Consider the following 72,089-nt stretch of genomic DNA (forward strand, 5'->3'; position numbering starts at 1 on the left):
TGTGTATGTCACCATATCCCAGTTAAAGTCCTCTTTATGTCAAGACCTGTAGCAGTGTATTAGACCCATCATATCGTATTGCTGCATGAGAGTTAGCCTGGCCCCACAAGGAATAGGTTCCTGCTAGGCTCTGTGTTTTTTGCTCTGTATCTCAGCTGGGAGCTGGGTTTCTTTGCCAGAGTGGAGAACAGGAGACTCCTTTCTCAGGAAAAAGGCGTTCTGAGGGGGTCAGTCCAGCCTAATAACACCACATCCTTATCCTTAATTACACGTGCTCATTGACAGAATATGCAGATAAGCTTTGTGATATATCCCAAGAGCAGCTCTCCTTTATCATTGCTCTCTCCTTTGACTAGTGCATACTAAGAAGGAAGTCCTTGTGCAGTAAGTAGGACTTGCAATACATTATCCAGTGTGTTTATGACCCCTGAATCACAACCTACACAGCATGCATATGCTGCTAATCAGTGGCAGAGCTTAAAACAGCTCATAAGTCACAACTTCCAGTTCTCTATTTATTGATTTATGTCTGTGATCAATATCATGCCTTGCTGAGTTACTTCCTATCCCCTGAGCTGCTGTGGCAGATTTTGCAAATCCACAGACCTCCCCGTTTGTGAGGTAAATCCCTTTTTCAATTAGCCTAACACATTCTACCTCACAGCTGGATAGAAAGAGTACACGTATTAGTCTACAAAGAATTATGGCAGATTAGCTGTCAGGAACTGACTAACTATAAATCAAGCTGCAACTCCTGAAGACAAAGTCTCCAGCAATTTAGGGTATTCCCACTCACCCTTTCCTCGGGTGCTTGTTGCTCATTCCCACCGCCTGCTGCAGGGTGTTGCCTCCTCAGCTGTGCTGGCCCAGCTGCTTATGAGGCCAAGCTGAAACCCACCAGGGACCTGTTGAGGCTTAAAACGCCCTAGAGTATCAGCCACACAAAAATAAATGTCTGTGCAGCAAGGATTTAGAGGAACAGTTTCCATACATTTTCACCCAGTGAACTCTTTCCCAGGCCTTTTCATTTCCCACGTGGCACTATAGCCCCTCTTCCCTAAAATATGTATCATCCACTGTGCCAAGCTGACCATGAGCAAAGGTGTGGGATTCCTGCTGTTAACTATTTCCCCCCTTTTTGCTTCAGTTGAGGGAGGGAGGAAGCAGAGGGCTGTTACAGGGGCAGGGCAGGGCTGTTCCTCTGTCCTCTGGTACCTCGCTGTCACTCAAAATGAGGCCAGGTGCCCCAGCACAGCGCACTCCCAAAGGTAAGGGTACTCCGCATTGAAAATCACTCCTACAACTGGTGCTGCTTCACTGCAGAGCTTAACAAGAGGAGCAGTCCCACAAGTACCTGGTGTTGTATGTTCTCTAGCTCCCAACTTGAACTGCAGATATTCCAGCTGTGCCAAGGAACGTGAATTTTAAGCTGTGAATACCTGCCAGATTGGGCTAAAACAGGGATATGCTACTTGTGCTGTGTTCTGTGATAAGCATCATCACAATGAATCGTAGCACCCTTTAAATGAAACAATATTCACTTATTGTGAAAAATTATATAGTTTTATCTTGACTCAAATTCAAACTGTTCTATACTTTCTTCTGTTTACAGTGCATTTAACCCTGAGCAGTCAGTCATATACATTAACTCAGAGTATATTATACATATACTCAGAGGTTCATCTGAGCATCATCGGTCTGTTAAGATTTGTTTTTGGTTTATTTTGTAGGTTTTAAATAGCTCCCTGTTTTTTTCGCATTTTGTGTGTTACAAGATGAGCAAGAAGAATGCTACCAGCCTAAAGCTGTGGTGACCTACTGTTAAAAAGTAAGTTGGATTTGTTTGTGGTGGTGGTGGGTTTTCTTGTTTGTTTGGTTGTTTGGTGGAGGACCATTAAAACTACATTCTTCAACATTAGTCGAACCAGACCAAACAAGGTTTGCTGATTTTGTTGGAAAGTACAATGGCTGGTTTAGAGTCATCAGGTGCCAATGGCAATCTATACACTGTAGCTGTGTGTAGATGAAGTAGTTGTCATGACAACTCAATTAACTAAACAAACATATCTGTATGCAGCAGCAGCTCGTGTCCTTTGCATCATCTTTACCTCAGCACAAAGCATTCTGAGTAGATGTACAAACAAACCTGTCCCCCACCCCACCCGTTTTCCCTGTGGTACCACACAGCACTGCCTGTTTCTCCTGAGCTCCTCAGCTGGACTCCTAGCAGGAGCGTTGCTGCTACTGGCAGTGCAGAAACCCAGGCCAAGTCACTGTCATCTTCCTTTTCTTTCCACTCCTCTCCACTGTCCCCACCAGGCTGGCTGATCAGGTCTCCTTTCCAGAATTGCCTTCTAGTTCTATCATAATTAAAGGAAAATAAGAGCAGTTTGCAGATAAACATACACTAAACTACCTGCTTGCCAATAAAAAATATTTCTACATAAAGAGCTAGCACTATTAATTCTGATAGCCAGTCTGAGGTTGTCTTTAAATTAGCAGCTTTTGATAATGCAGGCACTTTTTGAAATATGCAGCATAGCAACTTAAGTTACTCAGAAACCTCCACTCACTAAAGACATGTGAACTCTGGAATAATTGACATATCTAAGTGAATGCTAAGGTCAAAACTAAGTTTTAATTGTCTTTACTACATAGGAATGTAAAGGAATAACTGTTCCAATACCTCCCCCAGAACACAAAGCACCAAAGAAAGGAATAGATAAAAACTGAGGGTTCCTTATTAGAAAGTTGTTAAGGCTACTGAAAGTTGACGTACTAAATGCAATATAAAGAACAGATAACATCCATCTGAAGTCATCCATCACCAATGGCTTTTTTTTTTTTTTTTTTTTTTTTGGGTGTTTGAGGACATCTGTTTTCACGCTCTATCTTTTACCTATCAGAAAAGACTATTGTGAGGGACTTAACAATAGCAATAAACAGAGCCCAGGTGAGAAAGGCATAAAACAGAGGAAGATGGATGAGAAGTAACAAAGCAAAGCACAGAGGTACATGCCATAGTCTTAGCAAAGCACCAGACAGACTCTGCACCATCACTTTTTTTTTTCTTTTCTTTTTTTTCCCCACCTGTCCCATTTTGGTAGTTCCCAGACTGATTTTTGATTCTGAAAGAAGCATCAAATGTATGGCAAAGTCTTATTTAGCCCAGGGAAATCCTCAGTGAAACTACAATTACACTACATTATAAAAATGAATTATAAAAAGAACCTCAAGTGACCCTTAATGTGGTTTGTGCAGAACAGATTACACAAATTTCACTGAAGTAAATTTTTTTCAATATTGAGTCTGATGGGATACTGGAAATTTTAAATAATATAAGTTATCTCTCAGAAAACATTTAAGCTACTTTTGTCCTTTTTTTTTTTTTTTAATGGGATCTAGGTTCATTAAACACACTTTTTGATTGATTGATTTATTATTTTTTTTTTGTGACTCAGCTCATTAGTGATTTAGCTAGTAAAGTTTTAAACAAGGTTCCTCTGTGATTTTACCTGGTATTGCTCTAATTGAATGTTCTTCTAATTAGAAAAGCAAATAATTCTACCTCTAATATTCTTTCTGCTTTAGAAACACAGAGAATGAGAGCAAACCCCTTCCCCAAAACCCCACCACCAACCACCTCCAAAAACCTACATAAAACTTAAATAGCATATTCTCAAAAGAGAATTTCAGTATCACATTTCTGGGCTGTCAGATTCAAGCAGAGAATGATGAGCCCTCACTTTAGGAGAACAGACATATGTTTTTTAAGGTGCGTCATCCCATTGTACTACTGTGAAAGCCTGAAGCCTAAGGATTCAGTCTGTAGCTCTCAGACACGTACACCTGAAAGTCAATAGAAAGTGTCAAACTGAAGGAATTCAGGCCAGAGAAGGTTTCATTATGTAGAACAGAAATAAAAGACTGACAACTATTCTGAAGAATTTCAGAAATGTTATGTGAAATTGTGAAAAGGATGAGTTTTTTTCTGCCCAGGCTGGTGTGAGAGAATTCAGTGTTCTTCTGCTTTCTCTGCCTTTGCAAGGTAGCCCAGGACTCTTAGTCCCTGGTCACTGAAAGACTGACTTCTGTTCAAGTGTAATGGGACTCATTCTGACAGGCATTTAGATTTGGATTAGCAATTTAGTGGGAGCTCTGGTCCTATGTATCTGATCAGTCTCATTGAAAGCAAGGAAAACTTCAAGCTGTTGAACAAAGCACATTTTTTTTTTGTACTGCATAAAGCTAGAATTTAGCATGACTACTTTATAATGGACAACTTCGCACAGTACACGAATCATGAGTATCTCAAACCGCAGTAATTTCCACCAGCTGCAGATCTGACTCACAGTGCCTGAATGTGACTGAAATGTCTTTATATCCTGAGCTCAGTACAGCTCCAGGAACCATATGATGGCCCCCCATATGAAATCGTGAACCATCTGTCTGTCCTGCTTAATGTTTAATAAGTAAACGAAATATTTAATATTTACAAAAAGCAGGTCGTAGGCTGCACAGTTGCCAAGTGCAAAATAGCCAACAGAATGTACACAGCTGCATTTTTGCCTCTGTGGATGTAGCTGAGGAACTCGTCTGATGCCAGTTGCTTTCTGAAATTAACATTTCTTAATGAGTAAGCTTCAAGAACAAACACTTGTATGGTGTTCTGTCTCAACAGAAATGTGCTCATGTCTTAAGCAGGGCCTCCAAACACAGATGTAGGCCTTAAGAAGCTGCAATCATAGTGGAAGTTAAACTTCAGAAGGAGGGCTTGTAAACAGAATTTGATTTAGAGGTTGAAAAGTGGAACTGGTTGTGAAGTTTCTATAAAAGTTTATGCCATCAGTGTTTTATACCCTTAATAACCAAAATAAACAAAAGCTGAGAGAAAACAAGCTTGGAAATGAGGTGATTTTTTACAAAGTCATAGAAAAAGAAACAAATGTCATGTTTTAATGGCTGAATATACAAAACCTAACGAGAAAACAAATCAAATATATAATTATATGTATTTTGTTAAAAATAAGATAGATTCTTCTTGGTTTACAAGCTAACAAACAATGTTATTCAATAAAGTGTTACTAGAACGTTTGACTGATGCTTTTAATTTCAGAGCAATGTAGTACACAAACGAGTGTGGTGATCAGTTATCTTTAGTCAAAGCTAGAGCAAATACAAAAGCAAACTCAAATAATTGAAATCAGTATTATAGTTTCATGTAACAGGAATGTATTTGGAAGACAATTTTCAGGCCAAACATTTTTTTTTTCCCACTTGACATTTTTTTCTTAGTAGAGTGTTCTTTATTGTTCATTTCTAGGTCTTAGGAAAATCAATTATGTATTTCTGTGGGTTCACTAAACAGCCTTATAATGGAATAAAAAGACAGAATGAACGAGGTAGGCTATGGATATTAGAGATTTGCTATTCAGCCTGAAAGAAAAACATGAAACCAGGCTTATAGTGTATCTTCATGTTAGCTCAGCCATTGATGTACAGTTAGTCTGAATTCTAGCTTTATGCAGTTAGTCTGAATTGGAAGAGTATTTTTATTTCTAGAATGTTAGAACAAATTCAGGGAAAATTATTCAGTAAATAGAGTTGACACTGTTCTACATGTCATAACGTGAGCCATGCAGAAAGGAAGTTGTGTGCTCAGTCGTGATGCTGAGGAGATAAACGAATGCAGTCCCATTCCAAATAGCTTCAAATCACATCGTTTCAGTACCTTTGTATCTGGCAGCCCCACAGGCCCCAAGATCCAATCTAAGGCGATTTTTATGGCAGCTCCTAACCGAGGTTTACCTGTGCTGGCCGGAGGCTGAGCCAGGCTTGTTCTGCAGCACCTGGGAAGTGGCACCCTCTGGTGGTGGTATGCTGAGATGCTGGCGCTCATCCCTTTTCTCCAGAGACGCATCACTTTCCTACCATTAGCATCTTACGAATTCTTTGGACTTTTTCAGAAGGGAGGTCTAATCGTAGCTAGACTAGCCCCTTGCTGTTTCCTTTCACCGGATTGAAGTCACAGTCTCTTGGGCTTTTACCTCCAAATCATCTTTTTCTTCTTGGTCTTTTTGCAGCCTTCTAGAGCTTTGTCAGGTTACAAGGTTCTCACAGATACAAGGTCTCAATCAGTCTGATTTGCTGCCTTGTTAGCCCTTTCATGCCTGATGGTTGTAGAGAATGTATGCCACTATATGGACCTCTTTTCTTTTCCTCAAGTAAGGAACAATTTGATACTAGGTGTTTAACATAACTTCATTTCTGTTAAACAGTGTTCCCAGTTTTCCAAGATGTGGCAAACCTGTATTTACATTTGTTATCAATTCATCAGTTACCGCATTTCTAATTTAATGGTTAGTAGCCAAAAGTCAAAAATAACGAATTCTGTATAACTTCCTTTTTTAGCAGTGAAGCCTGGCACTGAACTATAGCAATCCCATTTTATTCAGTTTGTTTCCCATAAACATCTGCGAATCAGTATACGATCTAAAAATATGGTGTTCTTGGACTTAGATTGGCACTCTAGTATTTTAAAAACTGTTTTAATGCATCCAAAACAAACAGGGTTATCTAAGACTAACTTATTATGTGGAATTGGTATGCCAATGTTAAGAAAGAAAATAATGAACTGAAAGTTACAAGATACTGTATATTATCCCAATTATATTTTATCAGTTGAAGCAGGTATGCTGTACAAACTAAAGCCTAAGAGCATGCAATTTGGTACAATCGCACTAAAGAAATTATTGTTATTTATGCCAACTACAGATCTGCAGTGATTAAAATACTAAAAATCCTTTCATTCACTCTCTTTAAATGGAAAATAAACTCAACACTATTTAAATGTCCTGCTTGTCAAGCCTACAGGTGTTTGGTTCAGTTACAAATCTGTTTGAATATACATTTACATCATTACATCCTTAAACCTTCAAACATATACAGAGCTCCCTGTCCAGGATTATTCATATTCGGTTCAATAACTGGGTATCAGACTTTTGCAGGGACTCTGGAGGAGCATTATGATCTCAAAGACAAATTTAGCTTTCCTCTGATGAACAGTTCCTGTGTTCGTTTGCGATTAGTTCTGGATTTTACTATAGACATAAAAGGGGATGCCAACTCTTTATTAGGAACAGCTACACAAAGATTTTAAAGCAGCTGTGCTAGCAAACAAACACTGCAGCAGCTGTACGATGAATTGTTTGGGTATATCTTAAATACTGTGTGTCCAAATGTGGTTTACAATAGACTGGAAAGACATAGGTCAATAAACTTATGGCTGGACAGTCTAAAGTCATGACTGGAGAGTCTCAAGGATCACAGAATTCAGGATGAGAAGAGGTAAGTGTGTCCCCAAAAAATTAGTCAATCACTAGCCAGTTCTACTGCGGCAGGTTCTGACAAACAGGATGATTATTCTCCATTAGTGTTTCATTATCACATGCATATTTTCCTTCCTAGCACATTTTTCATTTTGAAAAGCAAACAAAACCTACCCTAAATCCAAAGTACAATGAAACAGGCAACCATACAGTACGGTAAGTCTAATTATCATAATAGAACATTCCTTTTACTATTTAGTTGTCAATTTTAGTCCATAAAATACAGAAACTCATGTTGAAACTCAGGATCTCATACACAAAGTGAACATTCTGGCTACAAAACTGTAGCTTCAGCAAGGAATCAGGAACAAATGTGATTTCCTTTTCTATCTTTCCCATTTCTTAGATTAGATTTTGGGAAGTAATAAAATTAGAGGGAATAAAGAATTACCTAATGACCCTTTTTACTATGATTTGTTTCTTTTTTTCCAACTGGAGATGGTTTAACATGTACTGTTGTGAAAGCTGCATTGCTATGGCAACCCACTAAAAAAAAGAAGCACTGTAGGTATCTCACATAGATATTGACATGTAAGCACTCACACGAGCTTTTCTTGAAAAACAACCACTTCCAGATTTTCTGTTGTTTCTATTTATATAACTTAGGCATACACTGAATATAAGGAATCTAAGTGTAACTGTCTTAACCAGGTATGAACTCCAGCAATGTAAATTACAGGCATTTTAATTAAACTGCATCTCAAACATTTTGTTTTTCTTCACACAGAAATAATGTAACCTAATATATGTATTTATCCCTTAAGTCATTTGGATTAGAAGTTCTTCATTATGGCTGTAATTGTTAAATACCAATTTACATATCAAGTATATATAAATCTTAACTGTTCACATAAAAGTCAAATATCAAAAGTCTGATTATTTGAGTACTCAAACTTATACAGAAATGTTAAATGCTGAATCACTGCATGTCAACTAAAAGAATGACTAACAACTCATTAAACTGTATCTATGTATTTTTATTTTTTCATCAGTAATTTTCTTGTTCTGATACAAGCTTTTGCACTCATTTTACTGTCATGCTAGCATTACTTATCCATAATTAGAACGTGTGCTCTGGAATATATTTTTAACATCTTTTTTTTTCAATTGAGCAATGACCTTAGTTATTTGCTTATGAGAATAAGCACAGAGAGTAAATATATACATATAAAACACCTTTTCAGATTGGAAGCTATATTAACATACCATACTTAAACAAGACAAATGCATTTGCAATCAGTAATTCAAAATAAGGAGTCCTTTAAACACTACATTCAAACTGGAAGTAGATACATATCTGTTTTAATAATTTTCAGCTATAATACAAGACCAATTAGGCAGAACAATGGGACACGGAGCTCCTGAAAAGTGCTTTATTACATGCTATAAAGGCAAATTTGAAAGGGAACTTAAGCATTCTAACACTGCAGCGTTGAACTGCAAGGCTCTTGGTCCACAGGAAAATAAAGGCCCTGCTTTTCAAGGTGCTTAAAATTTTGTTTATAATACAATGGAGAATTAATTGCCCTGGGCTGTGAACTATTTCAAAGCAGAGTAGAGCATTTTCTACTAGGAAATTCTCAGAAAAATGTATTTGCTAGATCTTTTCCCTTTTCAGTTTGTACATCTTTCCTGCAGCCCCAGGCCTCATGAAAGATTGATCTCCCCTGAGAATCCACCTTTTCATTAGTTTGATCTCACACTAAGCAGTCATACTCTCCTTTATAAACATTAGGTGCACAGTAGATGCAACAGCCCTTTAATGTGGTATTCAGCTACACTGAGCACTCAGCCAGGATGAGGCAGAGAGACATACTTTGTTTTTGTACTTGAGAGGTAGTATCTTGAGAAATGCCTGAATCACAGACTTTATGATGCTCAACTTGGGATGCTCTCCACTCCCCACCTCCTAAAGGAAAGAGGGTATGAATGGGACATGGATTAGTTACAAGGATTGCATAGTCACCCTCTTATTTCTGCTTCAAGAACCACGCCAGAATTTTATTTGGAGTACCCAAGGAAAAAATCTCCAATTAGAAGGGTGACTTGAGGAATTGCAATTGTAATAACCATCAGTTTAGCTTACTTTCTATTCTTTTTGTGAAGTTGTTTGGGCGTTCAATTGCCAGAGTGGCCTCTAAGGAGTCAATTTTATTTTTTAGTTAAGAACTTCCCAGATTTCAAAACTAATGTCAGTAAAATTATGTAGGCAGCAAAACATAAAGCATGAGACCCCAGTGGCTTTCCTGCAAATCATTCAAGGATGTTTGGTTGTTTGGACCTCTACAAGCTCATTTTTCAATTAGCTCAAATGGTTGATCTGGTACCAAATATCAACAGGACTTCCATTTGCTGGAAGTCCGAACAGCTGTAACTGTTGTTCTTGCCCTTAGTTCCACACACTGTTTCATTAATGTTTCAGGGAAGAGAAAAAAAAATGAGGTCTGAATTCGTACGATTTGTACAATTTCTGTGCCAGGTTTCATTGGGAGATGAAATACAAAGTCTGCTGGGAACAGAGGATGGTAATTTAGTAATTCTGTCTCTTGGTACCTGTTTTGTTTAATAATTAAAGGTCCAATTAGCTTGCTCCATTTTAATTAACAATGTTCTTATTTTAATTAGTTACTTTTCCTGCATATACTAGCAATGAGAAACCACTGAGGGTACAAATAATGATGAACTTTTTTAAAAAAAATGTTTAAAACAATTTCACAACTGAAATTCACTATAGTGAGAAATAAAAGTGTTCTTCCTAAGTGTGGCTACTACTTCTACAGGGATTTTACCCATTAGTCAAAGATCAGCAAGTAATAAAGAATGGTAGCCCATTTATTTCCAAGCTACATCTCAAATCCAGCCAAAATCACTAATGCTTTTAAAAATTTAACACTTTGTCAACAGTATCATGACCACCATGAATAAGCCTCTAGGTCACTAGCAATGAGGAAACAAAGATTCACAATGCAAAACACACTACCCATCTGAAACTGCCGGGGTTACTGGTAAAGATTCAACTACAAATGTTAGTTCTGTTTTCATTTTAGTTTTCATGACTACTGAATGCCACTCTTTTCTTCTTAAGACAACTTCTTCTAGTAGCTGAGTGAGTGATGCTGACTGGTTGCTGTGGAAGAAAGTTCTGTACCATTGTCTGTACACCAAGCTTTTCATAGCCTAGAAAACTTCCTTGAGAAATACTGAGTTCATTAAATCTTTCTCCTTACCTCCACAACCCCAATCAAACCAAATAAATCATGAAAGTACCTGCCACCTTTTAAAGTTTTGTTACGCATTTTTAAGTGATACAAAATCACTTACACTTACTTGTAAAGATACCAAACAAGACTGTATGAGTTATGTTACCCATATGTAGTATATCACACAGCAACAGACACACACCAGAAAGTTTTTATTTGAATTCAAACAGAAATATTATAAAAAAAAGTGTTATCTCATTAAATAGAACGGCAAAACAGAAAGTCAGTCTTGGATCACAGGCAAAGGCAGTAATTAAACTAGACCTTCCAAATCCGTATGCTAAGTCCATTAAAAATACTGTGCGCATTTGACAATTCTAAAATAGATATAATTATATGAATCCAGTTAGGGTTTGACAACTTAAACTTTAGTATGTTCCCAATTCGGCATAAATGCAAATGTGAAATTCAATCACATAATGGCTACAAAGAGAATAAACCAAAGTCCTTTTCCTCCTTCAGTACAGATTAATTGACACGCTAGTTCATCATAGATTACTTTTCTTCTTTTCATTTACAGATGCATATAAATTCATGAACTTACTCTCAGCAGATGAAATTAAGTTGTCAAGATCATAATCAACCTCAAAGGTAGGTTTTGTTCTAAAAACTACAAGAGCAAGAAATACAGCAAAATGTGCAGTAAGTCCCCATATTTTGAATGACTTATTGCGTTCATGGTCATAATATGTAAAGCAGTGCATCCAGGTTAAGTAACCAGATGAGGTTTTATAAGGCAAGGCCATGTAATTTAAGGGCCTGATGAAATACTCCAATGGCATGACAAAAACATCACTCACTTCATCTGGATTAGGAGTGGCCTGGAATGTATCCTCTATAAATCCTACAACTGGTGTTACCAAGTGATTCATCTGAAAGAACAACAACAACAAAAAACACACAACAGAAAACACACTCATTATGTACCAAGCAAAAGTTCTTTATTTTAAGAAGTTTCAAATGTTACAAAATGAGCACAGGAAATTTTTGAAACATTTTTAACTGGAATGCAATTTAGTCCCTCAAGTTGCTAAATTGAAGCTATGAAGAGAAACTTACCTGAAGAACAAAAATGAAGTCTTTCGAAACAATATCCACTCTGCAGTACCAGAAAACTGGTTCCACCAACACTGAATATTGCTACTGCAATTGGCAACCCATTCATTTACAATGACTTATACTCCAATGACAACTGCAGAATACAAGTCTCCTTGCTAGATTTCCATACAATAGAGAATCACAGTCTACATAACCTGAAAAGGTCCCTTTCAGCCTAAATTAATCCTGCTTTGAAGAGGATGTTGAACCAGATAGTTTTGATGTTATATCAAGCTACTTAGGGCCTTGTCTGGATGAGTTCTCCAGAGACATATCTCCTAAAACAGAGATTATAAAGCCTATCAGGGCAATCTGTTCCACTGTTTGGATAACCTCATGGTGAACAATGTTTTCTTTGCATCTAATTTAAATGTCATTTGTTGCTCCTTGTGCCCATTGCCTCAAGGCGACTCTAGGATCATCTCTGTAACTGTTAGAGACAGCAACTGCATTCTCCACCAACTTTAAGCTGAGCAAACCCACTTCTCTCAGCCTTTCTTCCTATTCTGTTTGCTCCAGCCCCTTCTAGCACCTCCATTGCTCTTTGCTATACTCTCACCAGTTTGCCAGTGTCTTTCTGGGATTCACGTTTGGAGTCCACACAGGAGCAAACATGACCTGACAAATGCCAGAGAGCAAAAATCTCTTCCCCTCCTCTGCTGGCTACAAAGGTTGTGTACTTTAAGCAGCAGCAGTTATTTAGTTACAGGTTTGAAAAGGTCATTATCAACCTTACAAAAGCAAAGTACCCTAAGCTTACTTTCCAATGATATGCTGACTTAGACAGCTTATTGCTTACTTTATCGATTCCAGGCACAAGCCTACAGATGACTTCCACCTTCTCTGGCGGGAGTCCCACTTCTTCCTTGGCTTCTCGGAGAGCAGTATCAATTTCATCTTTATCGTTTTCTTCACTTTTACCTCCTGGAAAACACACTTCCCCTGGTGATCTTCTCAGCTAGAATTTAAAGGAATACTACTGTTAAATATAACCAGTTTGTTTCATCTAAGAACTGCTTACCATTCAGTTTTCTCTCTTAAGCCACAACAAACAGCATAACCCCGTCCTTTTCTGACCTGGAAGCCATCTGCTACCACCCCACCGACCGGGGCTGTCCCCAGGGCAACCATGGGTGCCTCCCACCTACATGGAGCGCAGAGCACGGACACGCACCTGCGGGGCCCGCAGGGTGAGCAGCAAGCACAGCCGCCCGGCCCGCACCACCAGCGGCAGCAGCACCGAGGCTTTGGGTAGTGGCAAGCGGGAGAACTTGTCGGCCACGTCCAGCTCCCTCAGGCGGCGCCTCGCCTCCTCCTTCGAGCATTCTCTGGAAGCAAACACACACACGCTGCGGCGCCCCGGGGCAAGCCCGGAGGTTGCGCCACCGCCTCGCAGCCGGCACCTTCCCTTCTCATCCGGCCCAGGGAGCCCCCCTCAGCCCGCCGCTCCCCTCCTTCGGGCTGCAGCATCCCCCGCGCCGGGGCCGGGCCGTGGAGGGCCGCTACCTCCCCTTTGCCTCCACCTCCCGCTCCGCGGCCGCCATTTTGCCTGCCCCCCCCGAGAGCGGCCTTTTCCCTTGCCTTCTCCCCGCCCTTACCCACTGACCGACGGCTACTCCCTCCAATCAGCGCTCGCGCCCGCCGGGCTCCTCCTTCTGATTGGTGGAGGGCGCGCCGAGCGGCAAATCGGGGTTACCTCTGGGACAGGCGGCCATTTGGTGGCCTGAGGGGGGCGCTGATGGGAGGCCTCGGCCGGGCGGCTGCGGCCAAGGAGAGGGCCCCGGGCGGTCGACGACAACTTCCCAGCCTTGTACTGCCCCGGGCACAGGCAGCTGACACGCGTACGCTCCCGCTGGGAAAAGCGGAAAGCCGGGGAAGGCTCGGCGTCGTGGCCTGCCGGCCAGCGCCCCCGCCCTCCCTCAGAGGGGAAAAGGCGGTGCCGCCCCCACTCCTGCTTTGGGTAAGGGCGCTCGTTTCCTCCTCTGCCAGGTGTAAGGAGCTGGTAACGAGACACATGACAGCCCCTGGCCCCCAGAAAAGCACCACTGACACGTCAGCCTTCTTAGCTGTAGCCTAGGGCTGTGCTAAAAGCTGAGTGGCATCAGCAAAACTTCTTAAGCACAGGCTGCTAGCTTAGTGCTTAGGTGCACAAAAGCAAAGAAATAAGGTCTCAAAGCCTGTTTTAATCGTTTACTGTAGGAAAGAAACAATGAGGTGTCAGCATCTCAATGTTGTTGCAGTGTCTGGGCCGTGTAGTGGCCAGTTCTCATTAGGAGCAAACAGGTGGCTCGTTGAAGTATTTTCATGTGATAATGGTTTATCATCAGTCTTAACAGCTAATAATTTGTTTCTTGAATTTCAACTAAGGTCACAATAGTGTGAGGAACGTGAGACCTCTTCCCTCAGCAAACAATAAACACCACATAAAGTGACATGCAATGTTGAAGTACTAATCTCACTTTAATTACCTTGATGGTTATTTTTTTCCAGTGTTATCCAGGTGTATATATTTTAAGTAACGTAATTTTTTATACAATATACATGATGTGTTACTTATTATAGTAAATAAAAACCCAGACAGAGTTATATACACATGTGCAAGTCCTGGCAGTATCTCCTATGATTCCAGTAGAATATAATATCTATTTTATGGCCAACATTTTGTTAAGGTTTCACTGAAACTTAATCATTCGTGTTTCTTAAGCTGTTTCACATAACATTATAGGAAAAATATACATAAGGGTATCCTTAGGAACATGCCGTTCTTCAGTGAAACAGGCATGAGTAGCAGGTTACCAAATTCATCCACACGCTGTTACTTCAGAAGTCTGACATTACTTTTATATTTCTCTTTGGCTCTCTCTTTCAGAATGCAGATGTGCTAAAAATAAAAAAAAAAAAAGTGTACAACTTCAATTAATCTGTACCTTCAAATAAACACAAGAATTATTTTCAGTTTTATTCATGTTTGTGTTCTAGTATTGGAACTAAGACATTATGCTTTGCGAGTTGGGTTGCAACTTTACTAGCTGTAAAATAGAAGTGTTACTATTGCTTCAAAGTTCATCTAATTCACAGAGAAGTTGTGTATTCTGGAAGAGGCCAGTTTTGTTCATTTATCATGCCCTTCTCCACACTGCTTTGTAATAATGCAGATTTGTTATGTGTCTTCTACGGAACTGTTTTTTCCTCAAAGACTTTCAAGTGAGACACTTCCACTTAGCCATATTTATGAAGATGCTTTTGAACAGTATGAAGGGGAAAAAAGATCAACTCTTTCTATCAGGGTCTGTTTACTACTCAGTGCAGCATAGGGAGACTATAATGGAACAAAGTAAAAAGGTCTTGAGGTGCATACTTTACAGTGTAGGAAACACCTTCATACAGAGTCCAGTTTACTACCATTCAAAATTTTTTACTAGTGAAATCTTATGCTGCTCTTTTCTAATACAAACATGAAATCAACACCAAATTACAAGTTACTTTCTTTTCAGATGGGGCCAGCAGATTACATGCTGAAAAACGTCTTGGAGGATTCAAAATACTGTACAGAAAGGTTGAGCCACAAGACTTGTAGAATAGATGCATAAAAAGGTAAGGCATGAACAGGTTATCATGCATTTACATTGAACTGCCATCTTGGCATATTAATAATGTTGTCACTCTCTTAATGGAGGCATCAAGTCAGATTAAAAGTTTTATTAATTGACCAGAATCTCCTAGTAGAAACTAATATTTTCTGCTAGTTGTCTGTGCTAACACTCACGTACATAACAGTCAAAGCACACTTCTGTGTACTTACATTGAGATCTCTGAAGTATTCGTTATAGTCAAGAGCATATCCAACCACAAGCTTATCTGGAATTTCAAAGCCTACGTCTGTAACAAAATGCAACTCTTTTTTATACTTAGGTTGTGTAAATAGGTTTTAAACACACAGTTTGTATTCAACATGTGCTTCTGCTATTTTAGTGTAACACCTAAGAAATATTTCATCTTGCTTTCAAGAAACTTCACACACTTAACACTAAGAATCAAAACTGTAAATTGATGAGAAAGGTTAGACTCTATATCATCAGTTACTATGACTTTTAAAGATTTATTTTTTTTCCTAAATTACATAATTTAAAACCTACTTAGGAGGCAATCCTTGGAGAGGAGACAATGAAGAAGATTTTACTTATGTAAAAATGGATGTACTGCAATTCATTTTTCACTTTGAAAACCAGTCAAGTTTGAACCAGAATCAAAACAAATGCCTTCTAGGGTCAAAGCCAAACAATTCAGAGTTAATGTTTGATTCTCTTCCTGGTATCTAGCAATGATTAACTAAAACTACATTCAAAACGAACACCAAAAAAGTTATCAAAAGGTTACAGCAGGGGACAGTTGGCTGTCAGCTTTAAGGCATTTATGTATTTTTTCTCCATTTCTTTTGGCCTTCCTGGAACATGCATGAATTTTCATTTATGAAAAGTGGCATGAAATGAAAAGATTAAGTCTTATTTTGGATAAGCAAAAAAATGCAATATTTACAGTCTGGTCTATAGCCTGGACTTCGGTATGTCCTTTTGATGAGCAAGCTGTAAGAAAGAGGAGAGAAGGTTATGGTTTTAAGATGTCTTATTCCAAACTGTATACTTCACTTCCTCCCACCCACCCCAATAAACATCTACAATTGTGCAGTTAAAAAAAAATAAATCATTATTTAACAGATTACAAGTTCCTTTCAGCCTTATAGTGAAACAATAAATTAAGGCTCTGATCTAGGTTCATTCTTTCAAATTCTGTATTCTCTTTTTTTTTTTTTTTTTTGTAGCAATGTGTCAGCAAACTAGGATAGTACAGACAGATACGTTCAAGTGGTATGTAAAGATTTTAGTGGTGAGGGAAGGAAGCAAAAAGGCAAGCTCTCAGTTGACGCTATGACACTACAATTTCTGCCACAAAGTTATATTCATCCTTGATTTTCCTGGGCATTTCTGAAAATACTGTGAACCTACTGGACAGTTACTAGGAGGAGCATAAAACCCAAAAAGCATGTTTCCAAAGCATCATGATTACTTGTGAGAAGAATTATTTGGGAATTGTCTTTTTGGGAATTGTCTTTTAGACAATTGTCTTTTAGATACCTGCTCTAAACACTCTAGAATGCTGGTTGAAGTCATTTTGCAACTGTTGACAAACACTTAGACTCTACAGACTCACACATCTAAGGATATCGAGGGGAAAAAAAAAAAAAAGCTGTGAAGCCCTTGTTATTGGTTTTAACAATGAACAGATTAGTATACTTGTAAGCTTCCCAGTTTAATAAATGTTTTGTTTTTCACCAGCTGTTATAAGGATTGTTTCCTGCTTTTACTACTACTTCCCGCAAATCGTAAAAAAAAAAAAGGGGGGAAAAAGGAAAACAAACCCACATACCAGCATACACTGACAATTCACCTGAGTGACTTTTCTATATCTTATTAGTAAATGGATGTGTCATTATACCTTACAACTTTTACCATCTTTGGTTCATTGTCTTTTAGTTTTGAAAGTAGTGCCTTCATTGTTCTACCAGTCTTAATAATATCCTCAAAAAAAAAAAAAAAAAAAAGTAATTTATCTTCCTAGTCTGAAAGAAAAAGCATACTATCAGTGGATTAATTTAAAACATAAAGAGCAGCAACACATTAACGTGATCTGCATACTTTAATTTACATATAATTAATTGTTTTATGTGCAGCAAGCATTAATTTGGAAAACAGGTTAAAAAAAAACAAATGTTACCGCATGCCACAAAAAAGACTTCGGGTTCTTTACTCACCTCTACTACTAACACATTCTAGATCAGGTAGAGAGAAAGAAAATGAAAAATAAAAGTGTTACATTGCATCATTTCAGTGAATTAAACAGCCAAAAAACATTTGCAACTTAGTTGTAACTGAAGCTGACAGTGCAATCAATTTTCAAAGGAACTTGTCACATAATAACTTAGATTTAGTGCTTCCTCACAAGTCTTTTGGAAAGTGTTTATAGAAACTTAAAATATTGTGAGAAAGCCACTTATACCAGGTTTTATATAATATTTATGTATAGCAATAACATTCTGAGAACATATCGCATGAGTCAGTTTAAGATGGTTCTTTTTTGGAGGTTGTGATATAAAACAGAACAGGATCTTTAGAAACATTCAGTACTAATCATGTTGTTTCCACTGAGATGGTGGGAATTACTGTTTTATCAAGTGTAAAGTTTTAAACTATCTTGAAATGTCTGTAAATATGTAGTACCAACATCTTAAAAGTGGACTTCCTGAAAGATGCATAAGAACTGTTCTTTCCTCTGAAAAGCTGAAGATCCTAGTTCATACCTTCCCATTTAGTGTAGACAGTTCTCCAACAATACTGATTTTTTCTGTAGGTGTATCCTTCTAGGAGAAAGGAGAGAGAAGAATTCACATAAAATATACTTAAATAATTATCTAGTATTTCTATGAATAGCTGCTATGCTATAGCATTTCTATGAAATGCTGCTCTGGCTCTTCACCTGACAAATGACACTTGCAACTACTATACACGGCACTGGCAGTCCTTCAGTAAAACAGCTTTTAAGTAGTTGAGAGCAAGACAAGGGTGTGAAGCATCAGTGCAGACATGTTTGCATGGAGCACTTCTGAACAAGATTACATCCATATTCCTGGAATAGACACCATTGCTTTCATCTACTTTTGTTACCACAGATTTGTTTTAGAATTCCATGAAGTATTTATAGGATATTGTAAATTGTTGTATTTAGTATGTGATAAATTTTGATCAGTGCACAGCACTTGAGCCTTCAAAGAGGGAAGAAAATAAAACAGAAAATATACCACAAGTCATTGCTTTACTGTACTTGGCTCAGACAAAACATACCTCTTCCCCAACATTCAAATTACAAAAACAAATCTTTCCAACATCATCTGTAGGAACAGAAAGTAATAAAGATGGAGACAATAAGCAAGTCCCTGATGCTTATTCTCCTTTTCACCAAAGAGTGCCACGTTAAAGAGAATAGAACCTATATGAAAACTTTAGGCTCGAGAAGAGGACATTGGTGACCCAACATTGACTTTGTCACGTTAACATTCTTCTATATTTTAATTCCAGTGAATATACAATATCCCTCTGATCATTTGGGCAGATCAGTAAGTCAGTTTATTACATACTGAAAAGCAACTAAGTTGTTTTGAACAGGATACATGCGTAAACTCAATTTTCCTAGAGTTTTCATGTAAACTACTAGTATTCAAGATGTTAATAGATGGGGAGAATCAATTTTCCAAGGAAAAAGAAGCTTGCTTACACAGTAGCTTTTTATTCTCACAAAATCCACAGTAATGGGGACGGATTTATCACCATTTTGATTTAGTGCTTTTATATGGTCCAGCAAATCAGCAAAGAATTTATAGCCTCCTTTAAGGACACAGAGTGCAACAATGTGGTGGTTTCCCATATCTTGCATGATATCTCTAGCCAAGCGTTCTGTCCTGGGGGGAAAAAAAAGACACAACTCTTATAAAAATGTTCTGTTTATTTTTATTTGTCCATATATTAAATAATGACCAAGTTAAAATTCTGATTTTTTTTTAATAGCCAGTAAACTGTGGCCAATTAAGACACTGAAAATTTAGTGAGAAACATGCAGTTAACAAGACGACCCCTACTCCATTTGACACACACTTGTTGATGTTGTTGATTCAAACTGTACATCTAAACAACAAAGAACATGAAAGCTTAAAGATATATGAGGTGATATGGAGACTTCACCAGGGTTGTAGAGGAATCCTCTCCATGAAATGGCTCTTATATTAAACTCCAGAGCAGAACTTCAGTGTTAGAACTTCAGGGTTTCTGTGTTTCTCATGGGCAATGCAGAGTAGGTCAATGATCTCTTCATTTGGAGGGAAACTAATCGTTAGCATAACTATCACTGCTCTTTTTTACCCTCATACCTGTCCAGGATGAGTCCATGAGGAATGAAAACTCTTTCTAAGTCTTCTTCATAATGCTTAGGAATGCAAAATAGGTTTTTATTATAGCCACTCTCTTCATCTTTTATCTGCAAGTAAAAAGGAAATACCTAAGAGGAAAGACAGAGCCATACAGGAAAAAAAGCTTTTCCAGTCTCTGATAGCACAGACTGTTTACTTATTTAAGACAACTAGAATATATAAGCATCATTTTATTTGGAGTACAGAAAAAGGTTATTATAAGAATAATCTGTAACACAATAAGCAGTTTTAAAATGCTGCTTTTGCCCCTCACCCCCCAAGATTCCTGTCTCTATTGCATGCTGCATAACTGCAGCTTACATGCAAGGAGCACAGTACACGTGCTTTGAGCAACATCCCTGTATTCCCCAATCACAGCACTTTTCACCTTATTTAATGTGCTTCAGCCTTATAATTTGCTTCTGTAGAACTTGTTCTGTAGAACTTGGGGTTCTGTTTGCACAGCAAGCTAAAGTTCAAACCCTGCTGCCAGTGTATTTGGCTTCGTAGTACAGTCGATGAGAAACATCGGAACTGGTTCAGCTCAAGTGAGGACTGAGCTTTCTCCATGCTAGTGTAACTATTGAACAAAACTAATCTTGAGGCATACAGGTATGCATAGTGATGGTTACTTATATTTACCCCAACAGCACAGTTGAGTACCTTTTATTTAGTTAATAATTGTGCTCATTAAGACTACTTTGAGAAAATAAGAACTACTAAATTAGTATCTTGTTTGCTGCTATGTGCAAAGATTTATTTAAAAAAACTACTACTGAAAAAACTACTGAAAGTTCATAAACAGAACGTTAAAGATTGCATCAGTGTGAGCACCACATCACCATAGCAACATGCTGCATATACCTTACAGGCTCATAAAAGCTTTTGTATTATGGCACATGCTAAATAATAATACAGCAACCCCTTATGATGATGTAGTCTACTCACCCATAACGAAGTAAATATAAATGTTTAAATCATGAGCTTACCATGGGAATTAGTTGTTTAAGTGGGATTCATTCTCATTTGCTGTTCAGTTACAGATATAGGTAGATTTCTTAGTTTTAAAGTGGGAAAAAAACAAACTACGGCAATTACATACAGTGAGATCTATAATCAAGTATTGTTTTATTAGCACAGAATGAAAGCATATTAATATAGATATATCAAAGTCAAATACATAATGTTATAAGTGCGTAAACAATTGAGATTATCTGTTCCTAAAGCCAGATTTTCTCATGAGCAAATACCAGAAACAAGGCATTTAATTAGTCAATATTTCCAAAGTTTTATTATTTTTCCTGAAACCAACCTCCCCCCATTCCCAAAGCTCCCCTCCATTAGATAACCAGATATAAACACATTATGTTTTCTTACCTGCAGTACATGAGCCATAATCTTACTTGAAGCTATATTATCAGAAAATGAGTTAGTGTTATTATTGCAGCTTGTCTTACTTTATTTTTGACCTGCTTCTAAAAGGTCAGAATTGCTCTCCTTACTACAGGAAGCATTACTTCCTCTATTAATACACTGACATCGCAATCCCAGGCTCTTACTTAATTAGATTAACCAGAAATAAAATAGGCATTAGTCCTCTTGCAACCAATCAGATTAAAGATTGTGGACAACGAGGGAGATGCAAAAAGGAAGCACATGAATTAAATTAGCTGAAAGGACTAGGTAGGATAGAATTTTTTAAATTGAGAACACAAATCTGAAAATTGCTGTAGCAGGTGGTAATTCAGTGGTATATATGTAGAAGGTAGTTTTGTATACTGATTTCTTACACAACATTTGTATGTTGACTTGCCATCAAAAATCATTATTTGAATAAACAAAGCCACATTTTTAAAGATGACTTGAAGCAGACATCTGCAGCTGTTGAGACATAGTGAACTCAGGTCATCCTTCTGTAGAAAGAGAGGGCAGTAGTTCCACTACCATGCTCTACATCATTCAAGATCAAATGACATTGACATTCACTGTAATCTGATTATTTTTAATGTACCAAACTTCAGTATTATCTAGGATTAACATGAAAGTCTTAGATTTTAAAAAATTAATCCTACTAACAAAATGAGCTAAAGGCAGTTTGTGTACAACACGTTACAGAATGTTCTTACCAGATTGGGTACATTTTATTAATTCAACTAGTTCAGTGTTTTCTTGGCAGGGAGTGGTGAGGAAGGGCTTGTTAACAAAAGAAGATTTTTCTCTGTGTCTTTGTAACCTTACAGAAGCTCTTCAGATCATGGATGATAAAACTTGAGATGATGCAGGAATGCTCTTTGAAATGGATTAACAGGTATATCCACATTTGTTATTGATACATTAATTAGCAGTACTATTTGGGAATAATTAATGCCTTGAGACTATTTGCCTCCCCCCCCCTTTTTTTTTTTTACACAATTAGCATTACCTTCCTTTTATGAATTCTGTATTGTTTTTCCTACCTTATACAAGTGAACTCCCTATGTTGTGAAAAGACATGCTGTTCTAATTCCTAGCATTAGACACTCCTTTCTAACAGGTAGCAAATCAGATTCAAAAATCTGGAGACTCTCCTCAACAAACTGCTTCTTTGAAAAGAAATGAACAAAACCCATACATGCAAACAGTAATACAGTTTGAGCATAGACACACTCCTTTACTTAGTCACAGGTGACAAAATGAAGGTAAACAGCAGCACTGCTGAGGAACTCTTACAAACTTTTGTGGAGAAAGAAAAAAAAAAAAAAAAAAAAAAAAAAAAGGAGGGGGGGAAGGCTCTCAGGCTTGTTTGTATGTTTCCTTGTGCTCACTTAGCCCTCTCCTGGGCTTTTGAACACAGTGTAGTTTAGCTGTCCTGAAAGCATTTTGGTGCTCTAGAGAGCCCTGTCAGGATGATGCCACAACAGAACACTTTGTGCTGCAATATCACCCTTACTGATTCCCCGCATATCAGTCCTACAGCTTTATATGACTGGTTCTAAGAATTAAAATCATTTAAAAAAAATTACCCCCAAAAAATACACTTAGTGTAGTTTTGCTAAAATCAACAGTATGGGTGAGATTATTTGTTTTAAACCTCTTTGGAGGGCCTAGTTATTGGTAGTATCATCATTTGCAAGTTCCAGCAGTCTAATGGAGTTTGGAGCACAGTTACTGAAATTACACTGAAGAAATAAATATTGTGCATATCAGATGTAATCTATAACACCCAATTTTGAACAGTTTCTCTGCCTTTTAATTAAATGTTCCGTTATTCCTTATACTATGGCATTTTTGGCATACTTAATCTGTATATAGGGTAATTTTGGAACACATCGCACATTCTAGGTGGCCTCCTGTCTGAAGAAGACACCTAAAAATATCTTCAAGTGTAAAATGTATGCATTTCCATCTTTATTAAAAGACGATCTCTGTTACGTAAATTACTTTTATAAATCCTTGAAGTCATTAATTGACACAAATTTGATTGTGTTACTCACATTTTTATAAACCATCCATTGGACCCTGCAAATCCTTGTCTCCTTTAGGCACCATACCGTTTGATCTGTTTTGAACTAGACACAGTTCTAAAGTCCCATTTAGTCTTGTTTCAGAAAAGGATTGCAGAAAATCCCTCCCACTGACTTTATTTCTGAGTTTTTACTGCATTGGGAATGTTGTCTGAGCTACAAATAAACAGTGACTTTATAGCTATAGTCCACGTTAAGGAAGGGCTGAAGAACGTCATTCATAAGGGCCATATGAATGTATATGCATGTGTTATATAGAGTTATATTGTTATTAACATTTCGTAACAAATACTGGCTTCTCTTTGGAGAAATTGACAGCAAAAGAGGCTATTGTTGTGATACTGCTTTGCGACGTGGACATCAGTTCAGCTGGAATGAGATTATTCTCATTAAACTGGGGAAATAGTTCTATTCTACTAAAACCCCCTAGATGGAAAATGCCAAATGGGCAACTGTGTAGCCTCCAAAATCTTCTGAAATAATTGATGAGGCATAGTCAGGTCAATAGCCCATAAGGGGGAAACAAAAGATCTTGGAAACTCTAGTAGACTTCGAATAGAAAAGTTTAGCACTGGGAAAAATATACACTGTCATTAGACTTTAAGGTGATTCAAGAATTTTCATCTAATTCTGAAATTCAGAAAACTTCTTCCCAGATCACATTTATATGAATAAATTTAAGATTCTCGATAAATTCTGTAAAGCCCTAACAGTAACCACATACCACTATCACCAGGCAATTACTTGAAAATCCAGTCAGTGTGTTAGTGGTCTCAATTAATGTTGGGCTGAAAGTTTGCATTATGAAAGTCACTGCTACAAAGGATGTTTTCATTGTCACATTCTGAAAAAAGAAAAATTTACAGGTGAAAGGTTCATACTAAGACAGCCCTTTGTTATTGCTGAGCAATGAAAATAGAACGTAGCCAGTTGTCATCCTAAGGTAGGCTCTCAGTTTTAAATAGTACGATCATCCTCCCACAGAAAAGAACAAATAGTTTAAGTACATATATATATATATTTTTTTTTCTATATAGGAACCCTGAGTTCAGCATTATAAAGTTAAATGTTTTGAGGAAACCAATGCACCAAGCAAACTGGGTATCAATATATAGCCCTTCTCTAAAAAGCAGGATACTGAAAGTGTCCTTAGATATAGCCTATATAAACAGCCTGCAGGTTAATTTGATCAGCACTAATAGTTTGGTAAAAAAGCACAATCAGTCAGTACAGAACAATACTGCTTTTGTAGTTGTATTTATTCTCTGAACTATTGATTCAAAAAGTAGTTTTTCACGACATTATCTTGCAGTTTATGTACCTCTAAGATTGCTAAGCAGCTCTACATTTTCTTACAGTTTGAAGTAACTGTTCTTAAGACTGCTCCAGTAATTTTAAAGGTCCTCAAGAAACAGAAAGTAGTTAAGCACTTTCAGGCATTTTTTTCTTAATTATTTTAAGCAAATACATGACTTTGGATGCGTTTTACGACTGTTACATTACTAAAACCTACAAATAAAACATCAGAGAAAGTGTCCACTAGAGGGAAGCCTCTACCACGGAAGACTACTTGCCAAAAGCGAAAAGAAAACATTTTATGAAAAAAACTTTCTAGACTAAGAATCTCCCTGTTCAATTAATACATACACAGATCTCCCATTGAAATACAAATACACTCAGGTAATTTAAAACAGCCCTTTAAAACATTTAGACCAGTTTCTGAACATGTATCATGGTGGATTACAGGCGAGCTGCTCTAATTGGCCCCACTTGACCCATGGACTGTGTGTTCTAAGCGGCTGATAATGCCTTAAGCAATGTTACTCAGTGACTGATGTGTTATTGGGAAATCTGATTAATATGCTGTGGAAATATCTCGACTTCAGTGATTTGGAGCCCATCCTAAACATGTTTTTGTTGGACACTTGAAGTCATAGATAAGACCAGCTGCTAAACTGGTTTGTTAAAAAGCTGTTTGGAAAAAAACACACAATACATCTGTGACAATCAGTGCATGTTCACAATTAAAAAGAAGAAGCAATTTCACAATAATAAGTCTTTATTATACGTCTTGTAGTCTACTCCTGTAGATCCTATTGCTCCTTTACCTAAGAAGTTTCATAGGTATGAACCTCCTTCATACTTCCCTTGGCTATTTTCTGTTTGGTATGAAGATTTATTTTTTTTTTTAATTGAAGCATAAGTCATCTAGGTCTTGGCCAATATTGGATATCAACGCATGTCATGCAAAACCTCTTCTGCTTTAACAGTTCTTCTAATATCCCAGCATTAGGCAAACACAGACTGATCAATGGCAAAACTTGAAGAAAACACCCCAGTAAAAAGTGGCTCAGATTTAAGTTTGAATATTTGTTGTAAACACCCCAATAGAATAGACAAATCACAGTTCTGAAGACTTAGACATTTTGATTGTTGACATGGAGGAATGATATTTATTAACAAAAACAACAAAATTATTAGCAGCCATGAAGTAAATGTTAGAGTGACTGTATGGAGTAAACCCTTATATACATTTTTGTTGAATTTATTTTATAGGTAGGAAAAATGTTTCAGTCTCTCGGACAGTCTGTACCAGAAAGTCATTTCTAGAGAGAATCTGGTTAGGATTGGGTGAATAGAGCACAGAAACAAGGAGTCAGGACTCCTGGATTTTATTCACAGCTCTGACACACAGTTTATTTGCTGTATGACCCTGGCCAATTTATTTTCCTGACTGCTCCTGTTGTACCTCTGACCTTCCTATGTGCCTGCTTTTCCCCTGTTGTCTTCTGTAATGAACTGACCTTAGTTTTCTGAGACTTCCCTCCTGTGTGCTGTGCAGGTCATTGTTATTTTTGGGAAAGTGCCGGTTAAGAAACACTGTTGCTGTCATTAGCAAGTGGTCAAATTAATGATTTGAAAAAGATTGTTATCTTTTTACTTGAATGTTAAAACATAGTTGTTCTAGTTTAATATGTCAGTGAGCAAACATGAGTTTTTCCAGAGCTGCCATAGTGTCCAGTGCATCTCCCCCTTAAAAGCTGGCTGAATTGTTTTACCTAGGGAGCAATGGGTGGTCTAGGAAGAGCTCTGCCTTGCTCTTGGGGAGCAGGACTCATCTTCACTACAGAGATATTTAATAAAAATATTTGTTGAACAATGGCTTTAGCTGAGTATGTGATCACAGCTGTTTTATTTTAGCAATGTAACAGCAATAACAATTAAATCCATATTCCTCCTTGGATATTTTTCCTGAATTCATTCTTAGTGCAGTGAAAGAATTTAGTGTGAATTGCAAAGTTAAGATAGAACTGCATGTAGTTGATTTAGGATTACTTGTATTACCCTTGCATGATTATTCTACTGCTAAAGACCTTAAAATGCAGTATAAAAGTACATACCATAGAGATTCCACAGTTTAAAATATTCTAATATTCTTCTTTCTTTGAATCACTATTTTTAATTGTTAACAATATTCTGTTCCACAAAGCCACACTCAGCTATGGAAAAGCTAAATGCCATCTTTCCATAACAGCGTGTAAGAAAAATGTGGACTATGCATTTTGGCAAAAAAATTAATAAAAAAGATCTTGTAAAATGCCATGCAATTACCATAGTCAAATAAAGATAGCTCATCTCAATCTTGATTTTATAAAACCAGCTATTTCACTGTTGCCAATGCTTTTTTGTGGAGACATTGCTTAATGAGATGAGACTTCTGTATGCTCTTTCTTAGAAAAATGTTACTGCTGCTACTTCTATTTACTTATAGACAATTCCAGTGGTTGTCAACTTGCAGTGAAACCCATTGCTAGGCTACATTAGCTGTGCCAGCTTGACCTCAGTCTGAAATGGAAATTAAGTGATGGTCTTTCTTTAAAAACATGGTTTCATAACACAATGGGGGGAACGAAGAGAAAGCTTCAATTACCGATTCCCACATTCTCAATTCTTCCTCCATCAATCTGATAGCATAGTTGACTTTGGAAGGTTTATGTTATTTTAAGTGCGATTTTGATAGGGGTGCTGCACTGTTGAAAAGTCGGTAAACCTTGGTAAATGTATTATATGCCTTTTCCATACTACTGAAGGCTACCTTCTTCCATTTACAACACTCAGGTGTCGTGCCTTCACTCTTCTTGCAAGCCCCCTTGTATTCTACTAATGAGACAAGAACAGTCCTTGTCTTCATATCCTCTTTTTCAATGAACTCATTTCCACCTTGGAGCTCACAAACAGTATTATAGCTTTCGCATCATAAAAGCTTGCTCAAATCTCTCTCATCAGGTACCATCAGTCTGTTCCTTCCACCCCTTCTAATTTCTCTCCATTCACTGAGAGATCTCCACAGGCAAATGTCAAGGCTCTCATTCTTTCTACCCTCCCGGCAGCTTTTGACCCGGTTGCTGTCTTCCTCCTTGAACACTTGTCCTTGTTTTGCTTTTGATTTCATTATCTCCTTCCATTCAATGCGTTCCAAACTTTATTTTCTCTCGCATTTTCTGCTATGTGGGAAAACTATAACAAAAATAAGCAAGATCTACTTCCAACATTATTCACTTTTATCCCCATTATAGATAATAAAAAGTCCTTCTTTAATTGGAAGGCATGGATTATACCTTCAATGCACACCACACTGTTTAAAGAGCTTGTTATATTACTTTAATTTTTGATTTGTCGCTGCAATGAATGGGGTGAAATACAGCCTGTTGGAGTTACTGTACTCAGTTATTTCTAGTGGAGTCCTCTGTAAGCAAAAGCTTCCAGAGATTCTGAGTACAGAATCAACACATTTCTCTTCTGCACATGTACCCTAATCCAGGTAATTACTTTTTCCTTCAGCCTTACATAGCCTATATCACAAACTGGCAGATTTCCTATATATTTAATACATACATTTTGTCAGCCTAAAAATAAACATGGCTTGCTCATGGTACTTGACAGCTTTTATTGAAAAAAGACAAAGTTTGAAAGATGGTATTTGGGAGGCTCATGTTTAGGTTTGGAATTCTTTCAAGTAAATCCTGCAGTGTTAATAAATTAATTTAAATTTCTCACAGAGCATCCTAAGGCAATTTTTTTTTAAAGGCAGCAATTCTGAAAGAAAACAAGTTGTCAGCACTGATATTTCTGAAATTGACTTATTTGCCCTTTCAAAAACCTTTTGCTAGTGTTTAGAAAATATGCAAGAAAACAATCATCAGTGTAACAGGAGTGTCTTCAGCTCTGCTTTCCTTTTGCAGTCATCATTCTAACCCACTGCAAGGACAGGTCTTGCTTCTGTAATATGTAAAATATAGTACAGGTTAAGTCCTGTCATACAAAATTGTACGTGAAATATTGATTTATTCTATGCAACACTAACATTTTGCGTAGGACAAAAACATATTTGCTAGAAGCCACCTCATCAAAATCAGTATTTTAAATAATTTAATCAAATGAGATATACAACTCAGCATCTCTACAGATTCTAACTTTGTACTGACAGCCAACTTCTATTTCCAATTCATTATGTCTCAGATTTTCAGGCCTAGGTATTTAAATTACTTGCATGTCCTCTTTAATCTGACCAGAATTTGGAAAATGAGTGTGTAGCTTTGTGGTACACAGATAATAGCGGGATAAATAAAAGACTTTTAATGAAACACATTGTTTCAGAGATCTCTTATGCTATTATAATGACTTCAATCTGTGGGAAAAATAATAAAACTAGAGTTCGAATTGTTGGAAATTAATGCAGTTCTACTGTAATTAATTTACATCTGCTGTATGATGTGTACAGTGACAATTAAACCTGGAATTAATAATAATTTATAGTTAGTCTCAAATAATACTATTTAAAATGTAATAGTTGAAGGTTGTGCTTGTTTATGTCAAGTTGTTTTATTTGAAAGAGATCGACAACATCAAAATTGTTCGTGTATAAACAGTTTTATCTACGTATATTCATTGAGCTTTGATGCCAGGCTGGTATTGCTGTTATATGCCTGAAACTCAGTGAAATTAGTTTCATGTTCATTCTCATAATGACAATGAGTATGTTGAATACATTGATATATTCAGTAAGACCAATTCAGTTTTTTTTTTTTTTCCAGTTCTCCTAGAAGGAGCAAAAAGTTTGTATATCATCCACATGCTCTTACAAGCCTATTAAAAGGTAAGAGCCACACAAGTTTTTATGGTATAATGGACACAGCAACTGTTTTTTAGCTCTGTTCAGCCATGCTATATCACAATGCAACTAGAAACCATTACTAAAATTTACCCTGACTAAGTATTACTGAAGGCCAACAGCATAATTCTTTGCACTTTAACTAGTCTTTTCCTGATTTGAGTGTATGCCACAGCTGATAAAACTAATAGCAAAGAAGGGTCCACCTTATGTATCATTGTGCAATGCTCTCATATGACATGGCAACTTTTCTTTTTGCTTTGTTGTTCTTAACGTGAATTTCAGAAAGTGGCATCCAGTATTAACTGAAAAAAAAAAAAAAAAAAAAAGATGACTTTGTAGAATGAAAATATGATGCAGTGGTAATAACGAGAAACCAGAACGCAAGACTGTGGGCTCAGATGCTGGCTGAAGATCACTCAGTCTAGCCACAAATCTAAAAATGCACCACTGTATGGTAAAGCTGGAAAATCTCATACATCTTGGCTTTTACTAACAAAAAAGAAGAAAGTTAAACTCCTGGAAGACAGCTGTGATAATTTTGGTCATTTCCAGACATGTTAAGTTTTCATTATAGTAATTATTCTTTTAATTATCTTCTTAAGCAACTCCCATTTTAAAACATCACCATGATTGGCTTTTCAAAAAATTATTTTAAGCAGTAGGGGTCCAATTTAGGAAAGCACAAAACTATGCATTTAGGACTATCCCTTATGAAGCCAATAGCTAAAACCATTCTTAGATTTAGGCATGTATTAAAATTTCAGTCTGTCTTCAATCTTGGAACTAAAGACATTAAAATGACTCAGACACAGTAAACTTGAACTGAAGAAGTCTCATATGCAGCTTTGCAGCCTTTCATCTTCTAGATACACCTCTGTGACAGCTGCATTGTGGAGTGGTAGAAGGTAGGGTTGTCTGGGTGTCATTGGTAGGAACTGAGAAATTAAGATCTTTGAATTTTTCAATAAAAAGAGAGAAAATCCATAAATTTCTTCCTCTATTGGTATTTTCACGTGTTAACTTACTTAAAATATAGTGAAAATAGTATTAATCTTTGCTGAAGTCCCATAATTTTCATATGCTATCCTTTTTTTTCAGTTGCCCTCACATAATACCATCAACATGAAACATACGTTCATGTAATCTTTGAAACTACTACAATAGTTGACCATCATCTTTTATATGCTCATTCTATCAAGCTTATTGTAAGCTTTTCAAAAGTGAGTGGAATACAGCATACTTTTACCTCAGCAAAGGGTACTCAACAGCTTGAGCACTCCAGAACAAATTGAGTTCTCAGAATATCTGCTTTGTATTAACACTTAAATTAAGCTTTGAAATATATGCAGAAGTAAGAATATCTCTGTTTCCCACCTGACACTTGCAAAAAAACTGTTCAATTTGTTTTCTAGATCATATGAAAATGTGACATTCATTAGACATCAGGGAAAAAGTAGGGATCTTATAACTGTGAATAACAACCGATACAAGGTGTAAACTAGCAAACAGTAGATAAAAGAGCAAGGATCTGTGATCATACTTCTCAGGCTTTCTCCTTGCCAACTGTATTGTCTTTTCAGTCTTACTTTCATACTTTTGGATGTGAATTTACTTTTAGAGTCTTTGATTATATTCAGAGGGGAGTATGAAAGTCCATCTGAAATAGTATAATAACAAACTGATAAAGACACTGCTAGTAGGAGTATGCAACAGTGAAGCTTTTGTAAGGATAATATGGTACATATAGTCAGTCTACCCAGGAAAAAAAAAAAGAAAAAGAAAAAAGACAATCTGTTAAAAGAGAAGTCAGTTTTGGACAGCTGAAGGGTATAATAGTGCTCCTAAAAAGCTGTGTCAGTGGGCTCAAAAAAGACTCCTGCATTGAGTTATAATACACAGTATGTTGTTATGTTAAAGTGTATTAAAAAAATAATTCATGATCTCAAGCTGTGTTCTATATCTGGAAAAAATTGAAAGATAGGCTACCAGGGAGCAGTAAGAGACTGACAGCTGCTGACTGGAGGACAAGCAGCCAAACACAATAACGTAACAGACAGGGCAAGGGCCTCACCAGCCAGAGCTTAGTTCTACAGTACCTCAGTGAAGTGAGCAAGGCAGGTCTGTGGATGGCAGCTGGGGTCAACCAAGAGTCCAGAACATCTGAAAAGGTCACAGTGATGAAGCAGGTGCAAGGCCAATTTAGGAAGTCAATCTACAGGTCAGGTGATCACCAAGCAACTCCACAGCAACCCAACAGATCCAGCTGAGCTGGAGACAGGCACACTTGATACAGCTCAAAGAGGTACTGAATGCCCAGTCTTGAACTTATATGGAGCCCCTAGGCCCGTGGGCAGAGGGTGTGGGTGGAGGCTCCAGGTGAGACTGGTCATGGTATTAAGGCCTATTGGTGCACGAGAGCACTGACACAGCCTACATCTGCAGAAGGCTTTGTATTTAAAGAAGCCCAGAAAAATAATGTTTAGAGTTAATCAACAAATAAAACTACTTGGATCCTTGTCCCCATATATGCTGGGAGAGCACTAGAATGGTTATCTTACTGTAGATAACCATTCTAGGTAAATTCAGACGGAAAGCCTTTAATGTCTTACAGGTATCTAGTGAGCTGCATACCTCCCAAACATTGTCAAAGATGTCATTTATATTCCTATTCCAAGACTTTTTTTCACTGATCATGTTTCAGATAAATTAGGAAAAAGACCGGCTTAGTCTTTCATTAGAATAGATTTTCTCTGCTGTAGATTGTGAACTCAGGATACAACATAGTCATCTACATGAACTGTTGTGCATCCTGCATCTGGGCACAACAAACTTTGTGAAGAATCTGGGGGACATTACTTGCTTTTCCATTTTTACTTGTGTGTTGGATTAATGATATAGACATGGGACTTGAATGCATACTAAGTGAGTTTGCAGATGATACTAAATTAGGAAGAGATGTTGACTTCTCTTCAGGGAGGCCTTGCAGAGAGATCTTAACAAACTAGAGGGCTGGGCAATCACCAAATGCGTGAAATTTAACAAGAGCAAGTACCAGATTCTGTACCTGGGATAGGGCAACCCTAGCTGTATGTACAAACTGGGGGACAAGAGGCTGGAGAGCAGCCCCATGGAAAGGGATCTGGAGGTTTTGTTTTACGGCAAACTGAATGTGAGCCAGCAGCGTGCCCTGGCAGCAAGCAGGGCCAACCATGCGCTGGGGTGCCTCAGGCACAGCTCTGCCAGCCGGCCGAGGGGAGGGATTGTCCTGCCGTGCTCTGTGCTGGGGCGGCTTCACCTTGAGTGCTATGTGCAGCTTTGGGTGCCACAATATGAAAAGGACATAAAACTATTAGAGAGTGTACAAACAGGGTGAGCACAGGTGGTAAATGGCCTGAAGGGGAAGATGTATGAGGAATGGCTGAGGTCCCTTGGTTTGCTCAGCCCAGAGCAGAGCAGGCTGAGGGGAGGCCTCATGGCGGCCTGCAGCTTCCTCACAAGGGGAGTGGAGGGACAGGAGCTGAGCTCTGCTCTCTGGGGACAGCAACAGGACCCAAGGGAATGGCATGGAGCTGGGACAGGGGAAGGTCAGGCTAGGTGTAGGGAAAAGTTTCTGCACCAAGAGGGTCGTCAGGCACTGGAACAGGCTCCCCAGGACAGTGGGCATAGCACCAGGCCTGCTGAAATTCAAGATGAGTTTGGACAATGCTCTTAATGTATGGTTTAATTTTTAGGTAGTCCTGTGTGGAGCCAGGAGTTACACTTGGTGATCTTTATGGATCCCTTCCAGATCAGGATATTCTGTGATTCTGTTCTATAAATCTATTATCTATGTGAATTGTTCAGGATCATGGGGATCTGGGATTGTTGGGTAATGGAAATCAGACATTATATAGGTATTGTGAGATCTCAACGCAGAGATTCCCCAGGAATTCTGTGTTTGGTTCAGTTTGCATACAGTTTAGCAGTGACCCTATTAGAACTGGGCTTTGTGCAACCTCTCTGAGTAGCCCCACTTCTCAGAGCTCTTACTAGCTCAGACCCAGTGTACAGAAACATCCAAGAAATCCTTTTCCTTTTATTGGATTGCCAGCCCAGAGACACAGCCATGTGGGAAAAATGACAAATTAGAGAAATAATTTCCATTGGGGGCTGGAAAGAGGCTTCCTACAACTTACTAGAATACTGCAAACTTCAACATTGAAATAGTCCTATATGCAAAACTTTCTGTAGCACCTTCCGAGTAATATAATATATGCAAAGTAGAATTTCAAAACTGATATCTAAAGAACTGATATCTAAAGAAGAATAAATGAGTATATCCAACAAATAACTTATGTGGTGACCAATTATTCTGTCAGTTCTAAATATAACTTGTCACAAAGTATGACAAGAATTTGTTGTTCCTTTTCCATGGTTTACTTCAAGGTTTATTTGAAGGTAATAAAAGGCTTTTCCTTTTTTTTGAAGCATATGTCTGATTCTTGGATTTGGGGCATAGATACTGATTTGTGTGCTTTGTTGAACATCTCTGGAAAAACTGCTTTATTGCTATCCAAAGAGAAGACTGTGTTACAAATTTTCCCTCACAAGCCTGTATTACAGGGACTGTCCTAAAGTGCCTTAGTCATAGTCATAACTTTGTGACACATTCTAACACCTTTATTTAACTGACATTGCAGATGGCTCCAGATGTATACTCCTTGCATATGGAGGTAATCTGCCTGTACAACAGTGTGTATACATGGACCCTATATCTACTCTTATAAGATTGGTTGCAAATCCTGTCTGAAGAGCAATTTATCTGCACTATCGACAAGCTGCAGTGATAGGTGCATTTAGATACATGCCAAAGGCAGACCAGGGTCTTCTCTTGTTCCAAAAGATAAAGAGGGCAAGTATTTTATTTTTTTTTTATCAACCTTTTGAATTTTTTTCTTTTTTTTTTTCTTTTGTTGTTTGGAATGCTTACAGAAGAAGAAAATTAAGCCATATTTCATAGTGGTGTAACTGTGAATGCAGTTAATTAGCACGAGGAAAAAATGATCCTAAAAGAAATGTTGGAAATGAAGCGTGGTTGAATAGATGATAATGGTTTTGCTGGCTGTGCGACAAGCCCCAGTACACAATGTCTAGTCTGTAGTTTCCACCACTGAGCAACTCGTTGCAATAATTCATGTAAAACAATACAATTTTATCATTCTTCCAATAAAATTAACTGCAAACTGGGCTTGTAGTGCAGCATTTATGTGCTGACCTCTATGCCCCAAAGGTCACTGCATTGTCTGTATAAAATGTTTGAATCATTCCTGAAAGAAGAGTAATGGGATGAAAACATCTTCACTGGATGTGTTTGTTTCCCTAGAGTGTAGGAGCTCTCGAGTATTTAACCATAGCAGTGTACCAGATGGTGAGCAGCCAAGCCACAATAATGGGATGAGAATCTCTAATGTTAGCCTTGGCTTCAGTCTTACTTCCATCTGCAGTGTAACAATAGGTGTTCAACTTCATTTTAACTAAATGGCTTTATTTCCTAAAGCAAATAATGTGTCTGTATTAGGATAGTATGAACTGCCATCACTATGCCTGAAAATCTGGTTCTGCTGAAATCAGTGGCAAGACTATTAATTTCAGTAGAACTGAGACTTCACCATTCATCATTTAAATGTCAAAATGTCAAATCACAGTACTAGACCTCTGTGCTTTGAATCAAAAGGATTCTGGACATTCATTCAAATTAGGCCTTATTGTGAATGCCAGTATATGAACATTCACTGTATGGTTATATTTGTGCCTACTCATTTACAGTTTTAAAGGGGTTCATAGCACTTCTAGTAGACAAATAATTCTTAAGCTTCAATCTTTGCAGATAGTGTGGGAATAGAATCATTTTTTTCCTAGTATAAACTATGCTAGAAGAGAAAAGTTTATGCTGAGTCTTCATCCCACCATGTAGAGAAGAAATACAAAGTGGAATTCATGCAAAAATAGCATAAAAGTGGAGGCAGACTCAACTGCAGGCTGGTCTTGCCAACCCAAACAGGAAGCACTGCAGTAACTTCGACACATTGCTCGCTCCCAGCTTGCCGAGTCAGCTGAGAACAGGGCATCCATCCACTCTCCTCTCTAGTAACACGCACACTGATGGCATGGCACTTCGGCAGTGGGGACATGTGTCATGTACATGGAAGTGTTGTCAGAATGCTAGTTCTGCAGCTAACAGAATTTACCTGCTATCCAGCTTAGACAAGGCAAGTGGTAGGTGTAAGGATGACATCCCATTGGGAAAATACTGTCAGGAACAACAACTATTTTTCTCTTTGCCCATCAGCTGGAGTTGCTGTTTCCAGACCATGATAACATGCTTTACTTTTGTTTTGCAACAGAAATACCTGCATTCCTACATCTTCTCACACACACATTCACAAAGACACTTTCATTGCTGTTTCTTCAGTAGAAGCCAAGGAATAATAGCAATATAGTAGCATCAATATGCTCATAAAAAATGAAAAGTTATTATCAGTGTAGGAAGAAGATCATTTTCTCTGTGCAAAGTTATTTTGTGTGTTAAACAGCAAAATCACATCTTACCTCAATTTCTGAAGTGGGGGGAGAAGGAATTCTGCTTGCTGTATAAATTTTGAAATGGTTTCCCTTTGAATCATCTGGGAGTCACAGGACTGGAATGACTGGGTCAGGAGAGGAGAGACCATTCTGGTTTGGCATGAAAGGAGAGAGAGATAAGGGACATGGAAAACACTGAGATGTCTGAATAAACAACAAGGGCCAGACCTCAGCTGGAGTAAATCTGAAAAGATGCAATGATGAATTCAGTGACATCTACTCTGGTTTACTGTAGGCCCATGGACTATCCAGAGGTTGACTGATCTAAATCACATAGTGATTCTCTTAAAGTTTATTCGATCACTAATTATTTGGTGTAGCTAAGTGACTGCCTGTCACTATGTGAGGCTTTTTAAGAACTGAGTTTACCAAGAAACCACGGGATTAAGGGTAACATTCTTTGAGGCTGTTTGGTGTCAGTGGTGTTCTTTTTTCTTTGAGGTTTACTTTGTTCCACAGCTGTGGTTTTATTGGGAAAAGTCTTCGCTTTACATCTTTTTTTTCCTTGCCTATTCCTCATGATATATGTTGGAAAACATAATTGTGTTAGCATGTTGCAAGTGAAAAGTGTGTGCCCTGTTGGGAACCTTCCCCCAACCTTGCTAGAGTGCAGGAATGCCAAATCCTACTCAGACCTCTGATTTTATAAATAGTGGGCAAAGTACAAAAGGCAAAAACTAAACAAACCTGAGCATAAGTCTAAAAGCTATAAACCCAAACAGTCCATAAATCAAATGATAAGATTCCACAAGATGAAGAATTCATGAATAACAAGCAAGTCAGTTCACTTGGTAGCATGTTGGAAATGTGCCTCCTCCTGCAACTGGTAATCAAATCCACCTGAACTAGTGGTTTATGACTTAAATAATGTGAAATATTTTCCAGTTACTGTATTAGAAGCTAGATTAGAAAAATCAAAAAGAAAGGCTTCACTATTCAAGAAAATAAGTAGAGAAGGTTGTGTTTTCACAGACGTTTCCTTTGCAGTAAATCAACGTTTGCCTCCTTTTTGTGTCTTCTTCACTTATGGGGGAAGAGGTTGCCTTTCATTTATCAGAGGCAGCAAGATATTTCTGGTCTTGGAAATGCTGCTGTAAACTAGATGTCTCTCAAATGGAGTCTAATTTCTCATTACCTTCCTAACCTTTCAACCTTTGCTGTTTCCAAAATGAGGAATTTTGAGATGCAAGTTCAGAAGTGAACTGTATCTTTTCAACAGTCCTCTCTATTTAGTCAGATAAGAACATCTGTGCATTTTTAAGGGAGACTTTCCAAAGTGTTAGTGATCCACTGAATATTTGTCAGTTGGCAAATGGCAAGTATACCCAAATCTGAGCCCCAGTGCATGTTTTCTTGAAACTTCATATTTTTCTTTAATTTTTAAATGGTTGCTTGTTGGTAAGAGACAAAAAGCTAGCTGCAGAGGAATACTTCTTGTGGCTTAACTTTATCACCATGCAAAACTGGATGAAGTGCAGTTAACATAATGTAGAAGAGATGCTGAGCACAGCTCATCCACAAAAGCTGCAAGCCTCCAAAAAAAGGCTGCAGTGTTTTTCTTAAAATTCATTGCCCTTTCAACTCTGTTAATTACTCCCCTGAAAGAATGCAATTGTTAGCACAGTATATTGTTTGCCAGATTCATGAACAGAACTTAAGCCATACTAAAATCGCTCATTGTGACAGCAAAACTGATGGAATTGATGCTGTGAGCTCTACATCATATCAGCCTCCAAGGACTGGAAACTGCTAGTGGTTGTCTCAGTTAATCATAAGAAAACATGTGGTATCACAGGTATCAGTGTATGGTAGCAATTGTTTATTGGTGATTTTTCACCTGTAAGTATCATATTTTACTTAGTTATTTATTTGAATATTTTGATTTAAGTAAACCCTTTAATTAGATTAAGGTCTGAATTAGGTTTAATTGCCTCAGATTTCTAGGTGTTAGCATTCCAGTGAACTGAAAAAAATATGAAATAGATATGAATGAATAAAAAAATAAATAAAATATGAAATAATATAGCTTGTATATGAGTGAGGCATGGAGTGAAAGGTGTCTCAGGATCCCTGAAAACATCTGCACTTTTACGTAGTGATAGGAGAAAGCATTATTGCTGATGCATGAAGAACTGACTCATTTGGAGAGAAATACCTTTCATAGGCAAATGGGAAAAAAAGCCTGTTTTCTATCTACTGTCAATGTAAGTTAAGATCAATCATGCAAACTATTATACTTTAAGAACGACCAATGTGAATAAATATTCCCATCATTAAATATTGAAGGTATAATATTGAAATAGGCTTTAGGCACCAAAATCTTAAAGGAAAGGCAGTACCCACACTTTTTTGTCAGCTGCCTGCTGTGGTGCTATTTGGTTCAGACATGCTCTGCCTTGCTGTATCTCATGAGGGATGACAAAATGCATTCATTAAAAAATCTGAGCAAAATAAGGAAAATAAGGAAAAGTAGTAACATGTAGCAAGCTCTTTTAGTCATTGGTTGGTGTTTTCTTAGACCTTTACAAGCTTTGGTAGGGACATATGAGAGAGGGAAGTTATGGCACCTCCAGATCTGAAGTAATATTTAAACTGAGTGAAAGATCTGTAACATGTAGTCTGTTTTATCATCATGTGGATCTGTGACTATCACCTGCCTTTGGAAAGGGTGATATAAAGGGTGATATAAAGGGTGATATAAATGTAAATTTGTATAAGTTACTTTCTAGTAAAAAAAAAAAAAAAAGCATTGAAGCAGATTTTATAGCAATGAAAATTGGCTTAATCTTTACAATGCCAAATGCTCAGTCCAAACCCAAACTATTCTTTCACGTTGTTAGGTTCTACAGACATATTTCCCAACCATAATTTATGTTATTAAGTACCAAACCTTGTACCATTTAATTGAAAGATAGTATCACTTTCCCCTGCAATTTTTAATTTCATAGCTGCTTGTATTTGTTTTGTAGAACGGTGTTGCTAAGTCAGATTTGTCCAAGGATAAATGCTTGGAAGGAACATTTCTTGAGGAATTGTTCCCATTATCAAGGGATATGTTTTGATGTAGACACGTTAGAGTAAATCTGAACTCAAGAAAAGAAAGAGTGAGCAAACTTCTAATCTGTGTGGTGGTATGATGGGCTCAGGTCAGGTCAGAACAAAAGCCCATTTGGTTTCATTTGCTCATAGTTCATAAGACTACATGTACATTTCTGGCTTTTACCTTTTTACATACAGAAGTCCCAGCCTGTTGACTTAATTTCTAAACCACTATGCTGGGAGGGGGTCAAGCAAAGAGCCATCTCTTCCCAGGCCTGCACACCATTTCAGTGAACCTAAAATGATGTCAGCATCTTCAGGAAGTAGAGACCCAGAGATATATATAATTAAGTCGGGGCCTGCAGACCTGTCTGCTGTCATCTGGAACAAGTCCTTATACAGCTATCCCAGGCTTTTAGTTTTCTTCATCTACCAACGAACCTTCTAATTTCATTTCTTAAAAAAGACTCCTCAGCTTATAGTGAAAGGAGCAAAAATATAATCAGAATTTTCACTTCTAAATTTTTTTTTTTTTTTTTTTTTTTTTTTTTTTTTTTTTTGTTTTTTGAAAGAACCAGCAACAACTGAAAGATAATAGCTTGTGGTAGATGCTTAAGAACAAAACAAACATACAGTGATACATTTCCAAATATTCAGCTGCCAAAATTATTTTATATTCAGGGAACTTCTAAGCCAAATGATCATCTTTGTGTTCAAAAGCCTTTATTAGATGTTTCTTCAATGAATTTGTTCAATTCCTTGCAAACCCTAGCAATCTTCCAGTATCCACAACATCCTGTGGCAAGAAATTCCATGAGGCAGTCTTTTAGTCTGATGATTGTGCTGCTATTGTATTTCTACAATGCATGGAAATTAACAGCTCTGTTACATTTTCCTGCCCATTATCTTAACACAGGAAATCACTCAGATACTGCTCAAAGCACTAAGCAAGATTCTTGGCTGATACAAGTTGAAATCAATGGAACTGTGATAATTAATGAAATTGTATGATGTTGCTGCTCTGCCAGTGCAGGGTTGAGTCTGAGACTGAGGTCTTTTTTTCCATCTTTTCATACAACTCACCTACAGAAATTTCCATTCACTTGACTTCATGCCACTCCGCTGGTACTCCCAGGAGGAAATAACTGGGTGAGTCCCCAGGTGTGGGGAGTGCTCATGGGCAAACTGACCTTCTAGCAGGGCTGTGCCTGTCCTGGTGATCTGATCTATTCTGTCTGACTTTGGAGTGCTTTCAAATGGCAAATATATAAGATGTAAGGTGAAACTAAGTCTTTCTTAAAAAATATTTTTTTTGGCTTAATGACAAATGACATCTATAAAAATCTGTGTTCCAGTTTGACCTGGAGATTAAGTCCAGGGAGCACTTTAGGCTATATTCTTGGTATCTCTCAGGTCAGGTATATATAGAAAAGCATCCCATTTCACTCCTCCTTTCTACTCTGGTTTCTTTAGGATGTAACTTCCATTTCATCCTCATCACATACATTTAGGATGTAACTGTGTGCAGGGACAATAATGCCTTGAGAAGGTGCTTTGTCAAGGCAGGTTCATTCTGTGAGATGCATCCGGAGGGCTCTCCTAGAAAGACCTTATTGATGACACCAATGCAGATAGCACCTTTGTAAGTGGAGTTAGGGGTGGGAAGAGCATATCAGTGTAAGCATATTTTGGACAGCTAATACTTTAAGGTTTTCATGCAGGACTGCATAATGTATGGATAGCTAGGTGCACAACACTGACTGCCGATAGACTGCCACTGACTGCAGCATCAATATGCTTAATGCTGTCTAACTGCCCAAGGATGTAGACTTTTTGGACAAATTTTTCAGCGTGTGATGGTATATTTTGAAAATTCTGACCTGGATCATAGCTGACTGAAAACTAAACACTTACCTTTCAGCCTGGAAGTTCTGCCTTCTATTTTACAGAAACTCAGCACATAAGTCCTACCTGTCTTGCTTCCTCATGGTTTTAATTGCATATAATTATGAGTATCAGATCAAGTTTCCCTTTATTTTCTCAGCAGAAGGTTACTTGTGGAAAAATATATTCCTGATATCTGGCTGTGGGATGGATCATGTTCCAAATACAAAGGATGACCTAGTTTCAGTATGTGATGTGGCTGTTTTCCTCAACTCTGACCGTATTTCAGTAGCACTTAGCACCCTCACCTAACTCCTGCCCACAAGCTTTTTCCCACTACAGGAGTGATCATTTTCAGTACAAAAATATCCCTAACAGAATGACAGATTGCCCGCATTACTGCTTTTTAATGAAGCAGACTCTCTAATGTAAAATAATCAGCGTGGTTTTTGGTTTGGCTCAGAGACTTACAATAAAATATTGAGTAGTAAAATGGTAGGTCAGAGATGCCTGAGTAATACTAAATTGTGCATGCCTATCACATTTTATTCCTGTAATTGAAGAGTTGTTCTGTTTGTCCATTCCAGGTCCTATCTGTGCTGACTTTCAGAGGACAGAGTTCATTATACCTTGCTTCCCATTTGTGATCATAATTTGTATTTTTAGTTAAACTTGGGCATCTTGTACATTCAGCTCCAGACACCTTTGGTAATGCTTTCTGTGGCAGACAGGATGAGGGATTTCATGGTGCCTCAATAACAGACTGCTTAGTGACAGTCCTATAAGACACCATGTAGATGACAGAGTGCCACACTTGTCACTTGTGCACGTGAATGTTAGCTGCAGGGATTCCAAGGAGCTTCTCTCACTTGAACAAACAATAGCACTCATGGAACTGTTGAAGTAGGAAATGCAGTTACCGAGCTTGTCATACAGGTCCTAAAAAATCATGGCAAACTTTTCAAGCTTTTTCTGGCTCAAAAGCCTGCTCTACTTCTTGAAAAAGGGCTAGATTAGTAGTTTCATGTTCAGTCCTTAAATGTGCTGAGTACATCCAGTCAGTAACTAAGATCCATTTTGTCCTCTGCGTGTAAATTTTTCAGAAATATGCAAGACTAAGTCTTAAGTTAAAGCCTCATCAATTACTACATGCTGGCGATGTCTTCAAGGGTGAGCATACATCTTTTGAAGAACACAATAAGCTTTATGTAGTTCTTAAGGTCTTCATAAGCTCTCTGTTTTTCGCATGATGACTGTGACAGTTGGAAGTGTCACCCTTTCAGAGCAACAAGATGATATGTCTATCTCATTTCACAAAGCTGTTAACAGGGAATTTTTTGTTAGTGCAAATATTTTCAAATTTTCTGACTTTACTAGCCTGGACTAGATTACTTGTAGTCATAGTAAGTGTGTTTTGAAGGTGGCCATTCATGTGGCAGAATAATTTTTGTTTATTGTGAGCTGATAGATCAGCCATTATTTAATTTACAGAACAGCTGCAAAAGTAATTACTTGGATATGCTGAACAGTTAGGTCTAATGAAGGGGGATTTCTAATGACAGTTACATTCTTAACTCATTCTTACTCATACAGCAATAGCCAGAGCCTTGAAAAATTCAGGACAACTTTACAGGAACCATCTTGTGAAAGCTATTTTAAAGAGTAAATTTTGTTGAAAATCTTTCAGTGGGAGACTCAATTTTTTTGCTCCTTCTGCAGACATACATGGATTATTAAGCAGCAGAGGGACAAAAATAGGTTAAACTATTGTCCATTTAATGACCAGTATGTTATGCACATTGCTGAATGATATAAATGCAAGAAAAATAGTAGGAGTTTACTTATTCAGATGGGAAGAAAGCAAAATAATAAGAAACTATTTGCACAATAACAAAGGAAGCAAAATATGGATACTTGATGATTTGCAGAACATTTCTCATGTTGTCAAAAGATATGGGTAATGACCTCAAACATTAATAAGCATTTTGTGTCCTTGCTCCATACCAGTGGACACTCAAGCTCTTTTGTTACCTTTTTCTCTCATGTTCAATAAGATAATATCGCAGTAAAATACAAGACCTTTGTGTCTTGTTGAGAATCATGCAGGTGGCTGAATAGAATGCTGTATGCAATCTGAACTCAGTTTCTGGGGAGATGATTAGTGTCAAAGGTGCAGAAAAGAAGTGGGCTGGGGAAGCTGTCTTGGGAATTAGGGTAAGAAAATGCCACAGGCAACAAATTATGCAAGTGGAGGAAGGGAAGATGAGTGTGGACTTAAATTTTGAGTGGACTATATAGACAATTTGGGTGCAGTGAGAGAGGAGAGAATATGAAATAGAGAAATGAAAAGCACTTACATAGATTCAATATATATTTATCTTGTTGGATCCTCAGATCTTGAGGGCTCTTGTCTCTTGTTCCTCTTTTTTTTTTTCTTCCCTATAAATAAATAAATAACTCAGACTGCCAAACTCCAATGGTGCCTGCAAAATCTATTGACTTTAGTAGAAGTGGAATTATCTGCACATTTTTAGTTTGTAAGTACTGCAGTGCAATAATGCTTTAAATAGTTTTATGCCTAAACTGACTGTCATTGAGCCATTTAACTCTGTTTTATGGTCATTGTATGTTTACAGGTTGGATGATTAAATGTACTGTCTTCTGCTTTTCAGAATGTTTCATTCAGATTGCCTTACTATGGAATCCATCTATTTTCTCAAGCCATATCTTTTAAAACATTATCGTCTTCATTCCACCTTATGACATTTTTATGTTTGAACTCATTTTTTAACAATTTATGATGAATGTGATTCTGTTGCTTCATAAAAATTATGTTTTTATATGATTTAGCCTGATGCCCTAAATAGCACTTATACCAGCACTGATGCTGAGGTCTAGCCATTCTGATCATCAGCATCAGTCACTGTAGGGCAACTCCAAAGTAGGTAAGTTTTGTGGAGCTTATATTGGCTCAGTAATATGACACACAATGAATTTGAACAAAAGCTCAGCTTTTCAGTATCCGTGGTTAAGGCAAACTCAGACTGAAAGCAGATTCAAAATGCAGTTCTAATAACCCCTATCAGAGAATGAAAACAGTGAATGTCTACTGTTGTCAGTGATGACAGTCAACTTTTTCTTTCTGAATTAATTTTAAGTCTGAAATTTTGTTTGGACTTCATAAAGTCCAAATACCATAAGTATTTTCTTATTCTGGTTCTTCAAGGTCCTTTAGGACCTTGGGTATATAGTTCTATAGTTTTTTGTTGTGATTTTGTTATACTGGGTTGATTTGTTACTTATTCTTCCCACACAGAAGAGTAAGTGCGTTTCCTATATCAGTCGATGTTTGCAAAGATGTATCATTTTAAAAAATGAAGAAATTGGTTTTGTTTGAGGGTTTTGATGAACATGTAATCTAGATGCTAATAAAGAACAGTGAGCCATGAGGGTTGCTGTATGCTCCTCTCTCTGTGGATGATGATTTTTTAAGACAACATATTTCAATTAGCTATTAAAATTCTTTGTTGGTAGCTTGAAGAGCATATACCATGAACTCTTGAAAATCTCTTTCATCATTGCCCTCATTAAATTATCTTTAAAGATCAGGCCGTGTTATCTTGACAGTGACATCAATGAGAGATTTACATGGTTGAGGCAAGCAACATTTGACTCTAAATCATCCCAACTAAAAGGGTAGATTGGTGCAAGGGTAGTTGAAAAAAACTCCTCTTAGGTTTATTACACTGTGAGGTCAATCTTATATTACTTTACTCAAGCAAATTCTTACACAAAGTACAAGAAATTTAATGGAGAGACTTCCATTTGGGGCCATTGGGCATTTCTGGATTTTATATAATGGAGAGAATATCAGTGGCTTAGTGAGCTTTGAGTATGCAAAATGTATATGCCTAAACCTATATTAACATTCAGTTGTATTTCACCACTTTTCATGTAAACATATTTTCAAATTACAGCCAGCAGATGACCTTTCTTAGCTGAAAACCTTTAAGAAACTTCTGACCTGAAGTTTCTTTTTCTTAGCTCAGTGTTTGTTGTGTGAAAAACAAGACAATGTTTTGCGAGGTGAATGGAGTATATTCCATGTGAATGATTATGCGGTTGTTCTATAGAGAACATTTTCTGTGGATTCAGCCTAATGAAACATATGCTTCCTATTATATCAAATACATTTTTTAACAATAACCATTTCATCATTATGAAAACGTTTAGATGTTTGCTTTATAATTTATATCATTCTTTCAAATGTCACCTCTTAAAACTCATAATCATTTTATGAAAAAATATTTCAGCTCTTTTAATAATTATTGCTGAAAACAAAGGAAACTCAGTCATGTGTATTCCATCCCAAACTGTGTTTGACCTCTTTCAGAACTAGTAGATTATTTTTTATAAGAATAAATAAATATATATATATGTAACATTCATCTACTACTCAATTCCATTATTCTTCCTTAATTGCCTTCTGCATTTGTTCCGTCTTTGTCTGCCATTCTGTCTTTCTCTGCTAGTAAAATAATCTAGGAGTCTATTAAGCAGAAGAAGAATGAATCATACAAAGGACAGAAGTACGTTCTGGCTTTCTTTGTCTGTAAAGTAGTTTACAAGTGGGATATGCAGGGCAGGAGTGAAACACGTACTGGAATAGTGTGTGAAACCTAGGAGTTTTCACTTCAAATTTAGGAAGAAACGTAAATTATGCTTTAGGAATTGCAGGTTTCTCTTTTCTGGCATGCATCCTCAAGATTTCAGATAGGAGGTTCAGGAATACACATTTTGCATTTTTTTCTCCTTCCATTATTTCGTTATTCTTGTCAGTCTTAGTTCCCACTTAACTCAAAGGGCAATGGGTCAAGACTTTCAAATTTCCTTTCTACTTTGAATTTTATCTTCACTACAGTTGACTGCAAAACAATTTTGGTGTGGTCTCAACAGTGCTGAAAACGGGGATGATTCCTCCCCAACCCTGCTGGCCACACTACTTCTGATGCAGTCCAGGATGCCATTGGCCTTCTTGGCCACCTGAGCACACTACTGGCTCATGTTCAGCCGGCTGCTGACCAGCACCCCCAGGTCCCTTTCCACCAGGCAGCTTTCCAGCCACTCTTCCCCTAGCCTATATCGGGTTGTTTTGACCCAAGTAAGCACCCCAGCTGAAAGCCATGCCGCTGGACACAGCCCATTGATGTAGCCTATACAGATCCCTCTGCAGAGCCTTCCTACCCTCAAGGTACCATCTGCAAACTTCTTGAGAGTGTGCTCAATCCCCTCATCCAGATCACTGATAAAAATGTTAAACAAAACACTGCAAACACTGAATGACACTGCTGTCTGGGTTGTCTGATTGTGGGGTAACATCCTCACATGAAACTTTTGTCTTTCCCTGGAAAATGAAAGATACTGTAGTAGAGATCCAGTGTTATTTTTAAATGGCGTCTTATACCTACCAGTCCTATGCACAACAGAAATCCTTCATTATGTGAATAGTTCTGCAGATTCAGTAGCACTGATTACATAATAGAAACTGCTTACCTGAACAAAGAATTCAGGGTAAGGTACATTAATTTTTCCTTTACAAAAAAACAGAAGTAGGAACTTATTTGAAATGAATTTTAACTCAGTTCTCCCTTGCTTCCCAGACTTCTCTATGCTTGTCTACACTCAGTAGCTGCAACAGTAATGCATTTAGCATGAGTACAGCATTAAACACTGAAAAATGCTACTCATTTGTAACTGATCCTCAGTCCTGCTTTTACTCTACCTGACACATTCACTGTGTATTTGCCCAGATAGGTGGGACAAATAATAGCAGGCATTAAGTCACAGCTATCTTCTTGATTCTTAGACTAAATCTGTGCTATCACTTAGGCTTAGTGATGCTTAGTGATGTTCTTTTCAGCTTATGAATGCCCAAATGCTTTACCCCAAGGCAATATGATAAAGAATTATTATATGTCAAATCCCCTATTTCTGGTATGACTTTGTCAACATACATTGAATAAATGATATAATCTTTATAATGCCCTTTTTTTCAGTGTCCTTTACCCTTTATTCAGTGTTACTGGGGGACTGAGAAGTTGTTTTGGCAGAGCTCTTTTTATAATTTGATATAGATCTGAATTCAGCAGATATGCTCACTATGGCTATTCTGGTTACTGTAGTCAATTCTGGTTACTGTAGTCAATTTTAACATAATAAAGAATTGACTACCTGTACCTTTCATTAGCTTTGTAGCATTGTTGAGTCCTGTATATTGCAAAATAGATAATTAGACAGGGAAAATTTTAGAATACTGATAAAAAAGCACAAATTTTGTGTGGACAAATGTTGATCATTATCTTGAATCTTTATAATGTAAATACGTGAGTTACATACAACATTTCAAAAATGCTTCCAAGCACTTTCTAAGCATACCTGATAAACACTTTAGGAAGAATTTATTGTATGGGAGAGCAGAGAATTCCAATTATTTGTGCATTTACAGACTAGGAGATAAGGAGAATAGGAAAAAAAAGAGGACTAAAATATGGCCCTGCTTTGTTTTCCCTTTTTGATACAATTTGTTGTGGCTAGAAAGAATTTGGGGTTTTTGGATACTGCAAGAGGTTAGTGAATTTTGGTTTTGTATTGGGGTATTATAGATGAGAAGTATAAACATAAAATCAAACTAAAAATCACATTATGAAAGATTACCCATTGATTTTTTATTTCAAATTTATAAAATATTTATAAAAATATAAAGGTCTACATATGTAGGTGCTGTTATGAGTCATTTGTATTTACCATACCAGTGTTTCTGTGATTTACCAGTCCATAAGTACAATTCAGTACAGGTGAAGCACATTCTGTTATAGCAATTTCTCACTGGTGTGAATATTAAAGTAGTGTGAAACTCAACAGTAGAATTAGTCTGGTGGGAAAAATGGTAAATCAGACTCACGGTAGAACAGTCCATTCTATGCTTTACATATTCTCTGCTGAAGTTGGTATGAAAAATAATCGAGTAATATACAACTTCATTCTACCTTTCACTGAAAGATTATGGCATGTTTGGCAGAATGTCTCCCAAGACTTTGTGAAAATGTGGTACTCATAGCTGCCCATTATCCTGCTTTACATTATAAGCTAATGTAAGTAAAAAGAAGTCAGGACATTTCCAAACTTGCACAAAGCATGATCTGGAATCTTGAGACCAGATTTATCCTCCACTTCAATTACATCAGAATAAATTTGGCTTTCATTTTGTTCTTGGTTTTAACTTGAGACTCTGGAAATGTTGAATCGCTGGAAATGTTTTCAAGTCTGAGTCTCAGTAATCACTTCTCTAATAATTAACACAATTGAGAGAGTTTTATGAGAAGACGGTTAAAATTATTGCATAGATTTAAGTTACATAGAATAATTCCCAACCAAAGCTTTTAATGTATCAGTTAAGGATGGTAATGTGGATTCTTATGCATAGACAATGTACTTGCTAATGTCTGCTCTCATGATGGATTTTATAATTTGGTTAAATGAAGATTGGGAAATCAGTCCACATAAAGGCATTTTCTTCAGCAGCATGTATCTTAATTTGTGAAATTCAATAGCAGCAGAAGAAAACAAGTTCTTGATATTTCCTTGTACACATCCAATAGGAAAGATTGTATTGCTGTAGAGGCAAAAAATTGTACCAACAATTTTACATAGTCAAACTGTTCATTATTTATCTATGGCTTAACATCTAACATTTGATGAATGAATTTACAACAAAATAAGGTTACTGGAGGTTGTTCAATTGTTTCATGTGGTTAGGACAGCTGTAGGCAATCTGTATAGGATCTTCTGCTATTAGAAACCTATACATGTTTAGGCAGCATATATTTCATTTATGATCTGCCAGAAAATATATTAAAACTGAAGATCACTATATGAATATTCCTCTATGACTGTTTACAGCATAAGAGGAATTTCCCAAGACTTAAAGTAACCACAGTCATCTCATCTGAACATTTCATGAAAATTAAGTCTGTCTGTCTTGAACGTGTCTTCTACGTTCAAAAAAGGTCACTTAATATACATTGTATCACTCAGTTTGACCTGCTCTTAAATTCAAAAAAAAAACACAACAAAGTCTTTACATGTCTTGTACTCACGTGTAAAATCTCTAGTTTTCTTAAAGCATTGATTCAAGACTTTGAATTTTAGTCTTTTAACCAACGAAGCCAGAACTGATTATTATGGTTCCAGCACTCCACATGGTGTTAAATGGAAATAAAAGTAGTCTGAGGTCGACTCATATGACAATCAGATACATATGAAACGCAGCCCCAGAAATCAAGCTCTAACTCTTTCGCCCATCTTCCTCCAACTCCCCATAAGAGATTTTCCAGACTTACGCTGATCCTTTCAGTTCTGCCACTCTTTAGCTTTGCATCTGTTGTCAATTATTTTGTCTTTGTCAGCTGTTCAAACAGAATCTAAAAATACACTAAAATATCCACTTGCAAACCTTTTTGCAAAGAAAGAGACAGAAGGTTTTTGACAATGGTTAGCTCATCATTTATTCCAAACCTAGGAATGAGCCTCCATCTTTCTTTCCTGTCCTGAAATCCTTATAAGTGAAAACATAATCTGACGGACAGCCTTGGAGGTTTGAAGTGCATGTGAGTAGAAAGGGCTTCTGACTTACATGGATATGCATAGACAGAACTGTTTAATTTGAGAAACACAGACTTCCTTATGGATAAAAAATTTAACCAAGCTGAAATAGCTTGGAATTTTAAGGATTTGCTAAGGACAGAAAAAAGTTATATTTGCCCATTTCTGGTGAGCTTTTATGTGAAGCAGAACATCATATTTCTGTCATAAAAGCATTATTTATAAAGTAATTCCTATGCCATGACTTGCCAGAAACTATTTTGACATCCAGGGATCTCAGGATACTGAAAGAAACCCATTAAACCATGCCATCTCGAGGGGTTGTAGTGCAGTTTTAATTACAATCCACAAGATTGTACAAAAATGAGAAGCTACAGTCAATGTTGCCAAAGCCATCCATAGAGCTTGCTTTGCTCACCTGGGGTTTGAACAACTATTGCATTTCCACATGCATGTATGTTTGTGACTAACAGTTAAACAAATGTATTGTTTGTTTGTATTTGGCTCTTAGCAGTACATAGGCTTTGTGTTTCTGTAAAGATAGTAATTAGAAAATCATACTGCTACTGTTGTGCACTTGCTTTAAAACTGTGTGATGATTATTATCTGTGGTGCAAAATCACCATAATTATATACTCACTTCCTTCAGCGTAAATAAAATCTGAATTCATCTGACTAATGAAATCTCAGTCCAGCAGACATTTAAGCTTTAAAGTCCATGAAGATATTTGTTTGCTTGCATTAAGTATACATTCAAACGTTCTGGGGACTATGAATTGACTTCAAAAAATGTAAATTCACACAATGGTTGAGCTGTGTCTAGTCTTGGTTAACTCCAGCTCACTGTGCTATGGAGTTGCCATAGCAGCTTTTAACTGGAATACTGTCAAAACAAATATATAAAAGCAAAGTCTTGTAGCATCTTCAGAATAATTAGCAGTAATGTCACAACCATGGTAAAGTTTAAAGTATATATTTTCTTATGTTCCCCCAACATGCTGTTAGATGCTACATTTCACCACCTTTCTTGGCAATTCCAGCAGCATTTCAAAGTAAAACTTACCTATCCATGAGAAAAGTAATGCTTGTTACTGATCAACTGGACCAGAAGGAAAAGGCAGAAGTACAATATCAGAGTGTAAAACAGAACAAGGATACATTACACTAATTATGTGGAGATGTTAACTATATTACTTTGCTTTCATTTACTCATCTACTATGTTCATGCTGGAAATTTAGATGGGCAAGGAGTCCTCTCTTTGCTATATACCAATCTCAGCTGAATATGGAACAAAATTCACCTTTTACTGATGTCAGTCATAAGAGCTTTGTTTATTTATTTGAAAATACCACACCTACCATGCCAACCAAGGTAGCATAGACACAATGAGGGTGATGAGCCAGGACCCTTTCCCTATGCATGGCTACTGCGAGGGCTCATGTGGCTCACGCAAGAGCAAGTGACTTCCTAACACTGGAGCATTCCTGATTGCATGTAATACCATGCATATTCTACTCCTGTTGCTGAAATTTATTTGCCATTGTGTAACAGAGGATGCCTGCAGCTGGGTTACAAAACAGAAGGAGTTGTTAGATGGCTGTTAGAAGAGCGGAAGCCACTTCCTTCTTAAGTCTGTCAGGAAAGGCAGCAAATATGCCTGAGGCCAGACAGAATGTTCTGTGGGGCTGATCTGGCTTGCAGACCATGTTTTAGTCACTAACTGTTGCATTTCATTTATTATCCTACTAAGTTATGCTTATATTCATGCTTTTATTCTTATCCTAATACTTCTGAGTTCAGCCGCTTGCTTAGGAAAAACAAAACTGCATGTATCTAAGGATTCTGCACATAAGAATCCATCACATTATTTTGTTCTTTTTAAAATGTCATATCCTAGCATAATGAATGGGTTTCCATACCAAGAGTGAGCTAGTTCTACTTAATATCCAGGTGATCATCATTATTACAAATTCTTTTTATTCAAAGAAAACCACATTGCCATGCAGATTGCTAGTGCAGCATTTATTGGAATTATCATCTTTCCAGTTATGCATGTATAAGATGTTTGCTCAGTTTGCTTCAAGAATGTCTTGTTTTGCAAGTTCACACAAATCACCAGAAATGGCTCTCTTAAAACATTCATCAGAAGGGAAATGGTGATAACAGATGAATGCTTTTATAAACCTAGCTGGGGACAAAATCAGCTAACGGCAGCTTGGAACAGAGCAGATGCAGCTCAGATGGGAGTCTCTGGGCAAAGTTCACAGATCATATCTATGGGTGGATAAGTTACAGGCAGAGCTCAGTTCTGCAGAGGGCACGTGCTGAATGCTGGAGCCAAAGATGCTCAATGCAATGCTTAGGACCTAGTGTACTTGCCCATTCACACTTTTACATTTTTATTAATGAGAATGCTACCAGGTGGCTACCAAATAACTACCCCTTCATAACAAAGCAGGGTTGCTGCATGTGAGGCATTCTCCCCCTCACATCATCCTTTTATATTCTATAATACCATAAAGGGTAGGATGAGTTGTAACATACAATATCATTCTAGTCAAAGAAGAGAACAAAGTTTAGGTCTTGAAGACCTAAAGATACAGAAGACAACATTTTAAGAGGTATTTAATGGTCCAGTTTTGAAGGCCCAGCTTTGAAAGGCATATAAAACTGCTGTTACAGAACTAACAGTATTTTCAAAACCAACAATGGTATCTAATACAGAGAAATTAGGAAACTGGGCACTTACAGAATCTTACTACCTATGTAACTGAAATTTCAGGTCCTTAAGTTCCTTAAACATCTGGCCTTAAGTGAACTGGGAACTAAAGTGATCCTGGTTTTCACAAGAGCTTATACTCCAAAATCACTTAGATGAAGCCATATGACCATAAAGAGTGTTAAAGAGAACAAAAATACAGTCTGATGCATTCTCAGCAGAATATATAAAGAAGCCTAAAAAAGCTGTAACTATAATTATACTGAATTACTGTTTGGGTAGGTACTGGGAAAAAAAAAAAAAAAAAAAAAAAAAAAAAGGCTTGATGCATGAAGGCTTTATTATCTGTATTTTCAGTTTGCTGCCTTTGATTTTTCACTTTAACTTTTTCATTTTACTTTGAACTCAGTTTATGTACACTATTTCAAAATTTTCAGTAGATTTCATTTTGAAGTGGAAGTTCAGTTGTTATGCAGCAATCTCTAAGAACATATATGTGTCAAGACAGAGTCTGAAGAGTCAAATACCCTTTAGATCACAGCACGATCTTATCTAAACCTGAGTCCAATGGAAATCAAGAGGAAAGCTGCATAAAGCTGGACTCATTAATGGTACTGGTTTTCAGAGACTTAAATCTTGCTACATTGCAAAAAACAGTTCAGTTTGTACAAGAGTTCAAACCAAATACAGACTGTTATCATTTTCAGTCATCTGGAAAGGAAAATGCTCTTAATGCAATCCCAGTAAAGGATATTCTCTTGAGTTTTCTTGTTCAAGCTACTGTAGCTTGTTTACATTTCCAAAAGAAGCTGTGTGAAATGTTTCACGTACAAAGTCAAACCTTTAACGAAGTTTAAGGTAGGACTTCTGTTGTATTTTGATGTGTTTTAGGAAAACTTAACACTTGAACAGTAGGAACTCCTGGATCCTGCTCCCTTTTCTCCTCTGTGTGCTAGTTACTGCAAGAAGTGTTAGACTTACAAGGCATTTATACTATAAAAATCAAAAGAAAAATATCCAGCAGGTCAAGGCATGGAAAACAGTAACAAACACCTGCTGCTTCTACATATGGATAGATTTTTCACTTAAGTGGAAATCACTTAGCTGAGAATCAAAGCACTGGTCAAAAGCATGTCAGAGTAGTTAAAACCAGAAAGGCTCATAGAAATGTTTTATGAGAAAGCATGTAGCTTAAAGTGTTGAACTTTCACAGATAAATGTGCAGAATTAGTTAGCTATTTTGTCTCTTTCATTTGCTAATCAATTTTCCCCACTACCAGCCTATGACAACTAGTAGGCCTGCACATTTGTTTCATATGGTCAAAGAATGTTTAACCCCCTACTGACCCCCTAGTGTTTGCTCTCCTTCCCTCAAGGCACGGAAGACTTTAAAGTAGAAAACTGATGAATGAAAAGAATTAATCTCTTGGGGGCTTTTGTCATGAAAGCTTGAAAGGGGATCAGAACAGTCTGACATGTTGACAGCTGAAGTCAAGAGGAAAATTATGATATAACACAGCAAGTCAAAAATGTTATGTGCCATTGTATCCAAAAGGCAAACAAAGTATACATAGTGCCTTATTTCTTTTTTGATTGCTTTTGCTACTGGTAACAACAGTAAATTCTATACTGGATCCAGCAGTTTTGGTTCATAGCAGCAGTCCTTTGAAAAAATGGAGGGTATTCACTACTGCTTTCTAAGAATAAGCTTTCGAGCTGCTCGGAGATGGGGGTAACATGTAAATGAGCATCTTCTGGCTCATGTCTTATCCCTTTTACAGTCAATGATGGATCTTTGGTTGCTGCTACTACTCAGGACAATGTTGTTTGTGCTTTGTCCTATTCTGACTAGCTTACTTTGTTTGGAAGTTGTAAGGCTTCAGTATGATAGATTTCAAATTTCCTCCCTAAATATATGTACAGAGTCCCCAACTCCCTATGCCAGTGGTGATATACTTTGCTGTATGAGGTTGATTTTTATTAATATACTGTTGCTCAAATACTTTTTCAGCTATTTTTACTAGTAACTTGAATTAATGATTTGCTTTGCAACCCTAGAAATGAACAAGACCAGAATGAATTTGTAAATTAAATGAGATTAAAAGGTTTTGCACAAGAAAAAAAAATAAATAAATAAATAAAAAACTTGTGTACATTTGCATTCAAAGATTCAAAGGCAATAGCCATATTTTTTTGTCTTTGTTTTAGGCTCTTGAAATGATCATTAGGATGAACAAAAAGGTATAAAAGTATAAAGGTATAAACTACAGCAAAAATAACACAATTTTGGTCCTTCTGTGCTTCTTCCTTTTCACTTTGCTCAGCATGGAGAGCCAGCATGGCCACAGCTATGTTCAACAGCTACTGGTCAGTGATCCCAAATCCAGATATATTTTCACAGTGGTATTTTAAATCTGTGGCTGAATTTCTGGTTAGCATAATTTTAGTAGTCTCCTGAGCTCTCAGCTGGCTTTGCCAGCTAGGGCAAATTGGGAGACATTGCTCTGAGTTTCCAAATTATATGACAGCGAGCCAATGTGAATTTTTGCTTATGATTCTGGTAGATGAGTTTCTATTTACAGGCAAGTATGTGAGAATAAAGCCTCTAGTTTATTAACAACGGGACAGCCTGCTTGCCAAGCGAGCTGGGGAGGCCATGCAGCCCCGTGACTATGGTGTATGAGCAGAACCATGCAGGACCACGCAGAGTGACACAGAATCACACAGAACCACACAGGACCATGCAGAACCACATACAACCATGCAGAGCTGCGTCCTGACTTGCCTTTCTGCATGAAACTTTGGCCTTCCAGAAATGAAAGAACTGTCAGTCAGTAATATGTAGTGATACCATTGTCATTGCAAGGCAAGTCTTTGAGAAACCATGGAAAAGATTGCCCTTTTCCACTGGAAAATGCTGAGGTGAGGGCAGTGCTACCTGCTCGCAGGGCCTGCCAGCGGGGCGAGGTGAGCGCATCCCCGGGGAGCCAGCCAGGGTGCTGGGCCGTGTGTCCTTCTGGCCAGCAGGTGTCCCCATTGTCCCAAAGAAATGGAGCTGACAGTGTATTTAACTTGATTTAATTAAGTTAAAACGCTACTTAACAATAGGAATTAAGCAGCTCACTGTGAAAGAAGAGAGTTCAGAGTGCTCACGTTTCTGCTCAGGCATTGCTGCCTATAACTGACACTGGTTATTGTAGCTAGCTAAGCAATGATACAAGTAGCTGACACAGGGGGAAGTATCTTGGAAATAAGAGAAATGGTCAGTGAACAATGAACCACCTAGTCTAATCCTGGGCTGAATTTGAAGGCTAAATCATCCTTGAATATATGTTCCCAGGCATATATCGAAGGGGAAAACTGAAATCAGCAAAATGGGATAAGCTTTCAAATTTTTGTTTAGTAAGACAGCTGAAAAGAGTCTAGAGTTCATCAGCTGAAATCTGGTCTTTGAATTTTCTGTCTGGAAATACAGAATGTTCGCCTTCTAAAAGCTATTGAAGAGGTGATACCTATTTGCTTTTGAAGTATAGTTTAAAATCAGTTTTATAATCTGTTCTTTTTGTAAAGCAAAACACATAGACCTGGACTATAACCCTGCAATCATCATGAGGAAGGGCACCACAAATATCTCTATTGCATTATAAGCCCAATTCACAGTCTGGCCACATAACAGTGTCTAATCACCTCCCCTAATCACAGGGTGCAGTGAAGTAGGTGGCTCACATGGTGAGTAAAACTGGAGGATAGCGTCAGTCTTCTGTGTGTATATAGAGGACATTTTCATCCAAGATGTTAATGTTTACTAATAAAATTAAGCATTTTTTTTCAGAGTTGCTAAAGAGGTTTTCACAAAATTAAAAAGTTAGAGTAGGTAGTATGCTTAAAATAACATTTTACGATGAAAGGTCGTTAAAAACCCAGAGGTTCAGTGGAGTTCTTGAGGCTCAATGGAGCATAAATTTGTGTTCTAAAATGACCCTGCTTTATATGCTTTTGACCTTCTTTAATGACTTAAAATGATTCAGCTGTAGCTCAGGGTTCATTACATGTAAAGGTGAAGAACATAGCAATGCACATACTAATATTTACATTTTTGTGTGCACAGTTCACACATTTGTAACTTGATAAGGACATTAACATTTGCCCCAGTTTTAGGTAAGAATACTGTGATCAGGCTGGAGTTAGTGGGATCAGATATTGGTCAATAATATGTCTTCAATATTTGTTTACAAGATTAAAATGATAAATGTATTTGTATTAGCTGCAGCTGAGCCAGATCGCTATATATGAATTGAGTTGACATTTACTGATATTTTAGGATAGTTGGAGTATAATTTAATAATAACCAAATGCTAAAAATATCTAGCATTTTACTCTAATGTTGTTGAAAAAAAAATGGTACACATAACTGCCTAGAAGGTATATCACAGAAATTGTCTCATATGTTTTAGGCAGAGCTATTGGTTTCTTGTATGAACACTCAAATGTTACTGACAAGTGCTGCTTTCCTTCCAGAGTTACTTAATATGTCACTTCTTAACTGGTTGCACTAGATATGAATCACAAACATTGGTGCTCAGCTTCTGGAGCTCAGACCATCATCTGTTATATTATCCTTCCCGTTTGAGTGTATTTGGCAAAGAAAATGAGAACTGCAAGTAAGAAAGCAATCCGTTTTCTTTTTCCAGTACTCTGGCCTCTATTTCAGTTGTATCATTCTTATTCTGTCAGGTGAGATCATTATTACATGTCTTGTCCTGGACAGTTATTCTTATTTGGGGTGTGTAGGATTTGAAGCAATCAATCAGAGGTCAGATTTGGTCAGGGTGGGACCTCTTCCAAATTACTCCTGGAAAAGGTGGGACCAGTTCCTGAAGCAACATGCTGTGACTGGAAAAAATTATTTGGTGAAAAGCTGTAACATTTCACTGATCTTTTATTATGCAGCACTACATAAGAAAGCCTGAGAACAGACAGGCTGAAAAGTAAAAAGCGAACAAATGTCTTAATGGGAATCCATCAAAGTTAGCTCTTCATTTGGAATGTTAAGTTGAAGCAAGTCTGATTTACTTCGCAATAAATATAATGACTTTCTGATCATATGATTAGAGTTATGACTGAATTAGGGAGACTGTTTTAAATTATTCTTCACCAAGTGGGCCTAAGTCACTGTCTTCAGTCCATCATTGTGGAATTTTCACATCAAACCCAGCTCTGGATCTGCCTTTTCCTCCTGGAAATCCATCTTGGTCAATAGCTCAAACCTTAGTTGAAGTAAAAGTAAAGCTAACTAGCATCCTAAGTAAAGCAGTTCATCTTGCTTTGTTTTTATTATTTGCAGGACGTAACATGCTGTATTCAAGTGGCAAACACTAGTACAGATAATAAGGGGATGGTACTTAAGAACAAGTGCAAAACTATAAATTATGGAGGATACCCTTACCTATATGACAGACAGTTGTAAAGGTTTGGTTTTTCTGAAACAGAAAAAATACTGAAATAATATCTTAAGTCAGTGCACTTTCATTACAGACTAGTTATTACTGGTAATTGTGTTGCATATACACTTTAGACATTGGCCTCATGTCTCAGACATTCAGCATACCAAAAGCCTGGTTGCTTAGCAGTGAATGCTAAGTGACATATTAAGTTCAACCAAATGTCAGTCATTGCAATGATGTCATGTTGTCCAAAACCCATTAATTGCTTCGAAAATTCCCACAGTAACTGAAAATCTCAGATTATCTGCCTGATTTAATGGGAGCCCTGTAATTGAATGATGGCTCCCATGCTGTTGTTTTGTATCCTATGTACTTTACATACATATTTTGAAAGGGAAATGCAGGTGGCAAATACTGGTTTTAATTTATCTCTACTCATCTTAGAATCACTGCCAATTTTAATATTATCATTAAGAATAATTCTACTAATAACATTAAACGTGAAAGGCCATATTCCCCGCAGTATACCTTAGAAACTAATATCCTGTATGAGTGCTATGCAAAGGTTTAGGTGGAATTACATGGCTGAGAGATGGAGAGTCTGTGCCAAAAACTCACATTGCTGCTTTAGCAACATTCAGGATTCCACGGGTTGAGTTAATTATTGTAATGTCTTATACTGATTCAAATATCTTTTTTTTTTTCTCTCTCTTTTTTTTTTTTTTTTTCTTCCTTTGGTCAGGAATGTAGAAAGAAAGTCAGAAAGCTTTTAAGTATGTTTGTGCACTGAGTTACCAGGCTGTAGTTAAATTCCAGAATGGTGCTTGGGGCTTCGTGTGCTTGTAAACCAAGCATGGGAGGTGAGGTCTTCTTTCCTAATGACAAACATGTACAGGATATATGCTGGCTCACAGGTCCTTTTTGCTTTCTCTAAATCGCTCTCTAGGCCTGCTGGAAGAAATGGGGCAGAACCCTTGTCTGGTGATTTCAATGGCCAGTCTTCCCTTTTATATTGGTTCGCAAATCAGCAGCAGTTTGTGTATTTTACATGATCTGACCTCAGTGGCTGTATTTTATGAGGTAGCACCTAAGTACAAGAAGAGAGCTCCAAAGTCATAGTATGAGACCTGAGAAAATAGTTTCTAGTGAATAATATTGCTGACAAAGCCTGTCTTTTTACCGATGGAAACTTTGCACACTCTTTGCAATCTCCTTAATTTTTCTGAAGTAAGAGATTGTAGAGATTCTTCTTTCACTTTAATGGATAAATCTTGAATGATTTGCTACTGTGAACCAATGATAAACGTTCAGATTTGGGTTATGTTACTTAAAGTTTGTGGTTTTTTTCAATGTTGCTATGGTGTATTTGATTTGTAGGGAGCAAGTATAAGAAAGAAAGAGAGAAACAGAGAGAAAGAGAGAAAGAGAGAAAGAAAAAGAAAGACAGAGATAGAAAGAAAGATTATATTCTGTTCAGATTTTTTATGATTAATGATCAGGCCAATATTTTGTTGGTAAGAAAAAAATATGAAATTGTCTGGTCTATCAATCAAATTTTAGAGAAGAAAGACATGTCTGAAGCTGCTGGAAAAGAAAGCATGATTCACTGGATTGTGAAATTAGACATATCTGCACTTTCTCTTTACCAAAGAGATGTATACTCATCAAAAAAGAATTCTTTGTTGCTTTGCAACTGTAGATACTGGCAGCAATAGATGACCTGATGCATCTTCAGTTATGTTTCTAATTTGCCCTCATTTCAGTCTGTTATTCTTCACACGTGTACAGGGCATGTTAAAACAGAAATCTCAGAAACTGGCTGATCTGTGTGCAGTCAACAGCCTTTGGAAGGCAATTTCTAGAAACTTTATTTTTTGTGGTACCCCATAACAGAATGGTAGGAACAGATGGAGAAGCGATAGAGTATTGCTTTATTTATTCAGTCAACTTGCATCTTTCGCAGAAAGACAAACTCGACATTTGCCAGGCTGGCTTTATATATCTCAAAATACCAAAAGTGTGTATCGTGGAGAATATTAGATTCTATGCAATTAAAAATGCAACTTTCTTATTCTGTCCTTCCTTTGAGGAAGAATGTGTGCCTTAAAAAAAAAAAAAACAAAACAACAAAACAACAACAACAACAAAAACACAAAAAACAAGAGAGAGAGAGAAGGATGTTTATTGGATTGGGTCAGTCCTACACAGCTTATATAGGGCTTAAACAAAGTCATGTATTAGACCTAATACACATCATAGCACCATTATTAGAAAGAAAAAATAAATCTAAACTCCAGAAATATGCACAATTAAAAAACACAGAATGACAGATTGGTTGTGGTTGGAAGGGACCTCTGTAGATCATCTGGAGCAACCCCCCTGCCAAGCAGGGTCACCTAGCACACAATGCACAGGAGGGCATCCAGGCAGGTTTTGAATATCTCCAGAGAAGGAGACTTCACAGACTCTCTGGGCAGCCTGTTCTGGTGCTCTGTCACCCTCACAGTAAAGAAGTGTTGTCACACAAATGTAACAACAAGCAGCACTTGGCTATTTGAAAACTCAGCTTACTGAACAGTCGGTGCAGTTTCTGAGGCACAATAAAACCCAAATTCCATTTATCAAAGTTCAGCTAAGTCTTTTGGAATCAGTGGGGTGATTCTGGCTTTGTTATAGCTAAGAACTGGTCAGTGGGATGTATTTAGGGCAAGAGGAATACCCCAAAATGCTGTATGTAGAAGTTAAGGCCACTGGGGCATATCATTATCCGTTTTACACTATAGAATGGGCTGCGTAAATTACCTTCCTAGACTGGGGAACGAAAAGGCCTGCAGTAACCTGGCTGTCCAAGGCATCTTCTGCTTTTAGCAAGCAGCTTTTTGCTAACACTGCCATTTAAACCAACTACAAACCAAAACTATTGTGACTTGCCCCTCCCCAAAGGGGTATTGCCTTTCCTGGTGCACCGATTTTGGAAACACAGTAGAAGAATGCAATATCCTTGAATTTGCAGTTCTCTGCCAGGAAAATCAGATTTCACTCCCGAATCTAAAAGTATCTCTTATTGTTAATAGCAAACATGCGTGCAGCACTGTGTATTTACACCACACTTTAAAAAATGGAATAAGACATTCTCCTTGTCCTGATTAATTTGCAGGCTAAATAAACCAAACCTGGAAAATTAAATGTATTTATTTTAGGATATATTGTGCTTCCATTACCATAGACAGCAATCAGTCTGCTATTCTTTATGTTTGCTTGTAGTTGTTTTGTTGTTGTTTTGTTGTTTTGTTGTTGTTTCTTAAAAATAGGCTGGATAATGCTATTATTCCTATAGGGAACAAAAGCACAGGAAAATATTTGATTAGCTAGAGTTCATACAAAAGCATATATAGCAGATGAGGGACCTAAGCCGAGATGTTCTGGCAAACACACTGCTGTGTTTGCCTTGTATCTTGGCTAATAGATAAGCGTATCACTTGATATCATGCAAAAGAAAGTGAAAGGGTAATAAATGACTTTTCCTTTCAATTATCTGGTTTTTGTTTGTTTGATTTTTTTTTTTTTTTTTGGTGTGTGTGTATGTTTTTCTTTGTTTGTTTGTTTTTGGAAATCTTGCAAGCAAAACCTACAAATTCTTTGCTCATTTTTAGAACCTCAGGAAACACCTGCCTTCAAAAGAAAATCCTGTAAACAGACTACTCTTAGCATGAATATATCTGATTGTCAGATTTCTCAGTCATAAACTGGGTAGAAGAATGTAGAGGAATAAGTAGAAAGATTGTGTTATCACTAATCACAAGAACTGGAGGAATCATTGCTTAAGGCAACTTTCAGAATATTTTAGATGCTTGTTGGTGTTTATTATTAAGCTCAGTGATTTTTTTTTTCTCCACATCTTGGAAAATGCATTTCAGAGTTAATTTTCCTGAATACTGGCATGTTCTACACAACCACAGTAGGGTTCAAAGCTACAGAGCTTGTTACCTAGGAAAATAGTTACTGCTAGGGGCAGCAAAAAATAAAATACAATAAAATAAAAACTTGAATTATTGAGTGTGCATTCACTTCCCTAAACCTCTCATATGTTGACGTCAGTAGCCTAATGGAAGGGCAGTAACACATTGTTAGCAACTGGCTGCATCAAAGCATGATTTCTGAAGTCCAGTTCTGTGGAGTTGCAATCAAGAACACATGTAACATTCCCAACTAATTATCCAAGCAATGTTTTACTAACTTATCTCTATAAAGGAAAGCCAGGCTGTTGTAAACTTACACAGGGGAAAATAAGAAAGATGAGAATCTTTCTTGTAAAATCCCTTTAATAGACTGTTTTTGAAAGGGTCGCTCTGGATGTTGATAGAAGAAAAATAGACTAATCTAATGTAGAGATTTTAAGACTAATGTTTTAACCTCAAACTTTTATTTAGCAGCCAGAACCATAGGACTGGATCATCCAGACGCAATCTAAGCAATTTATTTTCTCCATTCTTCTGCTAGCTTTTTCTGCTAACAGCTGATAGATTCTGCCTTGCACCGTCCACTCTTTTCCTTACTATTGTTTTCACTTAGAAAATTAGCTCAATAATCAGAAATCAGATGTTTTATTACGGTGGAGTTGGCTATGCAGTCAACTAGGGAGATTTCTGTTCTCTGTATAGGCCAACACTTCTGGAGGCAGATTTTTAAAACTTCTGATTACAGCTGGCTATCATCCAGCTAGCTTTGAGTGTGGGCAAAGCAAGCATGTGTGTGCCTGCAAAATACCATGGAGACACCCTTTCGTGATTTTCTAGCATTGCCCTAGTTACAGCACATTCTTGCAGATCAGCTGAGGTCAAAAAACTGTGCTGAGGTCTTGATAAAACATTTTTCAATGGCAATAAGAAATAACTCAAGTAACTGACCCCGTAGAAATAATGAACCCAAATCCTATTGAAGTTGAGAGATCACGTTTAACTTCACAGGGCTTTGGACAGACGCCTAAACAGTCTTCCACAGTTCTAATGCAGAGCCAGATCTGACCACATGTATACTGTATGTTCTAATATTCCCCACCATTCTCATTTCCCTCCAAGTCAAAAAAGAGACCAAAACATTGTCTGATAATTTTTCTGTGTGGATGCTCCCAAGTCTCTAGAAAGCGCACCTCAAATATACCAGGCTGATTTTTTGTTGATAGGAAATTTGTTGAACTGTAGTTAACACTGAACTGTTTTCTTCCTGATGCGGGTATCTTAAAGCCAAGATAAAACCAATTATACTTTTTCTCTTTCTATGGTTTATATTTAATCCTGAATTCATACAAAGGATTTCTTTTGTCTTCCAGTTGTGAAGGTCTGTCATGTCACTTATTGCCATAGGGCACTCACAGTCTATTTCTGCTTTCAGCCACTACTGTTTTGGTTGTGTTTTAGTTTATAATTGCTTTCAAATGTGCATTGTAAACATACATTATTTTTAAAAGTCATATTTTAAAAGGCTAAGTTAATTTAGAAGGAAGTTTCCCCCAAATGAACATACATTTTGGATGGCAAATAGTCATACTACATAGGCGAATATTGCACATAATTAAAATAAAATCAAAGCCAGTGAAATTTCCTAATCTAATAAATCACAAATATTCCAGTTTTCTTGAGCCAGAGTATTTGCAAAGACACTATCTGGTGATTAATTAATAGAAAAAATGTTGACAAATTGCACAGAATGAAGACAACAAAAAGTAGACAGATTTGGGAAAGAAGTATTACTGAATAAGCTTAAAAAAGATAGAACATCTCTTTGGTGAACTTCTAACATTATATTATCCACTACAATTTTAAAGTGATCAAATATTTCTGTCAAATCAGAAAGATCCAGGGGATAGTTAGTTGAATAAAAATAATGGTAAGAATATCAGTCATTTAATATTAGCAGTCTTGTTGCATTACATTGCATATTTAGCAAATAATCTTGCCTATGGTTTAATCCAGATAGGTTGGCCATATTTGCATTCCCAGTCATTATCATGACATTGAGTTTGTGCAATTACAGCTAAATGTAGGAAGAAAGGCAGCGACAACCCTGTTAATTTTGTATGAGTTTTGTGTAACTAATGCACCAGGCTTAGGGAAAAAAAAATGCTCTTGCTGAAGTCAAGTGTATAAATGCAGCCCATACTAAACATAAGAAAATCAACCCAGAGCCTCAACCTTGGGTTACAAATATAATAGAATCAAAGGGCACACCAGGACTGCAGTGTTGTCAGTTATTTCCGTGACTTCAGACTTGTTTTAATCTGTTATTTAACTCAGAAAGAAACAGGCATCAAGTCAGAAATCAGAGACAGCACATAACTTGTTCAAACAACCAGTTTTGCAGCATCTAGAAGAGAATGGTCGAAGTGAACTTTTAAATGCCTTTATGAGTTGTTTATCTCAAATAAACATTAAGCATAGCTCTGCTGACACTTACGCCTATGTACTGAGCATCGGATACTGTAGTACTTCCTGAAGATGTTTGCGTGAACTAGGTGCAAAAAGTATTGCAGCTAAAGTAAAATTTTAAGGAAAATCTCTAAACTTTACTTTTATCCAAAAAGTTTTCTTTGAAAGAATTTTGTTTCCTATAGATTTTTGAGGATATCTTCATGTCCACATTTTTAAAATGATGTATTTTGTATAAAATGCAAAAAATAAAATAAAAAAAAATAAATCCTAATTTATGAGCATAGGGACCAGTCAAGTAAGAGCAATAGAAGGAAGGATGGAGTTCATCCATTATAGTTTTTCTACTAAGCAGTTTCAACCTGTTCTGTATTGGCTTTCACTAGTCACAGCTTGTTTGTATACATTACACTGTACAAACTTGTGTATAGGTATTTTTTTCACTTACACAAGAGTGTAGGTAAGCTTTTAGTTAGCCTCATGCTACTTCAGTTTTGAAACATAAGCTTTAAAATATATTTTAACATAGGACTGAATGTGAGCCAATTTTATCTTGGAATTTACTGGAAAGGAGTATTATTTTTTAAATTGAGGTTTCCTGAAATGTGGTTTATTTTGCAAATTAAAAAGTGTAGAAAGCCACATTCTTGATCTTTTTAAGAATCAGATCTTGTCAGAGTTGTGTTTTTCTGTTGTAAATTCCCACATGTATAGAGAAATACCTTGTTTATGACATTAAAATATTTCTACTAAACATGTTTTAAATATTTTTAATATAGACATTTACATCCTTGAACTTTCATTTTGTATTTCTAATAGATCTTGTCAGGCAGAAGAAATACATAAATATCATGTATTGCATGAGCTGTATTTGGCTTCTGAATGGTTCTGACTTAGCACAGACTGTATAAAGCCAGTGACTATTGAAAATGTTCTGTTTTGTTGACTGTGATGGTGGAATATGCCAAAATAAGCACAAACTTTACTGGCACAACTTAATAGTTTTCTGTTTGTATTTGTCACAAAAGTAACTGAATATTCTTCATTTCTGCATTAAAAATTACTTGGGTTGACCTGCTTCTGCAAGTAGGAAAATTTCCATGTTCCTCTTTTGACATTCAATTGTGGGAGTTTTAGTGTGTCTTTTCAATATGTGCAATCACATTTACAGTCAATCACATTACAGGAAAAAGGTGTCTCCCTAGATATTTAAATTGAAAAGGCTAAACTCTATGTGAATACGGGAAAAAATATGTTCTTAACAGATGGTGACTGATGTTCTCACCAACTTGTACCATCACACTGATTCTAGGCTGACATGCCTTGTTTTGTGTTTGTTCATTATTATTATTAGGAATGTACATTAAATACATGCACTGAAATAAAAATTATTACATAAAGTCAGATGTCGGTCAGTAGATTCATCTTCACTGGACTGATCTGCCTCTTGTACATGTGCACCTGTATGCATTATACATGTAGCAAGCTCTTAAGCTTGCTTAAGCTGTGAATATCCATCAGAAGGTAATTTCCATGTCACAGGAGACTCCACAAGCTCTAGAATGCGAAGCAAAGTAGCCATCTGAAGGGAGCCTGTGCACAGCTTGCAATCAGTCTGCAAGGCAACCAGATGAATGAAAGTTGTGAAATAGGGTGTTTTGGCTAAGGATAGCATAGAGACTGTTCTTTCAGAAGAGTCTAACATCCCTTTTCTGGAAATGGAATGGATGACCCCTCTTTTTATCTGGCTGTTTTCGCATTTGTAAGATGCAAAGCAAAAAGGACTAAAGGTCATCTCTTGGTCTGTGGTCACAAGGGGTATAGATGATGCACTAGTATTTGATTTGGTTGATGTTATTTACTTTTCTTCATACCACACATTTGGATCAATTGTTTTATCAATCATCCTGAAATAGCTATTTGCAAGATTATAACATCCTTGGCCAGAGCAGTGAATAATGGCAGCTCTCACTTCCTGATTCCCTGCTTTCTTCAGGCTAAAAGTAACTTGGTCTCCATCTTGAACAGCCTTTGATATATCAGGGAAATGTGCTAAAAAACTTCTGTACATTTCCTTCTTTACCAATTAGCAGAAATGCAAAAAAATTTCCCCACCAAGTTGTAACCAAGTGGGTAGGGTGACACTGTAGGGTAGTAATGGAATCCACCTAGGATGAGCAGCAGCTTTGGCCTTCACCACATTTGCCCAAGGCTTTCTAAACCAAAAATGTTCAAACAGCTGATGGTCTTTTGCTGATTCATTTGCTGGAAATTCTCTGTGATCTTAGGGTAGACCATTATTAGCCTGTTACTATAACAATTTTATATGCTCAGACAGACTTCTGATACTTTCTCATTTCTCATATGAGTTGCCAGTAATGACATTGCATAATATTCCTATTAACTTGCTTTGTGCCTCTGAATCCCATGTCTTTCTACTGTCTGAGTTAGTGTTCTTTTCAGACAAAAACAGGAAAAAAAATGTTTAGAGACTGTTTGCTAAGGGCAAGTTGCAGATTTCACACCCATCACTGGAGACTTAAGGCAGTCATAGTTCTGTGGAGAGAAGGTTATTTAAGTAAACCAGTTAAAGACAATCCATTTAATGACTTGGTGACTGCATGGCACAAGTTCGCTTCAAGATGTTCATCCACGAACCAGTGCCAATTGAGATCCATATTATAGTTCTTTCCTACTGTAAGCTGAAGAGTTTCTGACAAAAATTCTAAGATGCGTTGCTTACAAAAGCAGAGACCTTAACTCAGAGATCTAGGAGGTCTGTTCCAGTTCTTTGTTTCTGCAGAAAACCAAATAGTTGAGTTCAGAAATTGGCTCTGTTTCTATTAAAGGAATGCTGAAGGCCTCTGTGAAGCTGCAATGTTCTCTGGGGAGGCTTGGTGACAAATGCAGACATTTGTGCCCCACTGAAGACATTGGGAAGTCATCTCAGATTATGTATGTGAGTGTCCTGGGAATGGCTTGTGCTGAAATCTGTGTAAAAGTAGCAGAGTGGAAAAAATCTGTTGGAAATAACCACTTAGCAATTATTTATAAAATGTGACTATTGCAGCTGCTGTTTTCAGTTTTTAGATACTACAGGTCACATGTTATTTGTGAAGAAGTTTCATGTCTTTCTGTCTCAAAAAAGAGTACTAAAAATGGAATTGTGGTATGCACTAGAGCAAAAGAGTGAGCCTAGTCTCAGGAAAGAAGGCTGTATAATACAGTGATGTACTTTATATCTGCACTCCTCTTCAGACAGTTACAGAAAATGTTATGGGAAATGACAGATATCTCAAGATCATGTAGAGTTCAGTATACTGCATATTTTGAGAAATTCAGCAAATTCAGTAAAAAGTATAGTGAAATTACAAGGTCTGACTTGTCCATAGTAGTAAAAGTACTGTCCTAAAACTGCTTGCCTTCCACAGTTTGGGTTGACTACCTAGAGAAGAGTTCTTACCAGAAGTGCATCTCATGTTGTATGGGCTATGGATTAATGGGTATGGGGTATGGGACAGGGTGACTTAACACACAAGTTTGATGGAAGATAGCAAGACATTCATGAATTTGCAAAGCCCGTATCTACAGTATAGTTAGGGAAACGTTCAAAATGGACGTAACACCTATTACTGTACAGTACTGCCACTTACATCTCTTAACTGGTCACCCAGTGCAGAATGGAGAGCAGCAGGATTAACACACTCTTAGAGTCTGTTAATTTGTCTTCCACATGCTCTTGCAGCAAGAACTTCTATTCTTTTCATAAAATTTTCTTTCAAGGCAAAATTCAAGTAGTTAGAAGAGGTTTTGCAATCCATTAGTGAGAAGACTATGAGAAGTTTAGAAATGAAATGGTTTGGAAGTTGACCCAGTGCTAAAATGTATGCATCAAATAGCATTTCAAAGCTATGATTGAAAACTTTGTCCTGGTGCTTGGATATTCTAAACTGTCTGAAATGATGCTACATTTCTTCATCTAGATATCTTAATCTCTGCCTTCTAGGATAGTCATTTGCTGTAACCAGCAGTTGCAGATTGCTTTGTTTTCTTATCCTAGTACTTGCAGAATTGATAGTTTGTTCTCCAAATCAATGAGGAATCGGTAGATTTGTGGACTTGCTTGTGCAATTATGCTAACATGGATAGTCAAAACAGTTCACCAGGGTGGGATCCTAATGTCATGAAATTCTAATTATCAAATTAAGAGTTAGAAACTCAGTCAAAACCTTTCACAGAAGGCTAAAGAAAAAGGCTAGATGAAAGAAAATGAGTGACACTCCCCTGGGATATTTCAGCACAGCATCTGGATTCTTGTGACTTGCAACCAGAAACAAAGAGACTACAGTAATGTTAGAAAATCCAAATATTGCAGCTGGATCTAAAGGATTAAATTGTAGTGTTTCATTCGTGAGAAGAGAAGTATAGACTGGGAAATTTATGGGAAGAGCCATGAAGGCTGGGAGCTAAAAAATGAGTAATAAAATGAACAATATCAGATCCTGTTAAAGCACTGATATCTGAAGATGCAATGCAAACTCACAACTGCTTCATGAAAATTCACTGCTATTGTGAGGAGAAGCATTACTCTGATCGCCATCAAAACAGCCTGAGGATTTTTCAGCCCACAGTCTTGTCTTTGAAATGAAAGAGTGCTATAGTGGACTGACTTCATTGTTGACATGCTATTTAAGGAAAGAATGGGGAGAATATTTCCTGTAGATTTTGACAATTTGTGACAACATGTATGTTAACATGTATGTCAGCCTGTGTAATTGGAGAAGGTTAAAATCTGTATTTCAAGTAGTCTTCAAATTTCACAAAAGTCTGGTTTAAACCATTTTTATTTGTTTTTCCATTAAATATAGTCATTAATAACTAAGACAGTTGCACATGCAAAATTTGTAAAATGTAATTGACTGGGAGTGTTTGCAAACTTTTTGGAGAACAGATGAGAAAACCTATGTGGGAAGATACTGCAAACTAGTTGTAAAAGAGAAATACTGACACCTATTGCAGCTGCTGGGTGCAGGTGTTTATACACATCAAATGTGTGCTCTCTCTTTCTTTTGTTTTTACACTGCAACGGGCTCAACCTCAAAGTGGAGAGAAAAAAAAAAAAGAAAAAAATTAATTTCTAATCAAAAATAATACCTAAATGCTTCATTAAAGCATAAAGATGATGAATATGTCATATTTAGTAGGAGATGAGGGGAAAATGTTGTATTCAGATGAGAATTTTGAACATATCCTGTGTGTAACATGTGAGAAGGTATTTGCCCAATTGATCTTGAAGCTAGCAGATACATCTCTGTGACAGATATAGTCTGTGACAATAAGCTTTATTGTTCCTCACAGAGGTTCTCATTTGTTATTTTCCATTATTTTGTCGGAATAGTCCTCAAAACTTGTAAGATAATAAAAACATTCCAGTTGAACCAGATGATGAAGATGATGGTGTTCTTAGGACAAATAGTGCAACATTATCCCAAAACACACTTTTGTATCTGAGAATGTGGCATCCTCTAGGATGACATGTCTAAATTTATGGCCTTTAAAGTAAAAACACTACTTATTTTTAAGTTGTTAAGGTGGTTATCATAGTTAAACATATTAGAAGGGACAACCACAAGGTATTATAGTGACTGAAGTACATCCTAAATTTGCAGTGTAAAATTTTAACATGTGGAAGTACTGCAGAATCTTAGCATCAAGAATAGCTCTTGTTCAGTGATACACCCAGTCTATTTTTCCTCTGTTTTGTTTACAAATTGCTGGGACCAGCTTGTAAAGAGCTCTGTTCTCTTACATGGTGTGTGATCTTTTTTTTTTTTTCCCCTCTGTTTCCAACTCTCTGAGAGGTGGGATAATTGATATCTACCTTTCTTTCAAAAGACCAGAAGTACTTGTGAGACTCAGGAATGATTATGGATCATTGCATTTGAAATAATTTGACAAATGAGTCTTTGTGAACAGTTAACAGCTCAGATTGCTTTGGTTTGGCACATACAACAGATAGTATGTTTCTGTTCCTTGGTGAGCTTGACTCTTCCAAGCAAGACCAGCATGAATGCTCCTTTATTACTATCTCTCTCTACAATATTAACTCAGAAGTCAGTCTTTGTGCAAAAACAACTTTCAGTAGCTTTGTTTTAAAATGGTGGCAAACTTCTGATAATCACAGTGAAAAGTATACACCTTTTTGAACTATGCAGATTTTTTTGCCATATTCCCCAAGCACTGATCAGAGTTCATAGCAATATACAAATATACAATGAAGAAATAGACCCTAGTTATCTAACACGTATTCACTATGTACATCTTAAGATGCACATAGTGAATGCAAAACCCAAAGTTTTAAATAATAACTTTAAATAATATACTGCCATGCAGCCTAAGTGCTTTTTATCCCTTAGAAATCATTTCCTTTAGCTTAAAACCATGGGAATTTGTCTTTTCTCACTTGCCAAAGCCACAGTACAGAACAGCCATCAGAAAGTAATTAACACTGTCTGTCTTTTCTGATTAAATTAAACAGATGTAAGGTATATGTCTAGGGTAGAGGTTGTTCTTGCTAAATGAACCTCATTAAAACAATAGAGTTGGTATCTTTCACCACATTTATTTAGTAATGAAAAATTTTTTCTTGTTCAAATTTATCTTAATGCGAGAGCAAACACAGTTACCTTCTTATGATCTTATCATCATTCTCTCATCCATTCAGAATTTTTAAATATCAAGAAAGAAGAATGATCATAAAACTGAAATTTAAACAGAACAACAGTTCAGATCAGAGATCAATGAAACATCTGTGCTTCCTTTACAGACAGTGGAGTTCCTCTTGGCTGTCAGAGGGCACATAGACATGTGAAAGCGCTGCACACTTCTGAATGCTGTAACTGTTGAGAGAACCAGTGACTCTGAGGACAAAGAGAGCAGAAGGACCTACCCAATGACACACCAAAGAAGTGATGATAATGTAAAGTAAAATCTTGTCCTGCTGTATAGTGGGTTTTGTCTAGTATTGCCGAATAAGGCCCAGGAACACTTAAGTGGGGATTTGGCCTCAGTGTGCTAGTGTGTGTATATCTCTTTCTCTCTGTATATGTGTATATGTATTTGAGCGGTATTCCAAAATCTAAGTAGTGAATAATTTTTGAATGCATGGTGATACACAGGCAACAATCTATGCCACGTTTTAAACTGTCTATGGGGCCAAAGAGAATGCTTTAATGTGCACAGAGTCTCTGTTGTATCTCCAGTTCATCAACATGCCCATCAGTCTTGCCCAACTGCCTGTCCATATGTCAGTCACCAGCACTGTCATGCAAATAAAGCAGCTGAGCTGTCAGTAAGGGTTACTCAGTTCCACTCAAACAATTAAACACACTTTTTGTCATATACTGTGTTGGAAAGAATATAATCATGGAAACTAGAACTGTGTATAATTTGAGCAGATGGAAAACTGAACAGTAATAAAGACTGCAGTGTCTTTATTGTCATATGTTTTAGGTGCAATTTAGCATTTCATCATAGACATCCATTACGTTATTACAACATGGTAGTTGCAATGATCTATAGTTCGTTTTGAATTTTGACTGTTCCAAGTCAGCTTCTGCATGTTTTAAACGGTGTAAAGAATTTTCCAGAAATGTTTTGCTTCAAGGATATGGTTTTTGCTAAGTGACATGAGTTGGTAGTTAATTGCAAGGGGATTGGTAGAGGATCATAAGGCAAAGAAGGAAATAATGTAAATAAACCACTTCCACTTTTCCTGTTGGACACTGATAATGACCTTGCTGTTGCAATTTTGTGATGTGTCCTGTGCAGGAGTATGGATTCATGTTGTATAGGAGT

The 72,089-nt window shown here is 37.1% G+C and overlaps 2 protein-coding genes across 3 annotated transcripts; both read right to left on the reverse strand.

Annotated features, from left to right (window-relative positions):
- Window positions 1–8,439: 8,439 nt before the first annotated feature.
- On the reverse strand, window positions 8,440–13,310 carry NUDT7 (nudix hydrolase 7). 2 transcript variants are annotated; one of them, XM_084294757.1, is made up of 5 exons: window positions 13,253–13,310; window positions 12,921–13,074; window positions 12,546–12,704; window positions 11,449–11,520; window positions 8,440–9,297 (listed from the first exon to the last, which is right to left on the reverse strand). In XM_084294757.1, exons 1-5 carry the CDS (start codon window positions 13,288–13,290, stop codon window positions 9,160–9,162), a joined length of 561 nt encoding a protein of 186 aa, XP_084150883.1. In that variant the 5' UTR covers window positions 13,291–13,310; the 3' UTR covers window positions 8,440–9,159. The 2 variants fall into 2 exon arrangements, with proteins under 2 accessions (XP_084150883.1, XP_084150882.1); XM_084294756.1 differs by lacking the exon at window positions 8,440–9,297 and having other exon boundaries at window positions 10,781–11,520.
- Window positions 13,311–13,358: 48 nt separating this feature from the next.
- LOC311214308 (hypoxanthine-guanine phosphoribosyltransferase-like) lies at window positions 13,359–55,400 on the reverse strand (the record flags this gene model as incomplete). The annotated part of the gene is made up of 11 exons (XM_084294819.1): window positions 13,359–13,728; window positions 14,566–14,627; window positions 15,549–15,625; window positions 16,283–16,329; window positions 17,240–17,322; window positions 17,556–17,573; window positions 18,102–18,161; window positions 19,073–19,256; window positions 19,722–19,828; window positions 23,988–24,107; window positions 55,302–55,400. The coding sequence occupies 11 exons, from the start codon at window positions 55,398–55,400 to the stop codon at window positions 13,359–13,361; spliced, it is 1,227 nt and encodes a 408-aa protein (XP_084150945.1).
- Window positions 55,401–72,089: the final 16,689 nt, after the last annotated feature.

This window comes from Netta rufina (genome assembly GCF_964035555.1).
Source record: "Netta rufina genome assembly, chromosome: 13".
NCBI lineage: Eukaryota > Metazoa > Chordata > Aves > Anseriformes > Anatidae > Netta > Netta rufina.

What these genes read in the sequence shown, in the direction of transcription:
- NUDT7 (XM_084294756.1), bottom strand. Translation starts at nt 13,290, where the DNA reads ATGGCGGCCGCGGAGCGGGAGGTGGAGGCAAAGGGGAG. An exon ending in GAGGTGGAGGCAAAGGGGAG is followed by an intron (nt 13,075 to 13,252) that starts GTAGCGGCCCTC and finishes GTTTGCTTCCAG; the next exon opens with AGAATGCTCGAAGGAGGAGG. An exon ending in TTGTGCCTGGAATCGATAAA is followed by an intron (nt 11,521 to 12,545) that starts GTAAGCAATAAG and finishes TTGTTCTTTCAG; the next exon opens with ATGAATCACTTGGTAACACC.